Below are 72,089 nucleotides of genomic sequence, written 5' to 3' on the forward strand. Positions count from 1 at the left end.
CTTCCTACCACGATTCCCGAATCGCTCTAAACTTTTCTCAATGCATGTGGCTATCCTACCACAGAATCCATATGCTACTCCGCTACTCTCAATTCGGTTAAACCATCTCCTTAAACAACTTCTTGACCTCTGCTTTTCATACTTGACCTGCTAATAATTCAACCACCGTGAGACACCTCCCGCCGTGTCCTTCCTCGTACTTCGCTGCCCAAATGTTGCCTCAAATAAAATCCATACCTGTAGAACCTGAACTGATAAATCACTACCAACTCCAAACCTCATAGAAGATAATCGTTCTCGAGCCATCAACATTAGAAACACCAATTCAATTCTGAAACCGCTACACTTCGCTATCTCTGACAACCGCTTCTTAGGCACCACTTCACAACACCCTGCCCCGAAGGAAAATTGAAGAAGACCATAACACCGGCGAACTTTAATGCGTTCAAACAAGGACGACGACACCACTTCACTAATGAGAATTCCACCACACTCGAAAATATCAAGTCTCGCTACTTCATCAACCAAAGCCTGAACATCCATATACCGATTGGCTTTTCTCCGCTGGATTTAAATGCCGAAACCCTAAATCATGCACTGAGAAATCCTCTTTTCGAGTCATTCAGTGCCTCGACACATAGACAAACACCCTACCATTACACCAAAACTGCGCGATAACAATGCATGAATATCATAGCAATCTGTGCGTAGCCTCAAAACCATAGGCAATACTGATACATGGCATGAAACGACAACCCCCTTCCACAAGACGACGCTAATAACCCACTTGAACACATAGGGAAAATATCTTGCACCATATTTGTGGTACCATTTACAACTCCTCAATGCCCAATTGATAACAAGCACTCCACGTCGCATAAGATTGAGTAGGAAGGAAATAAAGGCATAAGCCTCAAAGGAATCAAAATCGCACGATGAGGAATCAAGAAGGGAAGTGCTCCTACAGCCCCGTAGCCTCTCAAAGTACAAACGTCTCCATACCAATTCGCAAGACTTTACTAGACTTGCTCATGACTTGTGAGACCCAAGTGAACCTAACGCTCTGATACCAAGTTGTCACGACTCAAAATCTACTATAGGTCGTGATGGCGCATAACGTCGCTGTCAGGCAAGCCAACGGTGATTGATCAATTTGATTACTCATTTTCATTACTTTCAAAATCATGAATTTTAAATAAGGAAGGAAATTTATACAGAACTGCAAGCATTAACTAGTATATCCCAAACCCCAGTATAACAAGTGCATGAACATTTACTAAGGAGTACCATAATAATACAACATCTGTCTAGAATGTAAATGAGATAGAATACAATAAATAGTATGATGGAGACTCTATGGACTGCGATGCGTAGCTTGAAATGCAACTCACATAAAAGTCTCCTCAACAGATGCGCCCACGCGCCCATATGATCACCAAATGAACTTGTCAAATCCTGCATATTTAGTACAAAAGTGCAGCATGAGTACGTAAATTAACGTGTACCCAGTAAATAACTAGCCAAACCCAGGAGAAGTAGTGACGAGAGATCGACATCGACACTTACTAGAGGTCCAACAAAGAAATATAATAAAACAATAAGCAGATGTGAAGCACACATCCATAATGGGGTAAATCTGTAAGTTACCTAATTTTCCAAATATTTCTTTTAAAGTACAAATTTCTCAATCTTGTATTCTACCTCATCAGTTCAGATATATCAAGTACTAGTAACAAACGGATAAGAAGTACCATGTAAAATATTGGGCATAAGTGGAAGGATAATCTCGTGCATGTTCGTACTACCAGCAATATGACGCATGGTTATGCCGAGGTCTTTCAGCCCGATCCAGAATAATGTGTACACTGCTGAGGGTTGAGTGGCACGAACCATAGATGTATCTATTATACTGCCGAGGCGTTGGTCCACTCACAAGAAAGGAAGGAAGTTATCGAATTACGAGACACTTACTTACAATATAGTACACGAGCACAAAGTGAATATAATCTTTACCGTTTATCAAATAACTAGCCAACAACTCAAGGTGATAAGGCTCGGACTAGTATACATATGTTTATTTCTATATCAATTTCAATTATAAGTTCAAATAATTTAGCCAACGGGATGAGTTCAAATAATTCAATTATTACATGATAAGGTCCTAAGTCTACCCGGACATAAACATGTTTTAGCTACGTACGTTCTCTCGTCACCTCGTGCGTACGTAGCACCCACAACTAGTATCACATAGCAATTACATCACCAAGGGGGTAGTTTCCCCCTCAGAGGGTTAGACAAGAGACTTACCTCGCTCCGAAGTTTCATAACCGGCTCCAACGCCTCTCTAACACCTCAACTCAAAGCCAAACATCCCGAAACTAGTCAAACAACGTGTAAATCAATCAAAATATACTCCAATGCTTATAATTTAACAATTCATAACAATCCTAAACTCCGCTCTAAAAGTCAATAAAGTCAACCCCTAGGCCCATGTGCCCGGATTTTAAAATATTTCGAAGCTAAACTTTATCCATAACACCACGAACTCAGATATATAATTTATTCCAAGTTCCATATCCAATTTCATGGTCAAAATTCAAAAATACCAAATTTCTAGGTTTCTTTCAAAATCTCACAATTTCTGCTAATTTCCATGTTTAAATCCACATATAATCCATGTATTTCACTAAACTTATTTGGAAATTACTTACCTTGCAATGGTTGATGAAAATCTCCCCTTCAAGCTCTCCAAAAATTGCCCAAGCCAAGAGAGAATGAAAGAAAATGGGCCAAATCCCGTATAAAATCAAGTCTGCCCAGCGCTTCCTCGCATCTACGGTCCCATGGTCGCTTCTGCGATGCCCCATCCGCAGGTGCGGTTCCGCTTCTACGGAAATTCGACCGCATCTGCGGTCCCAGCCTTCCCCCAGCAAATCCGCTTCTGCGCTTGCCTGGCCGCTTCTGGGGAGTCGTATATGCGGCCCTTTTTCCGCAGGTGTGATTGCATCAGTACCCAGCCCTTCAACAATACAACCAAGCTCCAAAGTGATCCGCGACTCATACGAAACATACCCGAGACCCCCCGGGACCCTATCCGAACTTACCAATAAGTTCTATGACATAACACGGACCTACTCGAGGCCTCAAATCACACCAAAAAATATCAAAATTGTGAATCGACGATCGAAATCTTTCTTTAAACTTTCAAACTGTTTAACTTCGACGAACGCGTCCGAATAATATCAAAACATTTCGGAATGACGCCAAACTTTGCGCACGAGTCATAAATCACAATACGAACCTATTCCAAGGCTCAGAATCCCAAACGGACTTCGATAACACCAAAGTCCACTTCAATTCAAACTTAAGAAATTCTTAAAATCTTCAAAATGTCAACTTCCACAATAAGCGCTGAAATATTTTCGGACCACCCTATACTCAACCCGAACATACGCCCAAGTCCGAAATCATCATACGAACCTATTGGAACCTTCAAACCCTGATTCTGAAGTAGTTACTCAAGAGTCAAACCTTAGTCGATTCTTCCAACTTAAAGCTTCCGAAAATAGAATTTTCTTTCCAAATCAACTCCAAACTTTCCGAAATTCAATTCTGACCACACGTACAAGTCATAATACCTGAGGTAAAGCTACCCAAGGTCTCAAACCGCCGAACGTCGCACTAGAGCTCAAAACGACCGTACGGGTCATTACATCATAGAAATATCATTTGATTGAACAGTGTAATGCGCATTTAACTTTACATGAGCACTTGAGTATGTGCGTTGCATGTATATTTTATGTTAGTTATTACAAAATTTGTGTCTGATAGTTTACCAATAATTAAATATTCTTTACCAATATTATTTTATGAAAATGCTAAATTTATTCGAACCTTTCACCTTTATTATTAAAAAAAGACTCCTAAACCTAAAAGGGGTACAAAGTGTTCGACACTACCCTAATGTGAATTGCAATATTTTTTAATTATCCCCTTCTTTAATCCGCCTTTTAGTTCTTTTTTGTTTCTTTTAGTTTCCTCTTTATAATTTTCGTTTTTTTTGTTTTTTTTTCATCTATTTAATGTTTTTTTTTGGTGAAAACCCACTAAACGGGAGAAATAAAGAAATTTGTCTAGACTTCAGATTTTAATTTCTTCTATTATTTAATATTTATTGAGAATACACATATCTTATATGTCTTGAAAAGTTTAGAATTATACTGATAATTTTATTAACAAAAACTATTCCTAAATCTACCAAGATGTTCAAAACCCAAAAAACTTGTACAGTAACTATGTTAAATTTGCATTTTTGTTTAAAGATTTTAACCCTACAAAGGTGGACTTCTTTCACAAGTATGGTTATATATCATCTTTTACAAATATGATTATATATCAAATAAGGAAAAATTTAATACATAAAATTATATTAAGTTTGAAGTCCTAAATAATAGAGAAATAATTAAAGTCCTAAATATTAGAAAAATTATAAATGACTGTTTTGTCTAGTGTAACATCTATTTTAAAAAAATAAGGGCGAACGACATTTCGCTAAGGGCCTTCGTGCTTTTAATATAGTAGAGATAGATATATATTCTAATTAAATATATTGTTTAAATAAAAGTGACTGGGTTCGGTCGCACCTGCACCTAGGGGTGTACAAAAAAAATCGATAAACCGCACCAAACCGATAATCCGAGTCAAACCGAAAAAAAATCCCGATATGGTTTGGTTTGATTGGTTTGGTATTGAAAATAAAACCCGACCATAATTGGTTTGGTTTGGATTTAACTAAAAAAAAATCAAACCGAAACTAAATTAATCCGATAGTACATTTATATAATTTTTAAAAATATTTTATACATATAAATATTTATTGTAATATAATTTATAAATTTTTCTTAAACCTTTTTCATAGTTTTATCTTTTAACGTATTATTTCAAGTTTAGACTTAACATTCTTGAATGATAAATAAATTTTATAGCCAATAAATGTAGTAACTCAACAAAGTTCAAAATATTAATGCTAACAAAAGAAATTCAATTCAATACTAGGAATGACGAAAGTGTTGGATAATTATTTTAGTTTGATATTGGTTTATAATGAAAATGCGTAACTTAGTTTATCTTTTTTTTTTGTGCTTAGTTATGTAATTAATATTAGTACTTATTAGCTATACTTATTTTAGCATGACCTATATAGTATTTTTAGATTATGTTAATTTTCATTATGGCTTATTAATTAGCAATATTTGTTTTATGTAATTTTATTATTTTATCTTTGTTATTGAATATTTTTGTATAATGCTATGACTTATCTCATATTATTGTGTTAGTTTTTTGAAAAACACATTATATAATTGTATTTTACTAGGATTTAAGAAATATTTGGAGCACAAATTACATATTTTATGATATGAAGACTTTACCGGAAAAAATCTGAAAAAATCCGAAAAACCCGAGAAAAACCAAGATTGAAAAATCTGATTTTGTTGGTTTGGTTTGGTTTATAAATTTAAAAACCCGACACCATTAATTTGGTTTGATAATTAAAAAATCCGAACCAACCCAACCTATGTACACCCATACCTGCACCTAATAAGCTAACTTCGTCTCTGCCTGTGACAATAATATACGTACCGATAGTTAAAAAATAGAGTGATAATTACAGAATAGATTATTGATCTATTTTTATAAGTTATGTACAAAATTTTAAGTAATCTGATAATATAAAAATTCTCAACACAATTAGAGCATAGTGGTTAATCTCTTCCTATATAAACTCAACAGTGTACTCTAGAATCTCGTCATCTTCACAAAAAATGTCGAACTACTTTCTCATTTGCGTTCTCACTATATCTCTTTTCGTGGCAGTAGTAGCTACCGCCATTGAGTCGTCGTCGGAGCTGTCTGTCCCCGCCGGCTGCCCTGTGCCGGACCCTAGACTTAATTACCGGCCAGTGATCGGGATTGTTAGCCATCCCGGTGACGGAGCCTCGGGTCGAATAGTTAATTCCACGAGCGTTTCCTACATTGCTGCTTCGTATGTGAAGTTTGTCGAGTCGGCTGGTGCTAGGGTCATTCCACTTTTGTTTGAGGATTCTCCTCAAGTTCTCAATCAAGTTTAGTCACCTATTTTACCCGCTATTTTTGAACTCCTATTTTAAGGCTTTTGCATCGCATTCTTTTAGTTCAAGTGGTTACTATTCTACTGTTTTTAAAAGAAATTGGTTACTACTCTTTATGGTCACATTTTATATGATACTATGCTATTAGACGCGAGTTTAAACTATTACCTTGACCTGTTAATGTATAAGTAGCATGTAGAAGAAGATATTGATGTAGTAGTTGGAAAATTATTAAGAAACTCAAAAAGGACATCAGGTCGACAATAGTGGTTGCTTTAGTAGTGGTAAGGTCTGCGTACACACTACCCTCTTCAGACCTTATTAGTGGAATTATACTGGGTTGCTATTGTTGTAAAAGACGTCACGTAAAACTTAATTAAGTAGTGTATTTCATGTGACATGCTAGTAAAGGGGAAGTATCTCAGCTTACGAATTTCAAACTAAATAAATTCCTCTTCCCCTTCTAAATATATTCACGGTAAATTAAATGATTATTCAACCTTCATTACTGACGCATTTTTCTCCTTTTATTAACCTTCACATGAAGCGGTGTGATAAAGAAAACTTGCTAATATAAGTGTGACGTGTTAATTATTCCCCTCCAATTGATTATCTGGTTAGCTTTAAGGTGAGCTTCAAATTAACATCAGTGTCCCGATATCTGGTTGGGAAAGAATCAACTTCCGCTCAAATTTGAAAAATGGGACGAAAGTCCTCCTTAACAATATGGTGGAGTCGCGCAAAATCGAGTTAAATGAATTGAGGATAAGAAAAGTTAATTCAATTTTTAAAATTGTTGACTTTACTATTTTCATTAATATATATGACTTTACATTATCTTTTATAAATTTTGGTTGCATTATTTATTATTTAGATTTGTGTATCAACTATCATATATGTACTTTTCTAATCTCTAGTTTTTATTAGATTCGGTTAAGAGCCACTTTGATATTCCTTAAATTATTTTGTTGTGAAATAGCAAAAATTTAAAACGTTTTCAAAATGTTTGTGAACCCAAAAACGTAAGATTTGAGTTTATTAATTTGTGAAACAAAAGGAAACCTCATACAACTTGCGTTAATTGTGTGAGGCACAACAAAAAAAAGTTATGACCCTCTTAAATTGGACATATTTGTTGGCCTGAAAAAGAAAAACTTGGAACCTAGTTTTTGAAAGGTCGTTCATTTTCCCATAAGTTGCAGTTAGTTGCTAACGTCTATGTTTATTTGCAGAAACTTAATCTAGTTAATGGCGTGATCTTCCCAGGAGGATGGGCCAAGAAGGGTAAATATTTTGAGACTATCAAAGCAATTTTCAAGGTAAATATTTACCTTATCGAAATCTATCCTGAAGTAAATTTGTTACTATTTCGTAAATAATTCTTATCTGTCATATTAGAGGAATTTTTGAAGGAAGCTGAAACCGAGTTAACAGAAACTTACCAATTTAACTATAATATGTTCTGATATTTCTACATTTTTCTTCCTGATATTTGCAGAAAGTTTTGGAGAAGAATGATGCCGATGAACATTTCCCTCTCCTCGCCATCAACCTCGGATTTGAGCTTTTGATGATGATCGTCTCTAAGGTAATTCAAGAATTAGGAGCTTAGTGCACCGGGCTGTCCTTGTTGTATCACATTATTTGTCACCTTGGCTTTCAAACTCAATAAGTAAAAAACATTTGTTACATCTTTTTATTAAGGCTGTTTTAATTATTGAGTAATTCTGACAGTTGCTGTTTCCATTTTTTGACTTCCTTTGTAACAGGACAACAATATTCTTGAGAAATTCAGTGTATCAAATCAGGCATCTAAACTTCATTTCGTGGAAACCGTGAATATTGAAGATACAGTATTTGGGAGGTATTCCTAATTTTAATTATTACTTACTAGTTATTTGCCAATCTAATTATTTACCAAGGACCGTAAACAGATATGGATCAATACCGCAGTTGTTTGTATACTAGGGTGTTAAAATAAGTGATTAGGAGGCATCTGCTGTCACGGGCCCAAATTCTTACATTGGGTAGCGGCACCTGCTCGCCCGTGCGACGCCTGCAGTTCCCCTCGCTGCAGGCCAGCCTTATTCCTGTCCCAGGATTTCTCAATCACGATCCTGTACCTGTTGGTGGGACTCGCCCGTAGGCTCGCCCCAACTTGTGCCGCCCGTAAGATGCCTAGGCCCTTGGTCCTAGACATGTCGTGGCGCTCCATCTTAGGATCCCAATCCATGCGCGCCCTGGGGGGTTGGCTTAGGACATGCTTTGTCCTTAGCTCAAGACTGAGCATCGCTCCCGCGTGCACAGCCCAATCCTCAAGCTTAACACTCGCCTAGTGCATCCGCGACTAGCTCGTGCCTCGCCCGAGTAAGGCAACTTTTAGCCCTTGGCCATTGTCATGCGCCTCTTTCGTGCCATGCCCATACATAGCCCTCTTGCAGCACGCTTCCATTTCGAAGTAGTGTAGTGTCGCCCACACCTACACCTTTAGGCCAACGGACCATTGCTTGCATGGTTGAACCAAAGCCATGCTCACAAGTCGACACATGATGCCCCTATGACAGGTGCGTCAAGTATCCAATCGGCACGGAGGTCTCGTTCTAACATTCGGCAGCCTGCGGGGCTGGCCGTTCCACACTTCGAGCCTCCAGCGCCACTTTGGTGCCCAACGCTGGCCCAAAGGCGTTGCGCCGTCCACACGAGTTCCCAAACTCGTGTGGATGCCTTCGACACTCCTTTGAGATATCTAGGCAGGCCCTTGGGGTTCGCCCTCAAGGCAGCTCGTTCTATACGGCTCGGTGGCAGCACGTATGGGGGAGGCAGGTCGGAGCTTTCATCACCTATACCCCCCTTTTATATGCTTAAAATTAAAAAGTCCAAGTTGCCCGAGTAGACTGCTCTACGTCAGACCATCAGAAGTACCTTTTCTCACCAGTTCTTGGCCGAAATCACAACTCCAAAATGCGAGTTGTGATATCCTCCCACACTCATAATGTCATCGTCCCCGATGACACATCATGGCTTAAGACATCCCGGAGTCTGCCCCCTCAGGTATGCCCATTCAAGCTCCCTTTGTCCTGTGGGTTGGACTTCCTCGAAGTCCTTTCTCAAAAGGAGTCGTGCCCCATGCATTTCTCCCCCAAGTATCTTCCAAGCGTGCCTCTGCACTTTACCTCCATTCGGTGTTCACTTGGAAAGTGCCTCCGCACTTGCACCCTCTGGTGTCTAACTTTGTGATTGACCCATACTAGTCAAATCACACCATGACCCTCACAGCCTTCATGTCCATCTGAAGCTTTCCTTCACAGGTTAGCACATCAATGTGCTCTTTTGACGCCGCTCCCGTAGCCTTTCGCTCCCGTAGCCTTAAGATGCCCTCTTTGGCACGGCTCCCGTAGCCTTTCGCTCCCGTAGCATTAAGACGCCCTCTTAGCACAGCTCACGTAGCATTCCGCTCCCGTAGCTTTTTTTGCCTTCACTACCTTGAAGATGTGTTCGCTTCTAGACTCACGACTTCGCCCTTATGCCTCTTGCATAGGCGGGATCCTCCCACACTCAATGTGGAGGATACATCTTAGCTCTGTCGTCCCACTTGGCATTCGGCCAGCACTTGGGACGACCTTTGGTGAGTACTACATTCCCAAAGTCATAGCATCGCCGCATTTCCGAACAAAGCTCTTTGTTTTCCAGTTGTCACTTCCTCAGCAAGTAGCCAATGCTCCCGGTAGTAGTTCAATACTCGCCCTATAGACAGGCGCCCTCTTGGCCCTGCTAGCACGGCTTCCCGGTTCGGTGTGCCTCGCACTTGGACGCTCTCGGTCCCTGATCATTCGACATACCCCTTTCCAGAATGATGACACCTTCTAACTTGGAAACTCGCCCCATTTCGAAGCTTCGCTATACCCTCGAATCCGTCTCCTCACCTTGGCAATGCCCTCAGGCAACCCAAAGTCTTCTCCCGAAGGAAAGACACTCAGCTTGATGCGTTGCACGCATCCTTGGCAAGATCTCCGCTATGATCATGCCTCAAATTTATAGTCCAAGGCTCCCACTCTTTTGCAATATGGTTGCACGACCTGGCAAACATGGCCTTCTCTTGGCCATCCGACTCATCGGCATATCACCTCATTCAGTAGCGACCTAGACTTCGAAAGACCATGGAATCACCCATTTCTTTCGTCGACCATCAGTATCGGGTTCTCGATCTTTGGTGGCATATGAACATCAATCTCTGCTTTGACGTGATCTCGGCACTGACATCCAAAATGCACTCGCCATATCCACCCTCTGCCTTGACGTTGTGCCATGGCATAGTATGGCCTTAATCAGCTCTGATACCAAGTGTCACGGGCCCAAATTCTTACATTGGGTAGCGGCACCTGCTCGCCCGTGCGGCGCCTGCAGTTCTCCTCGCTGCAGGCCTGCCTTCTTCCTGTCCCAGGATTTCTCAAGCACGATCCTGTGCCTGTCGGTGGGACTCGCCCGTAGGCTCGCCCCAACTTGTGCCGCCCGTAAGATGCCTAGGCCCTTGGCTCTGATACCAATTATTGCGGAAGCCAAATGTATATAGTGTGAATGAGTCACAACTACTATACCAAAAATTATGACAACCACTAAATAATAAACAAGACAATAAGACAACAATAAAAGAACACCTCTCATTTGCCTTTTTTATCTTCTTAAGGCATTTGTATCTTCTCTCTTTAGTATTATTTCACTTGTAATTTTGGAGTGGAATAAAATATTGATTGTGTCCGAGGAAGTTGGCAAAATTGGCCGAACCTCGTAAATTCTGGTGTTCTTTTATTGTTGTCTTATTGTCTTGTTTATTATTTAGTGGTTGTCATAATTTTTGGTATAGTAGTTGTGACTCATTCACACTATATACATTTGGCTTCCGCAACATCTGCAATAGCGATTAATAAAACGTGGAGTTATGTATTTGATTTTAAAAAAAAAAAATTAAAACTGTGGCAAATTGCATTTTGCATTATATAGAGGAGGGTTGTTTATTTTGGGTAATATGTTTGATGCAGATTCCCACCTACATTACTAAAGAAGTTGAGTAAGGAATGCCTTGTGCTACAAAGAAACAAGGTGAGTCCTAGAAAATGTGTTTGCACTTACTGATAATTTTATAGTGATACTGGGATATCACAATCATACCCTGACAATAGTTTGTCTATTTCTTTTCTTCTTCTTGGTTGGCATTTCTAAAATATTTCAATGTGATTTATTCTTTTTGTTTCCCTAATTCAACAGTATGGCTTATCACCGGAAAAGTTTCAAGCAAATGATGATCTGTCTAGCTTTTTCATTATGTTGACTACCAGCACAGATACACGCAACAAGGTACATAGTCTATATATTGAGCTGCCTCCTTCTGATATACATATGGGTGTTTAGCAAGTGGTATCGATCGAAAGTAAAGATTTTGGAGTAGTTTAATTTTCAACACAATGTGTGATCATGTTTCTTAACTGATGAATCAGGTCTTTGTTTCTACTCTTCAAGCAGAAAACTATCCAATAACTGCTTTACAGTGGCATCCAGAGGTACCTCTGCACCAGATTTTCTACTGAATTACGGATAATTATGATTATTTGTCATCTTATTAAATCCAAGATAGCATACTGCAAATGTAATTGAATGTGTTGCTTACATTCTGAGCCTTTGAAATTGTGCTCTATTACTTCTTCTCTAAACTTATTGAGATGTGAGATACTCTTTACTTGATAGGTATCCTAAACAGACTCCTAAAGAGGGCTGTGATATAAGAGTGAAACTGGGTCTTTCAGATGATCTACAGAAAGAATTAACTTGCTGTAGTATCATTGTTTCTCTGCTGTATCGCGGTATCCTTTCGAGAGTTTATCTAGAACATAAAAAGTTGTCAGTTGATCTCCTTAGTTAGGAGCTAAATAGGGTAGTATACTCTCCAAAGAACTTCTCATATATTTCCTTGAAGGGGAATGGCAGAACTTAATCATAATGTACAGAACGAACTAGAATTATAACGGAGTAATATTTATTTGGTTTAATTGTCCTCAATACTGCAGAAAAGTGCTTTTGAATGGGGATCATCAGCAATTCCACATTCTGAGGATGCAGTTCAAGTGACTCAACTTGTTGCCAACTATTTTGTCAGGTACACCTCTTTTGCTTATTATAGCCTTTTGTGCCCCAAGGAAAGGAGAATCTGGTTCACATTCATGTCATTATCGCAATGAGAACTCAGAAAATGAAACACATTAGACAAATATGGAACTAGAGTTTGTGTTTTCGTGAAACGACTAAGCAGAAGCTTCACAGGAATAGTTTTTTGGACCACAATGTCTTTCACAAGTAACATTTTTTCCCCATGACTTTTACAAGTAAACTAAACCAGTTAGATCTTTTATTCAAAGGTAGTACTTATGGTTGCAAGGTTTCTCTTATTTTACATATCTTGAAATGCAGTGAAGCAAGAAAGTCTTCTAATAAACCGGATGCTCAAAAAGTACTTGACAACCTCATCTACAATTACAGTCCCACTTATAGTGGAAATGCTGGGTAAGTTGTTCTGCAATTTGATATTTCTAGTTAGCAATCACCTTAATTTTCAGGAATTCAGTTTGATGTGTAAATGTCTTTTCTCCTGCAGGAAGGGTTACGATGAGGTTTACATTTTCAACGGTCCTGCATTGAGCTCTCTTTAGGTGCAGAGGAAATGCAAATGACCTAGTAACAATATTAGAATAATCCCGAGTGTAACATTTGGTAAACGAAGGGACTTCTCGAGTTGCATCTGAGACTATTGATGCTTCGAACAATCTCCAGTTTCATTCCAAATAACTAGCACTTGATTGATAATAGCTCCGCTCTAGTATCATGGCGTGCGTGTCTCTATGTGTGTGGGTGTGTGTTTTTGAGTTTCAGTTATAAATATCCTGCATCAGCCCACAAACAAGATTCTTGAATGGTTTCTATCTTGTATTAAGGATAGAAGTACCGCAGCAGATTGCAATTACCTTGTACTTAGTAGCTATCATCATAATGTCGGGATAGAAAGAAAAGAAAAGCCGTAGGACCCTCTAGATAACCGCAGTGCATTAGTGGCATTTTCAAAATTATTTTCGCAAACTCTCTATAACAACATCCTTATATAACAGTTATTCACTATAAAAGTCAAGTTTTCCTTAGAACTGATTTTTTAAGTAATACTTTACCTCTCTATAACACCTTTTTACCTACAACAACAACAACCATATTTATAGCAGAACATTCTTTATAAAATTACTCCTCTATAACAACCATATTGAATCTTTAAGATTACTAATAGTAATTCTAAAAACATGCACACAATCTTTTCTAATGAACAAAATTTATATCTTGCATATGATATAAGATTTGAAAATATGCACATGATATCTTTTCCATTGGACAAATTTCAAAAAATATTTAGATAGGAGATTTAACTGTTAAGCTTTTAGATTGTCTTCAAGGAAAACTATCGGATACCTTTTGCTGAAAATTTGGACAAGCATCAATTCAAACGTTATATCGCTAGTAAGAGAATGAAATCTATGAACCAAGCTACAATTACAAAGTTCTTCCATCAATCTTTAAAAAAATTATTTTTCTAGGTAGCTTTAAAATGTGTGCCTTAGAGTTTAAATCTTTATATTATTTGTTCCGAATTTATTAATAATGTATTAGGTTTTTTCAATATTTAACTAGTGAAATATGCATATCTTTTGATATTTTAAATTCTAATAATTTTCTTATCTTTTATATACAATGTTAGAAAAAGGAAAAATAATTAACTTTTGGAAAATTTTTATTTGTAACAGCCAAAGAATTATCTAAGCATCAAATGTTGTTATAGGTGTATAATAATCATTCACTATAAAAGCCAAAAAAATATCGAAACAGACGAGGCTGTTATAAAAAGGGTTAACTGTAATTCGGTATTACTACTATATTATGATGCTAACTGATCATAAATCAGAGAACAGCTCTGGCAACTCGGTTGACGAAAGTTGCAGCTTAGTTCGCAGTAACGGAAGTGGTCTATAAAAAATAATGGATACAGTAATACTCTGTATCCACTGACTCAAAATTCCGACACCATCTTATGTGGACATCAACATTTCACACAAAGTCATATTTCTACAAACAGCAAGCTAAGTTTATTTCATCAAATATTGATCCTACTAAAATCCAACTAAGGTTGAAAGCTAATTAGATCAACTAAACAAGAGCAAGTGTTTCAACATATCGTAAGCATGATACCATTTGTACACAATAAAACCTTCAATGCTGAGATGAAGTTCTCCTAGCTGCACTTTCAGAAGCTCCTTGATATCCATACTATTGATATCATAAGAGATCATTTTCTGGTACTGAGCGGATCTACCTTTGCCCAATCCGTCGAAAATCTTTACTAATTATTTATATAAAATTCAAATGAAAACACAAGAAAATAGTAAAATAAAATAAGTGACACCACTTGTCACACAGAGGCGTCTAGCTTATCTGGTCAAAGTTTGAAGATATCTATTCAAGGCCGTGAGTTCAAACCGGTGAGGCCTCATTCTATGTTTTAATAATTTTGTACTACTTGACTAGCACAATACATTTTTTTTAGTTCGAACCTGCGTGGCCTCTGTAATGACCCAATCGGTCATTTTAACTTTTAGAACCCCGTTCTCTAAAATAAAACTCCCTGAATGTGTTTTTATTGATTTATGACTTGCGAGGATGGTTGGTTTGGAATTTGAAAGTGTTCGGGTTGAAATCGGAACACTTGGTTCCTTAAGTTAGCCTTAAAAAGCCAAGTTTGACTTTGGTCAATATTTTGAGCAAACGGACTCGGATCAGTGTTTTGACAATTTTGGTAGGTCCGTATCGTGATTTGGGACTTGGGCGTATGCCCGGAATCAAATTCCGAGGTCCCTAACCCGAGATATGGAATTTTAATGAAAACAATTAAAATATTTAAGTTCAAATAGTAACCGGATGTCGAATAATGTGCAAACGACCTCAGAATAGAATTTTGATGATTCTAACAGCTCTGTATGGTGATTTTGGATTTAGGAGCGTGATCAGAATTTTATTTGGAATTCTGTAGTGAAATTAGGCTTGAAATGGTTAAAACAAGAATTTAAGTTTGGAAGTTTGACCGGGGAGTTGACTTTTTGATATCGGGGTCGGATTCCGATTCCGGAAGTTGGAGCAGGTCCGAAATGTCAATTATTACTTGTGTGCAAAATTTGAGGTCAATCGGACTTGATTTGATAGGTTTCGGCATAGGATGTGGGAGTTAGAAGTTCAATAGTTTATTAGGCTTGAATCGATGCGCAATTTATGGTTTCGATATTGTTTGATGCGATTTGAGGCCTCGAGCGAGTTCGTGTTGTGTTTTGGGATAGGTTGGTATAATTGGACGGGGTCCCGAGGGCCTCGAATATGTTTTGGGGTGGCTTCGGATCGAATTTGGATGAAAAGCTACTGCTGGTTTGCTGGTTCTGGTTTTGTTCTTCGCGAACGCGAAGGGAATCCCGCGTCCGCGAAGAAGGAAAATGGTGGCTGCTATCTTGTGCTTTGCGAACGCGATCAGTGGGTCCCGAACGCGAAGAGGAGTTTTGAGGCTGTTGGGTTTTGGCTTTCCCGAACGCGAGGTGTAGTTCGCGAACGCGGAGCGATTGACTGAGAAAACTACGCGAACGCGTAGAAGAAAGGAGGAGACGGGCCTAAGGCTATTTGGCCTACACGAACGCGATGGCTTGAACGTGAACGCGATGCCTTGCATGGACATGTCTTCGCGAACGCGACACTGGTCACGCGAACACGAAGATGAAATACTGAGGCAGGAACATTTGGCCTTCGCGAACACGAGGCATTAGTCGCGAACGCGAAGAAGAACGGTTCTGGGCAGTGTTCTGTTAAAGACGGGGGTTGGACTCATTTTCACTCCATTTCTTCATGGGAGTCGATTTTGGGGACGATTGTTTAGCATCATTTCCACCATCAACCATGAGGTAAGTGATTCCTACTAGTTGTGAGCTAAATACAAGGTCTATACATGGATTTAGAGATGAAAATTTGTAAAAAAAAATTGGAGTTTTGAAGAAAAACCTAGAAATTGGTGTTTTTGATTTTTCACTACGAAAATGGTTATGAAATTGGATAGAAATGATATATTTGAGTTCTTGAGATTATTGGTAACGATTCCCTCCGAAAATTTTCGAAATCCGAGCATGTGGGCCCGGGGTGAATTTTAGGAATATTACCATTTTGGGTTGGGTAATTGAATTAATAGCCATATTTTGAATTATTGAACATGTATTAATTATTTTATATAACTTTTGGATAGTTTCGGATTTTTCGGCATCGAATTGAAGTTTTTACACGACATCGTGATCGGAAGTGGGCTTTGAGACAAGGTAAGTCTCTTGTCTAATCTTGTGAGGAGAAAATTACCCCATAGGGATTAAATTAAATAATTGTTACTAATTGCGGGGGTTACGTACGTACGAGGTGACGAGAGTCCGTGCGTAGCTACTATTAATGTTAAAGTCCGGGTAGTTTAGGACTCAAAGCATGAATTACATGTGTACATTGTAGTCTTTGGAGTTTGGGTCGTGACAACATGGTATCAGAGCACTAGGTTCACTTAAGTCTCACGAGTCATGAGCAAGTCTAGTAGAGTCTTGCGGATCGGTACGGAGACGTCTGTACTTATCTTCGAAAGGCTACAGGGCTGTTAGGAATACTTCCCTTTTGATTCCTCGTCGTGCAATTCGATTCCTTTGAGGCTTATGCCTTAATTTCCTTCTTATTCAATCTTATGCGACGCGAAGCACTTGTTATAAATTGGGGATCGAGGAAATTTTTAATGGTACTACAGATGTAGTGCAGGATGCTTCTCCCTGTGTAATTAATTGGACTATTGTCGTCGCCTTGCGGAAGGACGCTCTGTCGTTTCAAGTTAAGTATCAATACTACCTAAGGTTTTAAAATTTGGCATTGATAGTTACGACGATTCGTGCGTTGTTATCGCACATTGTCTATGTGCCATAGCAGTAAACGAATTGAAAGAAGGTTTTCTCAGTACATGATTCAGAGGTTCCAAGTTTTAATTCCAGTGGAGAAAAGGCAATCGGACTATGAATGTTCAGGTTTGGGATTGATAGAGTAACGAAGCTTGATATTTTTGAGTGTGGTAGAATTCTCAATTTTGATGTGGTGTCGTCGCCTTGTAAAATGCGTTAAGGTTTGCCGGTGTTATGGTTTTCTTCAACTCGCCTTCATGACGGGGTGTTAGGAATTTGTATAGGGGAAGAAGTCGTTAGAGATCACGGTGTGCAGTGATTCAGGATCGAAGTAGCGTTCCTAGTATTGATGTCTCGAGAAGGATGATCGTTAGAAGGGTTTAAAGCTGGTAACGAGCTATTGGTTCAAGTGCTACAGAGACGGACTTTTAGTAAGGCAACAACTGGGTAGCAAAGGATGAGAAAGGACGTGTGGAAGGTGTCTTGTGGTGGTTAAGTTCCTAGGAGGCCAAGTGTAAGAAAACAGAAGTCGAGTAGTTGCTTAAAGGAGAAGGGTTTGACCAAAGTGAGAGAGTGGCAAAGTAGCATATGGGTTACGTGGTAGGATAACTATACGGCTTGAGAAAAGTTTGAAGTGATTTGGGATTCATGGTGGACAGTGACTAAGTCTACGGGCTTAATTTGGAATATTGGCTGCTATGTTGAGGAAGATTTGGTATGACAGGAGAGAGTTGCTTGATATGAAGAAGGATACAACATGACTTTGGATTGGAATGTATTGTTGCACCTCTAGTTGACGTCCATGAGGAGTGAACGGACTGGTGCAGCTGGTGAATGAGCTCGGACTCAGGATGATCTACTGATTTCGTAGTAATTGTACCCAGTGCAGCGACGTTGGAATATGTCAGCATGTAATTTTCATATGTGGGTTATCTCCTGTGAGCGGGTTAGCAGCCGCGTGGTGTTGACAAAGCTTCTGCGAAGAATTCTACTGGCTACCCGGTAAGAGATTTAATATGTAAATGTGGCTAGTGGTTAGGAGTGTTTATTAAAGGGTAATAGAAGAATTTCGAGAAATTTGGCAAGTTGCATGTGCAGGATCATGTCGACGATGAAGAAAGAATCTCAGTGGATTCCAGAATTTTGTAATTTGTAGCTTCAAGCTAAGTGGGAGAGCCCCACTATCTATGATTGGATTGTATAGTGTCAACTTGTGCGGTTTCTGGTTATCGGTGTATTGGTGGGTCATTACGACTAAGGAAAGAAAACATCGGTGGTAATTTGAGCAAAGAATTTGGGGAATGTGTGCCATATTTGGCCTTATCAATTCATATTTAGGTTTGTGGGAAGACTCAGAGTTTATGCTTCGTGTAGATGTAATGCACAGAGAAAGTGAGACAGTTGGGTGTTTCCTTGAGAAAGTGTCCATGTGCTAGTAGGGCCTTGGAGTTGATCATGTATGGGAACAAGTCAGAGCAAGTGACTCTCAATAACGGTCCTAGTGGATTCAAAAATTTAAAGTGTGGTGTGTAAGGACCTCGAGTCTATAGTATGGTTGAGTATCGAGCTTTTGCAGCAGATTATGAAACGGGGCTTGGAGTACTCTGCGTTATCTTCAGGTTGTGGTGTAGCATTAGAGAAACGGAAGAAAATAACTTCGAATTCATAAAATAAGTATCAGAATTGGTGTACCAGTTGAAGATGTAAAAAGTGCGCACAAACAGGGATATGAGATAATTAGTGGGTTTTGAAATAGCGTGGTCTCGTGAAATAAGGTCACTTGGGATGAGTGCGGATTTGAGTTCGTGATGTAATGAATGGAGCTATTATTATTTCTAAGGCAAGTTGAGAGTAAATTGAGAAAAGACGGATCGGCTAACAATGGTTGAATCGGCACGATGGTGGCAATGATCAGTTCCTTCAACGCATTGAATTATGCATGTGATTTATGGCGGTACGTACGAGGCTTGACGGCCTCCGTAATTGATTTTATTTGGAGGAATTCAAGTATTATAACATGTTATGTGTAGAGGGATCCCATAAGAGTTATGGTGGTGTAGACCACTACTTGAGGCTGGTATTTTCTGCGGATATGGAAAGTCAGTCAGGTATTGCAATGGTTCTCTTGAAATAAGTTAAGTAGAAGGTTTCTATATGATGATGTATTTACCTTATTAGTGGTTCGGGAGTTATGATGGAATTCTTGTACTCATGCGCACTTGCGTGATTAAGTGCACTAAGTAGGATGGAATTAGCTCGGATGAGCAGGAAAAATATTTAGATGTTTAAAGTAATATGGTATTATTTTTGGCATCGTCTAAGGTCGATGTCAGGTGTAAGAGACCTTGTGTATTGATTTGTGGATTCTTGATATGCTTTACAGCATTAGTGTAACCGGTAGCATGGGTGTGCAGACTTGTTACCTGGTGCGGAAGGTCGTGGGAGCGTGTCTCACGGAAAGATTGTGTAAGAGTGACATGTAGTCACTTGATTGAGTGAAGATTGAAACCAAGTATAAAGATTGTGGTAATATCGCTGATTCGAGAATTTATGCCTGGAGGGCGCTCGGTTCATTTGGTTGTCGACTGTGGAAGTATTGTTCCGGTTATGATGGCTATTCTTGTATGTTATGGGAAAAAGGGTTATTATGGATACTTGAAAGGTTATTAGCCTAGTACGATGCGATCAGAATCGGCTTAAGGTCTGTGGATGGATTTGAATATGAATATGGGTTCTATATCAGGCCAGATGTGTTCATTTTAGCATAACCGCTCCCTATGGAGGAGTATTCAGACGTTGGATGTCGTTTCATCGTCGGTTATTTCATGTAATACTATATTGTGCCATGTGAGTTATGAAACGGTTTGATAAATTTCTTATGTGATGAAATTCCGCGTAGCGATGGTGTTATGTGAGCAGGATGGCTCTCGAGATTCAGATCATATACCGCACCTTAGTTATGCTTGAGTTTTGTAGCGTATGGCACTGTCGGTCCTTCCAGGGATGATATTATGCTCTGAGCGTGCTTGTGTCCGATATTTGGATATTTTGTAGTAATGAGCATTCTAGGTTGGTAAGTATTTTTTTTTTTATAGATTCTTTTTGTGCAGATCGGATTGCACGCCGCAACAGTGTGATGTTGAGTACAATTCCCTATATCCTATTTTTGTGTGTTTTGTGTCATATTTTCTGAGAAAGGTTCATGACACCTTTTCAGTTGTTTAATTAGTCACTTGGGTTGAATAATCTTTTCCATAGTCTGTTTTTCTTATGTATCGCAATCGAGTCCGTAGCTTATTAGCTCATTGTGGCATCATATGAGACTTTGTTTTGTCATGTATGAGGTGGCTTATTGCCTTAGCAGCTTATACTAAGTGAGACGAGGTTATTGGATCCGGGATCAGTACGATCGGATTATATGAAGTATAATAAAGAGCAAATACCATTATTTGGTCCATAATGAGGCAATGGTTCTTGTCAGAAGGAGAAACTCAATAATTTGTTGACTCAGCAATTGGTTATGAATTTCTACACATTTCTTCCATCGTGGAAGCAGTTTAAGAGTTGGAACAGGAATTATAGGTATCATGAGGTGTGTTGTGAATATCAGATTCGTGGAATTTTGGCTATTGTTATCGGAGGATGTTATTATAGTCATGTAAATGATGCGGTGCATGGTCTAAATTCAACAAAGGTATGCAATCCTGTATTGGTGCATCATGTAGTGATTGATACGACATTCATAGGTTAGAAACAGGCATGGTGGAGAATTCTGGATGTTAGAATTGGGCTCTAAGGCTTATTTGCCTAAATAAAGGGGAGGATTTTTAGATTGGCTCAAGTTAATGTGCTCAACTGGGTGTGGTAGCACGGGTAGGTGCATGAGGTGCATGATTTTGTACAATTCAGGAACAGTCCTTAGCACATTCGAGGACGAACGTATATTTAAGTGGGAGAGAATGTAATGACCCAACCGGTCATTTTAACTTTTAGAACCACGTTCCCTAAAATAAATCTCTTCGAATGTGCTTTTATTGATTTATGATTTGCGGAGATGGTTGGTTCAGAATTTGGAAGTGTTCGGGTTGAAATCAGAACACTTGGTTCCTTAAGTTAGCCTTAAAAGGCCAAGTTTGACTTTGGTCAACATTTTGAGCAAACAGAATAGGATAAGTGTTTTGATAGTTTTGATAGGTCCGTATCGTGATTTGGGACTTGGGCGTATGCCCGGAATCAAATTTCGAGGTCCCTAGCCCGAGATATGGAATTTTGATGAAAACAATTAAAATATTTAAGTTTAAATAGTGACCGGATGTCGAATTATGTGCAAACGACCTCGGAATAGAATTTTGATGATTCCAACAGCTCCGTATGGTGATTTTGGACTTAGGAGCGTAATCAGAATTTTATTTGAAAGTCCGTAGTGAAATTACGCTTGAAATGGCTAAAACAAGAATTTAAGTTTGGAAGTTTGACCGGGGAGTTGACTTTTTGATATAGGGGTCGGATTCCGATTTCGAAAGTTGGAGCAGGTCTGAAATATCAATTATGACTTGTATGCAAAATTGGAGGTCAATCGGACTTGATTTGATAGGTTTCGGCATTGGATGTGGGAGTTAGAAGTTCAATAGTTTATTAGGCTTGAATCGATGTGCAATTCATGGTTTCGATATTGTTTGATACGATTTGAGGCCTCGAGCGAGTTCGTGTTATTTTTTGGGATAGGCTGGTATGATTGGACTGGGTCCCGGGGGCCTCGAATGTGTTTTGGGGTGGTTTCGGATCGAATTTGGATGAAAAGCTGCTGCAGGTTTGCTGGTTCTGGTTTTATTCTTCGCGAACGCGAAGGGAGTCCCGCGAAGAAGGAAAATGGTGGCTGCTATCTTGTACTTCGCGAACGCGATCAGTGGGTCGCGAACTCGAAGAGGAGTTTTGAAGCCGCTAGGTTTTGGCCTTCGCGAACGCGAGGTGTAGTTCGAGAACGCAGAGGGATTGACTGATAAAACTACGTGAACGCGAAGGGTCAATCGCGAATGCGTAGAAGAGAGGAGGAGACGGGCCTAAGGCTATTTGGCCTACGCAAACGCGATGGCTTGAACGCGAACGCGATGCCTTTCATGGACAGGCCTTCGCGAACGCGACACTGGTCACGCGAACTCGAATGGGAAATACTGGGGCAGGAACATTTGGCCTTTGTGAACGAGAGGCATTTGTCGCGAACGCGAAGAAAAACGGTTTTGGGCAGTGTTCTGTTAAAGACGGAGGTTGGACTCATTTCCACTCCATTTCTTCATGGGAGCCGATTTTGGGGACGATTTTTGAGCACCCTTTCCACCATCAACCATGAGATAAGTGATTCCTGCTAGTTGTGAGTTAAATACAAGGTCTATACATGGATTTAGACATGAAAATTTGTAAAAAATTTGGAGTTTTAAAGAAAAACCTAGAAATTGGTATTTTTGATTTTTCACTACGAAAATGGTTATGGAATTGGATAGAAATAATATATTTGAGTTCTTGAGATTATGAGTAACGATTCTCTTCGAAAATTTCCGAAATTCGGGCACGTGGGCCCGGGGTGAATTTTAAGAATATTACCATTTTGGGTTGGGTAATTGAATTAATAGCCCTATTTTGAATTATTGAACATGTATTAATTATTTTATATAGTTTTGGATTTTTCGGCATCGAATTAAAATTTTTACACGACATCGTGATCGGAAATGAGCTTTGAGACAAGGTAAGTCTCTTGTCTAATCTTGTGAGGGGAAAATTACCCCTATAGGGATTAAATTGAATAATTGTTGCTAATTGAGGGGGCTATGTACGCACGAGGTGACGAGTGTCCGTGCGTAGCTACTATTAATGTTAAAGTCCGGGTAGTTTAGGACTCAAAGCATGAATTACATGTGTACATTGTATTCTTTATTTAATTAATATTAATTTATATATATATATATATATATAAATATGTTGTGAATTGTCATATAAAGATATTAAATGATGAAAATCTCATATGCTTGATTTTCTATTTAAATTAATTAATTGTTAAAAAAAATTATTCTTCCTCCCGAATTTATCCTATAATAAATATACTCTCTTTTCGGAGGTACATAAGAAAATGACCTCCTTTCTTGTGGAGCGGGCCGAACGTCTCGGCGGGATAGATGCATCTATGGATTGTGCCGCACGTCCCTCGGCAGTGTACACGACACTCTGGATCGGGTCGTACGTCTTCGGCAGAAACCGTGCCTAATAATAATAATTACACGATACTTTGATAATTTATTGTAGCTTGTGAAGCTAATTGATAAATTAGAAATTATTGGGATTTAAAGAATTTATGTATCCCTGCTTGTTAAGGAATTAATTGTTATTCATGTAAATGAGATTAATTGATAAATTAGAAATTATTTGAATTGAAGAAATTTAATTAATATATTGAGAATTGTTGCATTTGAAGGAATTTAATTATTTCTGTTGGTTCAATAAAAATTATTGTTAACTCTGTGAATCATGTTGATAAAAATATTTCTATTTTTATGTTACTTATTATTATTGACCCTTAGTGAGTGTCAAGGTCGACCATCTCGTCTCTACCACTTCGAGATTAGGCTTGATACTTACCGGGTACACATTTTTGTACTCATACTGCACTTGCTGCACATTTTATTATGCAGGTACATATATGTATAGCGGTCTTGTGGGCACAGAGGTGTGTTTAATAATTGTGGGGACATAGGTGAGCTGCATTCTATATTACGATCAACAGCTAACAGAGTCTCCTTCAGAGTTATTATATTTTCCTGTCTAATTTATATTCTGGACAGATGTTGTATTTTATTTTAAATTTCCTAGTAAATGCTCATGCACTTGTGACACCGGATTTTGGGAATGGTTGTGAATTGTTTAGAAATTTAGTTGCTAAAAATATTTATCATTTACTCTATGAGTTTTATTTTTATTTTTTCATTGAAGAAATTTTGATTTCAAAAATACTAAATGGGTAATTAAGTTAATTGATTATGGTTGGCTTGCCTGACAGTGGTGTCCGGCGCCATCACGGCCTTTTTGGATTTTGGGTCTTGACAGCCTCATTCTATGTTTTAACTAGTGAATTTGTCCGCGCGAAGTAAAAAGAATTAAAGAAATAGTTAAATGTGAATTTCATAAATTTTTCTAATAGAAAATCAACTTTTTTACAAAATCAAAAAATTAAACGAAAAACTACAAACTTGAGCATTCAAGACCATCTTATGAGTAATTGTCTGATGTATTTGAGCAATGTGAGGATTGCGTTTTGCGACACTGATGCTTGTTTGGATGATTTACCCTTCGTAAGAAATATTGTTAACGGGATAATATTTCAATCATACCTTACTATAGATGAGAACACCTTCAAATAACAAAAAGAAAATGATCAATACTTTCATCTAAAACATTAAGTTCTAGTTGTCATTGGTATTCTATTTTAGAGTGCCAACTTGAGAGAAAGATGATGTAAAAATGCATGATTGTGACTTCTTTAGTCAATGGCGATTCAATTAAATTGTTTAAGAGTAGATTAAGGCCTCATTTGCAGATGAAAACTTTATCTCTGTATCAGGCTCTTAGTTGAGGTCATAACATAAAGTGAAGAACATACCTCATGTCAGCTACAATAAAAAATAATGATAAATAAGCAAAAATTTTAAATATCTACCGAATATATATAAGACTTCAAACACAGAATGATGATGATAATGACGATGATGATAATAATAATTTTAAAATATTATACAATGATTTTTTTTTTTTTAAAATGTTATAGAAGTTACTACTAACAACATAAGGGTGGATATTTTTCTGTAGCCATTATTTTTTTATATGCTTAACTCATGTAAAAAGTATTTATTTTATTATATTGTCTGACTTGGTTGTGACGATATCACATGTCAAGTATTTACTAAGCATGATACATCTTCTTTTATATTAATGTGTGATTGGAATGATCGATAATGTTTGAAAACCGCTGCATTAAAAATATGTAATGTATTTAATAATAGAAAGAGAAATGACCAAACAATAAGGTAGAGAATTTATAAAGCTAATTTAAAATAATAATGAGTATAAAATTATGAAAATTAGAAGGTAGAGAAAGTTTTCTATTTGCTTTCCACTAATTCTAATATACATTAAAATTTTCTACGTGAAAACTCATGCATAGAGTTCATCAATTAATTCAGTCGTAAGTTTCTTAGGTGCCATTATTCTCTTGCAATTAATTGATCATCTCAACATTTGGTATGAAAACACCATTATTGTCACCATAGAAATTGATCAAAAAGGGATATATAAGGGCAGAATCTATAACAGTAGACTAACTTTGAGAAGCAGCAGTATTTGCTTAGAGCTATGATTTGTTTGCCTACTAACAATTAACAAATGACACCAAAAGTTATAATTATCAAAATACTTCTAGAAAAATCAAACTTTATAAGGAAAGAATACTTCTTCAAAATGCTTGCTCCAGATCATTTGTATCATATCTGCAAAACAAAAAAATAAAAAATAATAAGACCAACTCAACTAAGTAGATGAAACACAATACTCATAACTGATGTGTTTCTATTTCTTCTTATAATTCAAAATAGGTAATAACATTATCATAATATATATTTCTACAAGAATAAAAAGTTATAAGGAAAACATGTTTGAGAATAATTTATTCTATCGTCGAAAGAGAAAAGAATACCGTTATTCAAAATAGGTAATAACATTATCATAATATATATTTCTACAAGAATAAAAAGTTATAAGGAAAATATGTTTGAGAATAATTTATTCTATCTTCGAAAGAGAAAAGAATACCGTTCCGTCCTACAAATAATGAATCAATTATAAGAAGAAAATAAATCACAAATTCAGTACTTACATAAGAAGAATGACATAAAACAATAATGCAGAATTTCTCATGTAGATTGCTCAAATAAATTTTATTTGTCGAATATCATATATTCTTTGCAGTAAGCTTTATGCAGAGGAAATGAGTGTAAGATCAGTTATGAAGAGGAAGAGTGGTGTGTTGATTTACTACTTTAATTATCACAATTATATATATATATATATATATATATATATATATATATATATATATATAAAATATTGTTATGACCTTTTATAAACTGGCGTCTGTTGAAATTGCATTCGTTATGAGCACATTGATTGTTGCAACCGTTGCATAATTTTTTTGAAGAACATGACTTCAGAAAACAAATAACATGATATTTCGTTAATGTAGTAATGATAGAGTAATGTAATAAAATGAGAGAGAAACCCAATAAACTAAGCTGTTAATTTTTTCTTTTGTAACTGAAATAAATATATTGAGATGTAATAAATAGGATAGAGAATGGTCAATTTCCAATTACTAAACAATTTAAATGAAAAGAATGAAAGGCAAAAGGCAAAAGAAAGGAGAAAAAAGATAAATAGGATTTTTGACCAAAGAGAGGTGCCAAATCACATTTTCTATTTCCTCTTTTATATATATATATATATAGATACTTTTGTACTACTTGACTAGCACAATACATTTTTTAAATTGGAGGGATGTTGTACTGTAAGTTGTGTTATTTCATTTTTCCTGATTGTTTTTTAAATATGATATTATTACAGTAATTTTTTTATTTGTTCACATCTAAAATTGTGACATCGCTTACAAAAATCCCTGTGTACGCCACTGGTCAACAGGAGCATCGTCTTCCCATCTTTCTCACCAGCAGCAAAACACAGCACATCAAATTGGTAACCGATAATCAAGATACTCTGGCTCATTAATCACCATTAGAGGAAACAAACGAGTCAGATCATCAACATCCACGACATATTTCACGAACCACTTTGAACAATCATTCTCCGATCCAAACACATTGAGCAAAGTAGGTCGAAGTGCATTTTCCTCGATAAGATGCAATTTTCCAGCAGATTGCCCGAAATGCTTGTTTTTTCTTCCGTTAAGCCCCTCTAGGGGTGGCAAATAGGCGGGTTGGGTTGAATTTGGGCGGGTCAAGATGAGTTAGGTCAATAAATAGGTTATTGTCCACCCCAATTCAAAGTGTACTTGAGCTAAGATGGGTTGGGTCAAGATGTGCTAAACAATGGATCATAGCTCAACCCGTCCAACTTGACCCATGTTTTAGAATCATGCTCATCTTGCATAAACAAAGCCTTTTATCTTTTATACACTTATGTATAAAAGGTAAATAAATACTATTAGTATTTTGAGAATAATAATATTATTTTCTTAAATAACAAATTAGTATTTAAAATGTGTAAGTTGAAATTTTTTTTGCGGGTGGGGTGGGGTGGGGTGCGTGGTGCAGAAAAACTAAAAAAAAAAAAAATTAAAAATACAAAAAGAAAATTGCGGGGGTGCGCGGTGCAGAAAAACGAAAAAACAGAAAATTAAAAATATAAAAAAAAATAAGTAAAAAAAAAAAGAAGTTGCGGGTGGGGGGGTGGGTAGTGCAGGAAAAAAAATTGTGGTGGGTGGTAACTAAGTAAATTTCTAGATAAGTTGGGTTGAGATCCCTTTGTTTTGGAGTGAGCTTCATGGGTTGTATTTGGGCTACTTCATGGGTAGAATGGGCTATAAAAAATAATAGATTAACTTGGGCTTAGCCTAAATAGACTCATGAGCTAAAATATTGTAGCCTAACCCATTAATCTTCAGACGGATTGGATGAGTTTGGGCTCAAATTGCCACCCTTACGCCCCTCGGGAATAGAAGTACTAGGCATTATTTTCACACTATCATTATCCACGTCAAAGCACACAAAAGCTGAATGATTAGTGATCCAGTAAACATTCCTTAATGGTGTCCTTAATGAAGCTTAATGGTGTCCTTAACTTCATGAGTACTTCCCCTTAAGAGTAAATACAGCTCTAATTAGTGGCTAACTGTGCACTTCCCCCTTCGTTCGAGGCTCGCCCTCGGGCGAGGCACTATTAAAATGCTCTGAGACTGACACATGGGCTTAGTTTTGTAAGAAACATCTGATTGTACGCTAAACACATAACGCCCAATTCTCGGGGCTCGCCCAACAATTCTTACTCAAATCATGTGTCAATTTTCCTAATTAGCAGCATTGACCTTCAAAATTCTTTAACAAATAAAGGATTAAAGGTTTATTCATCTATAGGAATATGAAGATTGAGAGTAACTTAAATAACGAGTCATAATATTGCATATGTACGAATTCAGAACACCATGAGGGTGAATATAATTTGAACATTCTTCTAAATAGATACCCAAAATTTATGTTTCCACTTGCTATTGGCCTTAATGTCTTAGTTCTATGTCTCTCAAAATTATTAAACTTTTATTATTTTGCTATTTGAAAGCAATTTTGTATTTACTCATGAAGGAGTAATATTTTAATTTATAGTACTGGTGAAGTTTTTAAGAAGGTAAAATTTTAGTTTAATAATATTTATTAAGAAAATATGATTTTCTTATTATTTGGAAGTTAATACGTTATAGTTGTGTATTTCGTAGTAACATTAACATTATTGATAGTTTATGCTATTAAAAATTCTATGAGTAATTATTTATAATTTTCTTAAATTTTTAATGTGTTTTTATATTTTTATATTATTATGTTATTTTATTAATTTATAAATTAAAATTTTTAAAGATTTATGGTGCTTACGCCCCTCCTCGCTTCATAATTGGTAAAGTGCCCACCTCACGCCCCTGCCTTTTAAAATATTGTTCATTACAGTACCAACTAGCGTGAATGAGCCACGAAATGAAATTTTGTAGTCTAACAATTTCGAAAAAATTACAACAATTTTGCACATTTTTTTTCAATGAATAACCAGCACCTTCCCACTTTTCCACAAAATTAATTTTATCACATTTTAGTGTTGAACTATGTGCGAATTGCTTGGAAATACAGATGACAGGAAGGTGAAATTATTGGCATTGAGTTTTTTTGGTAACAAGGGAACCTCAACCACTATCCTTTGAGAGCGCACAAGGTAAACCCAGCTCTTATGTAATAACCCGCAAACCACACAGGAGGATAGATAGGCAAGTTTCGTGCGACGGGCTCGATAGAGAAGGTATGCAAGTGGTTTCGAACTTTAGATCTCCCATTTGAAAAGTCCATTGTTCAACCAACTCGGTCACCCCAAAGGGTTTATTGGCATTGAGTTATGACAGATCACTTGTCATGTTAGGATTTTGCCACTCTGTCAATTTCATGTCAAAATAAGAAAATTAATTTACCGTGTAAGAAGCATAGCATTCAAGTCCTCAAACCATATCTTCCTTTGCATAACATGTACCAAAGCACTACATAACCTAAAGTTTGAAAATGTTACCTTGTACACTTATTTCAATATGGGAATTGGCATCCAATTACTCACAATTATTCACTGTTCCAGTAAATGTGAACCAAATACTACCAGTACGTGAATCCCAACTCCTAATATTCCTAGCAAATTTTCCGACTATGAACGAAAAAAGGAATTGGTGCTTTCAGTTTCGCCACTTTAAACTTAAAAAGGGGTTATGTGGTAGCGACAAATGTGGAATTACGTTATAGTTGATGGTAGAAGAAAATGACAGAACCAAACTCAAGACTGAAAAAACGGACATTACAACATATGCACCAGCTTCAACTACTATTCATCTTCTCAATCATATCTTATCATGTTCGTTGGCTCGCTCAAAACGTACTTCGGTAGTTCATATTTGGTACCTGCAACAAAGTTTCCTGTTAGCACTTTTGATGAAACTCCTTTGCGTGATCAAATAACCAGGAAAATAACAAAAATATTTCGTTATGTTTGCGATTAGTCTAAAAATAGTCCTTATAAGCCGGGGCCTACGCCTAACACCATCACTCCGCCATCTCCATGCTCGTACAACCAAACTGTTGGCTCTGATACCAATTATTGGGCTAAAATGGCCCAAAGATACTCTTAACAAGGTGTGATATTGTCCGCTTTGGTCCAAAGCTCCACGGTTTTTCCCAAAAGACCTCACACCATTAAGAGCATCCTAACTCCTTATAAATAGTTTCCTTTTCTTTTCTACTTTATACGTGGAACTTTGTTCATACACACTAACATATTTGCTGCTAGTATGGTTTTTCTTAAGAGGCAAATAGGGAGAAATGATCGAGAGACATCCATCCTGATTGTTTCTTCAATTTAAACGGTTCATCATGCTTCTGTAATTTGATAAATATAAAGAACTAAAACTGCTCTAAATATATTTTAAAGAACTATTTTAACCCAAATGCCAAAACAGAAGGTTCTTTATCATTCTCTAGATCTCCATTCAAAATCTGCTGATTGGGCTAAATTATGAATGTAAGAAGCTGCATCGCAACACATGTAATAAGTATACCTGTTTCATCGTAGCAGACGGTCATGTCAGTGTTGTGGACAATGATCCCACCACTGTCCACAATTGCTTGAGCTAGGTCCAGATCAGTTTCTGCCGCAGCACGAAGCGCATCCCAGATTTCTGTTGCAGAGTGACATAACCATTAAGTATGTCTGAATGGCTGAACCTAAGGGCTATTTGATTTTGATCTGGTTTCAATATTTATGAACAAGAGAGATCCCTACATATCCATTTGAGAAAATAGATGAATAGATAGGGCGAAGCAAGCTGAAGGAAGATAGCGTTAGCGCCCTTATTTCACTAAAGCAAGAAGGGAGAAAGTTGACTTTGAGAAAGAAACTTATATTTACATAGAGTGAATTAACAAGAACCGTAACATGTTCCTCTGTCACATCTAGGCGAATGACTAACCAAACCGCTTCAATTGAATCCGAATGACTCAGTTGTGCATATCATGTTCCTTAGTGTTATATTGGACAATTAAAAAAAAGAGAGGGAAAATTGAGAAATGACTAACCAAACAGCTTCAATTGAAGCCGAATGACTCAGTACACTTAAAGATGCAGTCATATAAACTAACTCCGGAAAGCATAGAATAAAATGATATAAGAGTATATGCAGTGATTTTTTTGGTTGTTGAATGTTGGAATGCAAATTATCTCAACCCCCTCCCTCAAAATAAAGAGTTTCTAGTATGGACTATAATTAAGTAATAAATAAAAGTGCTCTCTCTAGCAGCTTAAGCTTTTAAATGAGATGGTCATGCAATTCAACACGGCAAAGATCTTATTTCAATTCGCACTGCCACCTAATATCAAAAAGAATTTCCATATGCTTATTTAGTGAATTAGAATCAGATTCGCACATGAGAGATATGTTAAAGGATAAAAATTAATTAAGTAAATAAGAATGCGATCTTTCTAAGTTTAAACTTTTAAATAAGATGATCATACAATTTAACACATACTAACAACTGAATACAACACAGGCTCGAGCAGCCATTCGAACCTACTCAATTGGGGAGGAGCATGAGTCATTCCATCGTTCTTGATTATTTCAAATGGTTATTGTAGATGAAAGTGGAGCATTTAGTAGATTGTTTAAAATTCAAAATGCAATCTGCAAATAAGTAGGCTGAATTTGAACAGTTGTGAGATCAGAGTATACCTTTCTTACCACCATAGTGAGGAGCAGTGTCCCAAAACTCTTCCCTTAGCTGCATCAACTGACTTCTTGTTATTGGCTGTGGATGCTTCCATGGTTTTGGCTTTCTTATTATCTTTTTCACAATTCCTGTTATATGCATTTCTACGTTAGTACTTTTAAATAATCATTCAATTTAACTGTAGTTGTATGCATCAATAATTAAACACAATTAATCATCCATCTATTCTAATCCAAAACTAATTAAGGAGAATTAACAGAGGATACTAAATCTAGAAAGGACTGACTGTTTGGCTTGGCGTGAGACGATCCGCTACAACCCATGTTTCTTTTAGCATACAAATTCCGTAGAGTTAGACACATAAACCATAGTGGTTTACAAGTTCTCGAAAATTGTTAAGAGTTACAATTTTCCAAAAACTGCAATGAGATGTAAGAAAATAGCAATAAGGAGTAATGTAGGGGAATGTCACGAGGTTGAAATACCATACTACGACTATGGATAATATTAAAGAGGAAAGTTCAGTTGGTAGTTGGGCTCTGAGTTGCTTTCTCGTGAGTACGCCCATTTATGCCATTAGACTAATTGAACAATGGCCAAATTTACATGCACCTTGGAAAAAAAAATAACAACTTACACGCATATATATTTACACAAAACTAATGAATGCAAGACATGTATCTTTCATACACACATTTAATCACGATAAAGTGATATGCATTTTCACTATAGTTTTTAAATATTAAGGTTAAATTATTTGATTTAATGTAAAATACCAGATTTAGTTTCACCATTAGAAATTTATCTAAGAAATAGTTATCCACATGGTTGCCAGAAGATTTACTTTTAGATGTGTAGCAGGAGGAACTTAATGTACGATTGCATAGAAATCTTTTTTTTTGTTTCTGGATAGAAATTATGTGTTACATCCATTTTCTGCATTCTTTTTAGAATAAAAATAAAAATAGGTACAGGATAGATATACTAGTAAATGTACACACCACCTCCCCTTATTCGCTAATTTCCTAAGTAGCACAATTTGTTTTAGTGATTCACAAATAGACCTGTCATCCATCATTGTAGAAGTGAAAAAAATAAGGTAGAGGAACTTTTCTTTATTTACTAGTGATTATCACGTTAAAACTGTCATTGGTTTTAATTTTTAGTTCGGTCAAACTTTCAACAAGCTCTCACTTTTTGCATTGCCGACATCAATAACAAGGTCTAATTCGGCAATAGAACAATAGAAGAGTTCTGTTCCAATGCCAATTTTACTTCTGACTGCACTGATATTAGAGTTTTAACTTTTATTTATACATACATAGCGTAAAAGAATCACGCCACTTAAGATAAAATCATAACAGACATGACGTTTTGGGTTAGTAACTTGAAAAATAAGTTATACCTGAAAATGTAACTGGTGTGTGCGTATGTCTGCATGTATTAGTGACAAATAACACCCTACCTAATAAACAATACAAAACTTTCTTGCGAAATTCATAAAATGATAGCCAAGTATTAATAAATGAATTCATACAGTATACGCAGTCAATATTCATCTAATACACTTTCTTGTGAGTCGTTCTCTCACCTGCTGGCTTAATTAAGGGATGGGGATGAGGGTTCTCCACAAGTTAGCACCAAGCTGTGAAGTTATTTCGTTGAGCATTTGATCATCAAAAATATCACGGCTGTCAGTTTTCAACATCAAAATTCACATGAACGTCTCATCCTTTTCCTATTACTTTCACTCACCGGCAATACGTACACCACTAATTTAAGATTTTTCCTTTCTCTTCTCTTTCTCCATAAGAGTAAGAGAAAATCTGTGACTGGGACCTATGCATCCTTAACATTTTACACATGAAAAGTGAAGGCCCGCTTTGTACTACAAAACAGATAACTCGACTTGCTTCCTTTAGTATTAGAGTTACAACTTGCATGACAAAAAAGGTACATCTTTAAAAGCACGTCCCTCGCTTATAAAACTAAATCCTTAGTGGCCTATTCATGAATAACGCGGGAAAGAGTCTCCGTACTTGCTCCTCATGTTGTAATGAGCATATTTTGGATCCTCATAGTTTACTGGTTTCATTTCAGCAGGTTTTGCCTCGACTCCTGCCTCTAAACCTTTGTCTTGTCGTCGATGTTTGGTTCTTTCTTTCTGGCTTTTAGACCTCACGTGCCCATATGGAGGAACTTCACCTGAGTTCCCGTAGTATTCTGCATACTCATGTCGTCTAGAAGACCTGTGCTTGGTTGACAAGGTAGGGTCTTTAAAACTACTTGACCTAAGCTTGGTGGGCTTTCCCTCGGGAAATTTATCACCGACAGTTGGGACCTGTCTGCTCTCAGAAGCAGGCGCTGGTGCCCTCTGCTTTTGGACTAACGGGGGCTCAACTTCATCTTCAGCCATGATGAGTGAATCTTTCAATGGAGTTAGTCCAGGTCTACTAAAGCTCTTGTGTCTAACGTGCAGTGGAACGACATAGCCAAAAAGGGAACCCAGAGCCTCTACTGCAAGCTTGGACAAATCCCAGACAAGCTGCCCAAATGATGGCCATCCTGCTTCCTGTTCTTCTTTAACAATTTCAACAACAGGAGTGGGCTTCTCCTTGATTAAAGAAGGTTCCTGTTGATCCACTTCCGCCTGTACTTGCTGCAATATACACAATTAGGAAACAGCTTGATTAAACAAGCATATCGTTTCATATAAAGTACGAAAAATATTAACAATATGTTTTTGAGGCCATGTCAATCTTGTATGCAATTGTTGAAGGATAAACAACTAAGTGCATGTCCTATCAGAGTCTTGGAAGTATGTGGGCCGGAGTAACTTTTAATCTTTATGCCAAGACGTAGTTATAAACTGAAATGACGTAATATTTCTAGGCAATCACAGATTTTCCGAGAAAATACAGCCTCTATTTAATTTAAAACTCCACGGACATTTTACTTGATCTTGAAAGGCATTCCAATGTTTCATTGGTCAGCCAAGAATATGAAAATCAACCTGTGTTGTTCGGATACTCTAAAATACCGCCACACCCGTGTCAGATCCTCAAAAGATGCATTACGTTTGGAGGATCCGACACACACATGGCAGCATTCTTGGGGGATCTGAGCAATACAGAAATCAACAACTGACCAAGAAATCGATGCTTGAAAAATATTCACACAACTGTAATGCAAGAAAGAAGACCATGGATCAGAATCACCCACCATCTTGGAGCCAAATCCCTGCTGGAGAATACACGCAGCATATCCTATTAAAATAGCACCAATAACCATGACAATATCTGCCACAAGTATAAGATGAAGTTAGAGAGAACTTAACGGAACCATCTTAATGCAATTCAACGTATTACCAGGCTGACCAACCAGTGGTAAAAACCTAAAATTACACAAACAGGAAAACTTAATATAGTTAATATTCTGTAAATCCATCCATTAATTGGTCGGTACTGATATGAATAGTGTAAGTCTAGTTGGCATTTTTCTCTTCTCTTAATGCCATCTTCACATCATCTTAACCTGGAAGCCTTCGCCTGTAACCAAAGCGTATCGTTCCCGCAACCACTTTGGTACTTTGTTTAAAGCTTTTTTAAGTTATGCAATTGATTTTTTGAGGGGGGGGGGGGGTTGTTTGCCTTGAGCTTACATTGAAGTAGCGCCTTTGGAATATGAGTAGGGCTCCTAAGTAGCGCGTTCGTGGAGGCACCCCGAAGGAAGAGCAAAAGGAAGGTTGGGTGCTTGTGGGGCGAGGAAAAACCTCGAATAGGAGGGGGCAATGCTCTGGATCTTCCCTACTTGCAGAAATGAATGGATCAGAAAGGGGCTTGGTTCTCCATTTCCGGGCGGGGGTGAAGGCCATAAGAGAAGATTGCCCTACCGGTAAGGAAGAGGGGAAAAAGGTGTTGTCATCTATCTCGACCAGTTTCCCGAGGCGTTGGAAATCCAGACCGGCTCAGAGAATCACTCTCGCTATTTAGCCCTTCGTTCCGCCAACAAAGAAGTCATCCTTGACGATTTCCCATTTCTTCCCTGTCGAGCCGCCTCTCTTCGTCATTCGATGCTTCCGCCTTCCCTTTCTATAACATACCCAGGCGCCCTCCTTTCCAATCACTAAGAGAAAAAAAAAATCTCAATCAAAGCCTCTAAGTAAAGCTTTGTCTATATTTTTCCGGCCCCAAGGGAGTTTATTCGACCCATTCCCCAGTCTGCCACACTGCTCAAGTAAGTGTGCGACTCCGGATGAGGACCTCCTTCTCTTCTGCCCACTCTCCGTTCACACGGTTCTCAAAGCAGAGCAGGAAGGGTGGGCAGCAGGTACCACGAGCCCTCGGTCCCACACATCTATCCAGAAACAAGTGTAGTTCACCGGTTCCACCGAATGCTCTTATCTCTCGGCAAAGATTGTGTGAGTGTGCAGTTATGCTTCGGATGCTTCACCATAGAATAGATCGATCCAGTTCCCGTGCTTTTCCGGTGCACTCGCTTTATATCTCCGACACACAATAAAAGGACGCGGTGGGAAGGAAGCAGCCCTAGCCTCTGTCCGTCCGATCATTCCGCTGGCATCTCGCATTCACGCCCCCGTTTGACTGCCGCTCTGGGATGTAGTTGTAGATAGGTTAGTCTTAGTGGGTCGTTGGCTCCACCTGTTATCTCCTTCTACGACATGCTGTTGTCGTCGCCATATTCCATATGTCACTTAGTCATCTCTGCCTCGTTGCGGGTCAGCACCTCCGAAAGAAACGGAGGACTTCATTTAGTACCCCGCGATCGCCCTCTGAGTGATTAGAATAAGGTAAAGCTTGAAGATAAGTTTTGTACTCAATTAATTTCTAAGTCCCTCTAATCGGGTGGGCGCCGGCCGGTTTTTCGACCAGATCCCTCTAAAAAACGTACGTGTGGGTCTCTCCGCATGCGACTCACACCATTCGAGGTGGCCCAGCCCAGCATTCATTCGCAAATCCTGTAATGAAATTGAGACTGCTCAACCTCGAAAGCTAATTCGCGTGTAGGCAGCGCTGTCTGTCGTACCGTTGACTCTATCTATTCATGGAATTTGCTTTATTTCATTTTCTATTTTATATAGGCTCGCTCCCTCTTTTTCCAAGAATTCATCCACTTCCCTTTACTCCATAGGGCCTTCTCTAATAGGGAAAAGCCTTCCATTTCCGTCAAATGACCCGGCCTCCCCTGGCTCTTCCACCGTCCGGGCTCCCTTTCCTCCCTATGGTATGCTCCCCCGGCGCAGGCCTACCACGCTTCGCGCCTGCGGCGTTTTCGCCAGACGGTCTTTGCCAGTAGTGCCATCCTCCCCGCTGGTTGTATGGGTTGTCCCTCGCTGCTGCGTTCTTTTAAGCTATATATTAAAGGAACAAATGTAGTTGAATGGAACAGCATGCGGGTTACACGTTCCATTGTGCCGAGATGTGAGGTGCAGGTGGTGATGATCACCCCGGGGTATGCGCTAGCTCCCTTGACAAGCACTTCAGAACCCGCCAACACTCGTGAAAACCCGGGTCGGTCGATCCTCCATTCATCCTACTACTATCCCAGCCAACAACCTGCTAACCCTAAGCTTGCAAGCACCTTGGTCACATCTAAGTCCCTATTCTATTGTTCTATTTGGGACGGAAAGAAAAAGATCTGCCTTTTGCGGGAAGAATCGCTCGAAAGCACGGGATGGGCCTTCCCTTCCTTTACGTCATCCACCACCCTGTCCTATCCACTCTCCCCAAATCTCTACTCGTAATTTGAAGAAGAAAGATAAGGAAATCCAATTAGAGATAAGCTGCCCATGAGCATCATGGCATAGGTAAAAGGGAACGAGGAGGCAAGCCCCCCCATCTTGTTCTCTTTTTCTCCTTGAGTCGGATGAATCGAGGGTTCCAAACCTTCCAAAAGTGATAGGTATGTGTTGTTTCTTGGCACTCTCTTAGACTGTCTATCCCTTTATACCTGGGTATAAAAGCCAGAAAGAAAGTAGCTTCTTTGATATGGTTCAGTAAATAGGAATCCCAGTAATACAGTAAACATTGGAAGAACATAGGAATATGGGTCCATATAGGAATGAAGAAAGGGCATGATAGGCTAGTTTGATTCCAAGCCAAGCAGCAGGGCATGATCAGTCTTATCGGGCGGGGAATTGCATTCGCTAATAGAGCTTCCTACGATCGCACCCTAGGAGAGTGCAAATGGCAAGTTGAATGGTCTGGTTCCACTTAGTAGCCCAAATCCGCCCCTTTAACACGCAAGTACGCTTTAGCTACTAAGCTTCGAAACAACCCATAGGCTTACTTCGAAGTAGGAGCTTGAACTCAAGTATTAGAATGAGTCTTATTAGGTTTTCCCTGGGGGAAGGCTCCCCCCAACCCCCGTGAGTCCCGTCCTGCCCTGCCTTGAACTAGAACTCGGAAACCAGGACACATAACTATAAGAGAGTAGCTGCCAAAACAAGCTCCCTAAGGTCGCACCTAAGATCCGAAGGAATCGCTTGAGAACTAACTGCATACCTGAAGTTAGCTTGTGTGCGCATAGCGTTATCTTATCTTTGAATACTTCCTTTAGGCGGCTAGAAAGATGTTATTTGTGTGGTCCGTTCTAGTGACAGCATTTCAATTCTATTGTATTTATGTAGGAGCCGTTGTTTTTGCTTTGTTTGCCGGATTGGTACGCTTTCTTTTCTAAAAACCCTTCTCTCATAGGTCGTTACATTTCAGGCCATTTACGATCGTTTAAAGGGCCTTATATTATAAAGTATAAAGAAAGTCAAGATTGTTCTTGCGGAGAAAAGCCTACTTACTTGCTCTTGCTGCTTTTAATTTAAGAGCAAGTCGGTCTAGCTTCTTACTCTTTCACCTTTCAAAGAAGTCGAAATAGAAAGGGGTAGGAAAGATCCCGTGTACCTTGTTCAAGTTGTGGATGTCCTTCATTAGCTTTGAGTTCATTGTTGTTCTTCTGGTTCTCCTTTAAAATGGGTCGTGGTGGAAAAGCCCCAGCCCCCCTACATGCATTAAGCGACGACGGCTCAAACGAAGCAAACCATTTCTCATAAGAGAATAGAAAATCACAAGAAAGATTTGATCAAAAGTGACTAGAAAAGAGGCGGTCGAGAAGAAATTAGTGGAAACTATATTGATTGAGTGCAATTTATAAATTAGGAAAGATTAGACAGAATCCTACCAATCTAAATCAAAGTTTCCAACAGTGAAAGGTTGCCCCTGTCGGCGGGTTGCTTAGGTCCATGTAGTCCAAATATCCGCTAAGGAAAGAAATCCAAGCTTACTTTTTGCGAAAGGGAAAACGGCTTTCTGTTAGAGAGTGATCGAGAGATATTTTCAGTTGGGAGCCATTCTTTTGCAACTAGGAGACATTGTTGTTATGTTTTCCAGTTATGAGCCATTGTTGTGTGGTCCCTTTCGAGCGGTTCCTTCTTTTCTTTATTCGATGATTTAAAGGCGACAACTCTTTTCACCAAGGAATTGGGGCTTAGAGCTATGAGCTATAACACATACGCAAGAAGGAAGAATGCCTTAATGGACGTGTATGCTAAGGAAGGGGAGTCGCTTGCTTGTTTGGTGTGTTTGGAACCGGGTTGTTTAAAGCTACCCTTTCTTGAAGAAAGAGAACCTGGGCCCAGGTCTTGGGACCTAGCTTTCATCTGTCTGTTAAAATGTAATGCTATACCTTTGTACTTGAGAATCGGTTGGGTATAGCGAGAAAGAGTTTGACGATCTAGTTACATATCACATAAGATGGGTACTCCCGATATTGTCTTGGGAATTTTAAGTATATATAGCAGCGTACTGGACTCCATCTACATAAGTAAAAGCATTCAAGAATCACTTGACAGTTTTTATTCCAATTTTCCGACTCTCATCTTGTTAACTGACTTAACTGCAATACTTATCCAAAGACAGGACAAGTTGAAAGAGCTTCGGTAGTTACACTTTCTTCGCGTAAGAAAGAGAGTTTAGAGTGACATACAAAGAACCTTAGATAAGGGGATTCCTCCCATTGACTGAAGTTCAGAGTCAACCTTCCACACAAGGCAATCTTCTGATAGAGGGGAAGAGGCAGAGCACAACCGATTCTGTGGCACAAGACGCGCTGGTATTGCAAAGGCAGGAATGAGTTCACAATGTTCGAATAAGCTACTCGACCGACTAAAGCTAAAAGGAGAAAGGGAGATGACTCTAGTTGTTGAGTACCCTGAGAAAGGTACCAAATCGACTTCTAGTTGTAGCGGATCTTACTTACATTGGTTCTAGCACTTTCTCTTGGTTCTATTTTTGAAAGATCTTTCCTTGCTCTGAGAAATGTCCGGTTTAACCAAAATCATCTCGTTAGCTTTTAGAGTCATCCCGGAATCTTTGGCTTATGCCATGTGCTCCAAACTTGAACTCAACTTCCTTTTTTCACCAACATCCGCTTCTCACTCAAGAAACTGGTGAAAGTCCTTTCCCTTTGCTGCAGCTTTCACAGTCCCACTCCTCCTCAGACCAGACTGGGTTGCATTGTCGTACCTTCATACCTTCGCTCCGATGTCCTGTCTTAAGGTTCCCCCGAGCTACTTTATTAAAGCAAACTTTTGCTCATCGTCTGCGTCTTTAGTCGAAAGCTATTTCTTTTATGATTCCTTCTCTCACTTCTTGAAGACTTTCTTTTTCATTCAATAGTGCCTCTCCTATAAGAGAAGGAGCTTTCTTCACCCCCTACGTACGGCAGGCCCTTCTTCAAGAGTGCCCTTTCTCCAGCCTCCAATCGTCTCAGAAGAGAAGACTAAGCTCAAACGAATTGCAGTCTACCCCGGCCCCTCCTTAGTGACTTTGGTCAGGAAAGGGAATAAGGTAATAAATAGAGCTTCGGCTCAGAATTAGACCTTCTGTAGACGGAACTTCAGACTTCTGGATAGGCCTGAGAAAGCCTAGACCAAAGGTGCCTAATAGCCTAGCCAGACTCATCGGGTAGGGAATCCCATCCTCAGCGAAGCCAATAAGCAAGTCCAAGTCCATGCAAGAAGGCCCACTGGATCTAGCCAAATTCAAAGCCCATCAAAGACTCTCCTACATGAAAGGATCTGAGTCCATCCAAATGATATTAAACAAAATCCTATTCTGGAAAGAATGGCAAAGTAAGAGATTTAAGTCTGCTCAGAGATTTCATATCTCTCCCACGAGTGATTCATCCTAACAATTATCGATTAGGTTAAAAAAGTGCCCCTACACATGCAAAAAAACTAATTAAAAGGGCAAAAGAGACGAATGCCAAAGCATTAACTGAAGAGGGGGGGCAAAGAGATATTCGCATTTGACTTTTTCTCCGCCTACTGACTGCTATTCGGCTAGATGCTCCTATTTCTTATTCGTAGATCGTAGATTAAGATGTTATTAGGTAATAAAAGTCAGTCCTTTCATTCCTTCCTGAGAATAGATCGCAGATGAGGAATTCTTCCGCTACGACCCTTAGGCGAGCTAATCAATCCTGCTTTGCCAAAAAATCCCTCCCCACTCTTTTATTTATTGACTTTTGGGGTAAGAAGCATCCAATTCCATGTCTTAAGCATGATTAGGGTTAAGGGAAGGATTGCAGCTAGATAGTAGGCGGCGGGGGAAAGCTAGCTGAAGATGCATAGAATACCTTGTTAGGGAGAAGCCGATTCGCCACTTTAAGAAAGTATTTTCGAACTAATGCCACATCTTCTACTTCGATAAAGTAGGTGCAAAAGGAAATAGAAAGTGTTAAATACTTTTTTTGCTTGGATCTAGCGAGACATTCTTATAGAGCAGGGGAAACCAAGGTGACAGGCCTTTTTTCCTTTTCCTCTCTCCCTCTCGCTCTTCAACTTTTTCTGATTGAGCCCAAAAGTCAGTCTTTCAGTAGAGAGTTTTTATATTTTTGAAGGATACATTTGGGTAGGTTTTGTTTAACATTCCAATACTACCTTGACCTATCACATGTTTAAAAACTAAAGAGCTTGTGAGTAAAATAAGTATCTTATATGGACTAACATACTAATTGATATACTTCTAATGCTGGTATGCTCACAGGGACATCCATGAAGGACAACAAGCGCAAAATTGGAGACAACTAAGTTCTAAACTAATATTAGTTAACGGATGAAGGCCAGCAGCCGAGATGCATTCTCAATTCATCTATAAGAACCCATTTTAATGTCAGGCACATTCATATTTAAGATGCAGAATTAGTTATCACCAGAAAGTGCTCAATGTCCCCCTGAAATGAAAACGTGTCAAAATGCTGCTAGAGACTTATAACTCATCCCACCACGTGCTTTTTGGCACCATAAAATTCTCCAACTCCAATGATTTTAGTCTAAAATTCTCGGATTGAAGTAATATTTCAAGCCAAGCAGGAACTTAAACCGAATGAAAGTGGCCAAATCTTGACACTTTCTTCAAGAAGAAAAACAATGCATTCACATTCATTTTCTCATACCAAGTGGACATATCAGATAGATATCAAGGATATTGAACAATTATATATACATATCATATACTATTCATAGTATCTCAAGATCAAAGAAGTCAACTATTCTAAAAGGATTCAAACCTATGGTTGACACTGAGCTGTCCTGGTAGTCACAATCCTCCTGGCTGAGAGAAATTTGCCTAAGAGCAGCATTTCCTCGATCAACAACAACTAATGAACAAGTTGGCCGAACATATATAACATCAAAGTCGCTTGAGAATTGTGCATCCTCACTAGGCCCATCCCTGTATCCTGGAACATTAGACTTTCCTCCAGCAATTGTTGTCACACCTGAAAATAAGAAGGAAGCTCAAGAGACCTTTACTGATACACAAGATATTTCAAACATTTTCCTTTTTTGCTTTCCGTACATAAGTAAAGCACAGCCAATCGCCTATGCAGTAGCTTCATCCTAGTTTATTTCTTGACACATAAAAGTAACCCAACGAAAATTAATGAAGAATGTTATAAATATATGCCAAAGAAAATCAAAATGAAGGCGAGATGTCATGAATAAATAAGCACCTGCTTCTCCAATCTTCCTAATAGCCAAATTAGCCGTATCAGCAACATAAATATTTCCTTTGTCATCCATGGTAACTCCTTTTGGATCTTTAAAACGAGCATCACTTGGCTTCCCGTCCACATGGCCAGTGTGACCTTGAAATGAACCAGCAACCAATCTTGCTCTACTATCTGCACAGTCATTGGATTTAATAAGCAAAAAGAATATATATATATATATATATATATATATATATATCAAAAGGAACTGTAGTAATTTAACCAAAGGGCAAGAAGCTTACACTGAGATAGCGGGGGAGTTATTCGAACAATTTTGCTATTAAGAGCATCAACAGCAAAGAGTTCACCATCATGTGAGACACGGATCTTATATGGAACAACACCAAGTTCATTTCCTTCTACAACAGTTTCAACTAAGTAGCCATCTTCGAATTCAAGAACATTCCCATCTGTAACAACACAAAAGACAAAGAAAAATTAAACATCTCCTCCTACTATTACACAATAACATGAACCCACAAATAAACTAATTAAGCGAATGTGCAATATAAATGCTAGTATTTAATAATGGAGTTTACCTGATTGGGGAGTTTTAGAGGTAGACCTAGACCATTTGAGTAGAGAATTCAAGTGCTTTATCAACGGCACTAAGTTGCAAAAAATCACAAAAACAATAGAACCATACCCATAACATAAACAAATTAGCCCAATTCCAGCATCAAACGAAAATAAAAAGGAAATTAAATAAATTATAATAATCAGAACATGGGTCTTACCAGCAGGGGCAGCAGCATGTACCTGAAATTGAAAATAAGCAATAAAAAGAGCTATTAAAGTGAAAAATAAAAGGGAATTTCTCATGCTCTTAAAATTCCCAAAGAGGACAAAGATCAGAACAAACGATGAAAGCTTCTTTTTTGCTTTGGTAAATTTATATATGGATCTATAAAAGTGCACAAAAAAGGTACAGCTACATGTTGTATGTTACAGCAGAATCACATTGATTTTGCTAAGCATAAAAGCTTAAGCTGAGCTCTCAGTACTGTTTGTTCAGTTGTATTGGTAAGTGCAGTACTTTGAAGCTTTGAACAGTTTTGGGAAAATATAGCGAGTGAGGCAGACAGCTTTTTTTATTTACTTTTTGTTTTACTTTAATTAGGTTTAGTGGCTTTAAAATTCCATTTTTTAAAAAGAGAAAATGCATTTATCGAGAGGAGTGACGGAAAAGAATTGGTGAGTGTAAAGTTTATTTTTCACTTAAAAAAAGTACTTTTACTTATGAAATGGAATAATATTTGAATTCTTTATGCTAATTGCATTGCTAAAAATCGTCGTTTCACGCGCCTGACTTTATTGTTGATGAGGCCCAATATTAATGTGGACCTCTAAATTAAGGGCCTTATAGGGAGATTTACACATATATGATCATTTCAGGATGCTATGTTTGTGACTGTTTAAGTTTTTACAAGAATAGGTTGTCGAGACATAACTTGCTCAAAGTTATGTCGGAGTGAAGCAGAGTTTAGTCCTGGCATAAATTTAAAAAATTAGTTCAATGTTTTGCCTATAAAACATTTAAAATCGGAGACAAAAATTTAAAGAGATTGTTACACATTTCCAAATTTGTTTACTTTTTTAGCCGGTGTGTTAAGAGATTAGATGGACAGCTATTTAGGTTAATTCTTCAAATTTTAAACTGTCGGAAGATTTGCAGTCGTACCTTATATTTGTGTCACCTTTTATCCAGTATCGTATTTTTTAAAATTATTGATTTGGTAGTCATCTCACAAAAAATCCGTAATAATATGACTATTACACCCCTGACAAAAGATATAAAACGATCTCCTCTTCTCCTCTCAACAACTTTATAAAAAAATCAAAAACTTGTCCAGATTCATCTTCAGAATCACACTTGCATGAAGTTGTTTCACCTTGAAGCTAAAACTTCATGCTAATGTAGCATGGAGTTGTTTCATGTTGAAGCTAAAACTTCATGCTAATATTGTTGGGATTTTAAGCTCGTGTAGCTTAAAGAGAGTGAATGAGAAATGGAGGAAAAATGAAATATTTGAGTTTTCCTTGGGAAAGGGACATTGTCCCATATCAGAGGAAGAATAGGTTTTTGATGGGTATATATATAATTGCTCTTCTTCTAGCTCTTAAAGAGTTAAGAAGAAGGCAAGCCTCGCGCCGTCGTCGTCGTCGCTCGCTCGGCTCGGCTTCGGCTTCGGATTCGCCCGTTTTCTTTCCCGGATTATTTTAAATACATTTTTCCCGCAATATTTCAAATACCCATTTTCCAACAGCCATGGTTGTTTCTGAAAGGTTGCAAACCTTTTCAGAAACAATGCCAGCAACTCTATATATATAGAGTTTGAATCCCAGAATCTTTCCTTACGAAATTTTCTGAGCTTCTTCTTCTTCTTCTTCTTCTGCACAATATTTTTCAGTGTGTTTTACGACCATTGAGTGGTTCGCAGTTCATCAGAGTTTTTGGTACCAATACACTGGTGAGTTAAATCGTTCTATCCTGGGAGGATATATTCCAGTGCCTCTGGTACTTGAGGGGAATAATTTCCTTAAGGACACACTGTGTATTCAATGGGCTTGATTTATTCCTATTTTATTTTTTCAGAATTTATTTCGTTAAACAAGTATTACTAACTTTCTGTTTTATTTTTTCAGAAAGTTTAATTGTTTATTACAGCAATACAGAATTATAACATTCTTAAGGAAATTATTTTATTATATTCTGTATTTTGTTTGTGGAGATTAAAACCTGTGTGGTTTTCTACTCCTTCTGAATTTTACTATTCTGATTTGAAGATATAAAAACTTCATCAGAGTATTGAAATTCGTAAAACGATTTGAAGAACATAAAAACTTCATCATTTTTCTGTGAAACAGTATATAAAAACTTCGGTTTTATTTATTATACATACTGTTTTTGTTAATAACAATATTGTTTACTGTTCTGATTTTGCCATTAATTGAACTCTTCTGTTGTTTACAGTGAGAAATGGCAATTGATAACGAAAATTCTTCTACGACTATTGCGGCAACGACAATAGCCTCGTCAAGTCGGACTGTTGTTCCACCTGCAGAGAAACCGTGGAAATTTTTCGGAACCAACTTCAAAGGATGGTAGCAAAGGGTGTTCTTCTGGTTACCACACTTGGTATGCAAAAATTCACTAGTGAAGAACCTCCAGTGCCTGATGCGGACATGCCGGATAACGAAAAATTCATGATTGCTGAGGCGTGGAAGCAGGCAGATTTTCTTTGCAAAGGCTATATCTTAAGCGCTTTAGAGGATGACTTGTACAATGTGTACAGTGCGATGAATATTTCAAAAGAATTATGGGACGCACTTGAGAAGAAGTACAGGACTGAAGATGCATGCTTGAAGAAGTTCGTGGTTGCCAAGTTTCTAGACTATAAAATAATAGACAGTAAAACTGTTGGAACCCAAATTCAGGAGCTTCAACTTATTTTTCATGACCTTATTGCTGAAGGTATGGTCGTGAATGAAGCATTTCAAATGGCTGCAATGATTGAAAAATTGCCTCCTTCGTGGAGAGATTTCAAGAACTATCTTAAGCACAAGCGCAAAGAATTGAAGTTGGAAGATCTTGTGATTCGTCTCAAGATTGAGGAAGACAACAAAACAGTCGAGAAGAAGCCTCGTGGAAATTCAACGATCATGGGAGCTAATATCGTTGAGGAGACTGCTCCAAAAAGTAAGAAGAGAAAGAGGTCTTCTGGACAGACTAAGGAGCAGAACAAAAATAAATTCAAGGGCAACTGCTACAATTGTGGAAAAACCGGTCACAAAGCCCCTGATTGTCGTCTCCCGAAAAAGTATAAGAAGAAGGGACAGGCCAACATAGTGGAGAAGAATGATTACATTGATGATCTGTGTGCAATACTTTCGGAATGCAACCTAGTTGGAAATTCAAAGGAGTGGTGGATTGACTCTGGAGCCACTCGACATGTTTGTGTTGTCAAGGAAGCATTTGCGACTTACTCTACTGCTGGTCCCGAAGAAGAGCTTTCCATGGAAAATACTGCAACAACCAAGATTGAAGGTTATGGGAAGATATTCCTGAAGATGACTTCCGACAAGGTGTTAACGCTCAACAACGTTCTTCATGTTCCTACTATTATGAAGAATTTAGTTTCTACTTCTTTGCTTGTTAAGAATGGATTCAAATGTGTATTTGTTTCTGATAAAGTTGTTGTAAGCAAGAATGAAATAAATATTGGAAAGGGCTACCTCACAGAGGGCCTCTTTAAACTAAATGTAATGGTTGTTAACAGTATGAATAAAATTGCAGCTTCTTCTTATTTATTGGAGTCAAATGATTTATGGCATATTCGTTTAGGACATCTCAGTTACAAAACCTTGCAAAAGTTAATTAATTTAGAAGTGTTGCCTAAATTCGAGTGTAATAAATCAAAATGTCAAATATGTGTTGAGTCTAGGTTTGTAAAACATCCTTATAAGTCTATTGAAAGGAATTCAAATCCTTTAGACTTAATTCATACTGACATTTGTGATATGAAGTCGACACCATCTCGAGGTGAAAAAAAGTATTTTATTACTTTTATTGACGACTGCACTCGATATTGTTATGTTTATTTGCTTAATAGTAAGGATGAAGCAATTGAAGCATTTAAGCAATACAAGAATAAAGTGGAGAATCAATTGAATAAAAAGATCAAAATGATTAGAAGTGATAGGGGTGGAGAATATGAATTTCTATTTGCAGAAATATGTTCGGAATATGGAATTATCCATCAAACTACTGCACCTTACACACCTCAATCCAATGGAATTGCGGAAAGGAAAAATTGGACATTAAAGAAAATGATGAATTCTTTATTAATAAGTTCTGGATTACCGCAGAGTTTGTGGGGCGAAGCTATCCTTACAGCTAACCAAATACTCAACAGAGTACCCCACAGCAAAACGCAATCTATTCCATATGAAAAATGGAAAGGAAAAAAACCCAACTTGAAATATTTTAAAGTGTGGGGGTGTCTAGCAAAGGTACAAGTTCCTTTACCTAAAAGGGTTAAAATCGGACCAAAACCGTTGATTGCGTTTTCATTGGATATACTACAAACAGTAAAGCATGTCGGTTTTTGGTTCATAAATCCGATAATCCCGAAATTCACGTTAATACGGTAATGGAATCAGATAATGCTGAATTCTTTGAAAGCATCTATCCGTATAAAACTGAATGTGAGTCGTTAAGTGAAAGACCTAAACGACCTCGGGAAGAACCAAAGGAAAATAGTCCAAGTATAGAAGATCCAAGGCGTAGCAAATGTCAAAGAACATCTACTTCCTTTGGACCAGATTTTGTGACATTCTTGCTTGAAAATGAGCCTCAAACTTTTAAAGCAGCTATGTCATCTTCTGATTCAGCGTTTTGGAAAGAGGCAGTCAATAGTGAGATTCAATCAATTTTGGATAACCATACATGGGAATTGGTAGATCTTCCTCCGGGAAATAAGCCTTTAGGTTCGAAATGGATCTTTAAACGGAAAGTGAAAGCTGATGGCACTATTGACAAATATAAGGCAAGACTTGTTGTCAAAGGTTATAGACAAAAGGAAGGTCTTGATTACTTTAACACTTACTCGCCAGTAATGAGGATAACATCTATTAGGGTGTTAGTGGCACTAGCGTCCGTGTATGGTCTTGAAATCCATCAAATGGATATTAAAATAGCTTTCTTAAATGGAGAATTAGAGGAAGAGATTTACATGGAACAACCTGAGGGTTTTGTGGTAACTGGTAAAGAAAAAAAAGTGTGCAAACTTGTTAAGTCGCTTTATGGACTTAAACAAGCACCCAAACAATGGCATGCCAAATTTGACCAAACAGTGTTGGCAAATGGGTTTAAAATCAACGAGTGCGACAAATGTGTTTACATTAAAAACACTCCAGGTCATGAAGTCATTGTTTGTTTATATGTTGATGACATGTTGATAATGAGCAAAAACATGGCAGATATAAATGCTACTAAGCGCATGTTGGCTAGCAAATTCGATATAAAAGACTTAGGAGTTGCTGATATGATCTTAGGAATCAGAATTCACAAGACTCCACAAGGTCTAGCATTATCACAGTCTCACTACATTGAAAAGGTACTTGACAAGTTCAAGTATTTGGATTTCAAAATTGCCAAAACTCCAATTGACTTGAGTTATGCACTTCAAAAGAATGAAGGTGAAAGTGACTCACAACTGGATTATGCAAGAGTATTGGGAAGTTTGATGTATATCATGAATTGTACACGACCAGATATAGCATGTGCTATTAGTAAACTGAGTCGGTTTACAAGTAATCCCAATCACATACATTGGATGGCAATGAAACGAGTTTTGGGGTATCTCAAACATACCCAAAATTACGCTTTGCATTATAACAAATATCCCTCCGTGATCGAGGGATATAGTGATGCAAATTGGATCACTGGATCATCTGAAGTTAAATCCACGAGTGGATATGTTTTCACAATTGGGGGTGGAGCAGTGTCTTGGAAATCATCCAAACAAACGTGCATCGCCCGTTCTACAATGGAATCTGAATTCATAGCTTTAGATAAGGCCGGTGAAGAAGCTGAATGGCTCCGGAATTTCTTGGAAGATATTCCATTTTTGGCCCAAACCTTTGGCACCTATTTGTATACATTGTGATAGTCAAGCGGCAATAGGCAGGGCATGGAGCATTATGTATAACGAAAAATCTCGTCATATACGACGGAGACACAATACCGTTAGACAACTACTCTCTAGTGGTGTTATCACAATTGACTACATAAAGTCAAGAGATAACGTGTCGGATCCACTTACAAAAGGCCTATCTAGAGAGGCAGTTGAAAGATCATCAAAGGGAATGGGGTTAAGGTCTAGGACAAGTCATCATGACAGTAACTCTACCTAGCAGACTGGAGATCCCACGAGCTAGGTTCAAAGAGATCAAACAAAGTTATGAATGACGGTTCAACATTGTCAAATAACTCAACCCATTCTCGTGATGAAGACAATGTTCAGAAATCGAGGTAAAGCATTAAGGCTTTTTGATGAGTCAACAAAGCTTAAAGGTTTTTTAATGATTTGCTAAGTCTGGCAGGATATGACCAGATAGTGTGTCTATAGGATTACACGTTTAGAAATCACCTATGTGAGTGTGAAATGTAAGCCGCTTCAAGGGGAATGAAAGTAAAGGCCCATTCTCTAAGCACTCATGAAACCAGGCGGTGTTCATGGCTGAAACGAACACAACCGTGAGAACCATAGATGGTTAAGGATTGATTGTGTGACTTATGTTGTCTAGGTATACAACAAAGCTCGACGGTTCAAAGATATCAAATCTACCGATTGACCGAGTATATCCGATATAAGTTCACTACGGAAAGTTCAAAGGGAAACCTACTTATCCAGATGCAATTAATTCTTGCATGTAAAACACACACGCGTCCGTGCATTCCTTTATTTTATAGCCATTCCCCATTCATATGGGGGATTGTTGGAATTTTAAGCTTGTGTAGCTTAAAGAGGGTGAATGAGAAATGGAAGAAAAATAAAATATTTGAGTTTTCCTTGGGAAAGGGACATTGTCCCATATCGGAGGAAGAAAAGGCTTTTGATGGGTATATATATAATTGCTCTTCTTCTAGCTCTTAAAGAGTTAAGAAGAAGGCAAGCCTCGCGTCGTCATCGTCGTCGCTCGCTCGGCATCGGCTTCGGCTTCGGATTCGGATTCGGTCAAAGATCGATTGATTGATTAATTTTTTTGGACAAAATTTTTTTCAATTATTTAATTAATTAATTAAATAATTAACGAAAAATTCAATCCAGAATAACCCATGACCCGCGACCCGGTTCGGTCAGGCCCGTTTTCTTTTTCGAATTATTTTAAATACATTTTTTCCGCAATATTTCAAATACCCCTTTTCCAACAGCCATGGTTGTTTCTGAAAGGTTGCAAACCTTTTCAGAAACAATGTCAGCAACTCTATAAATAGAGTTTGAATCCCAGAATCTTTCCTTACAAAATTTTCTGAGCTTCTTCTTCTTCTTCTTCTGCACAATATTTTTCAGTGTGTTTTACGACCATTGAGTGGTTCGCAGTTCATCAGAGTTTTTGGTACCAATACACTGGTGAGTTAAATCGTTCTATCCTGGGAGGATATATTCCAGCACCTCGGGTACTTGAGGGGAATAATTTCCTTAAGGACACACTGTGTATTCAGTGGGCTCGATTTATTCCTATTTTGTTTTTCCAGAATTTATTTCGTTAAACAAGTATTACTAACTTTCTGTTTTGTTTTTCCAGAAAGTTTAATTGTTTATTACAGCAATACAGAATTATAACAAATATAGCATGAACTTATTTCACATTGAAGCTAAAACTTCATGTTAATGCATGCTGGAGTTATTTATCCTGCAGTATACAGTTTTGCCATGAATTTTATCTGAAACTTCAGTCTAAACATGCTGAAGTTATTTAGTTCATTTGTTAAAATTCAGTCTAAACATGCTGAAGTTATTTAGTTCATTTGCTAAAATTTCAAACTAAACATGCTTAAGTTATTTAGTTCATTTGCTAAAATTTCAGACTAAACATACTTAAGTTATTTAGTCCATTTACTAAAACTTCAGACTAAACATGCTTAAATTTTTTAGTTTATTTGCTAAAATTTCATACTAAACATGCTTAAGTTTTTGTTTTGTAGTATGTAATTTTTTAATGAGTTTTTGCCAATGCATGTTGAAGTTATTTAGTTCATTTGCTAAAATTTCAAACAAAACATGCTTAAGTTTTTTAGTTCATTTGCTAAAATTTCAGACTAACCATGCTAAATTTTTTTTTAGTTCATTTGCTAAACTTTAGACTAAACATGCTTAAGTTTTTGTCTTGCAGTATGTGATTTTCTAAAGATTTTTTGCTAATGCATGCTGAAGTTATTTAGTTCATTTGCTAAAATTTCATACCAAAACATGCTGAAGTTTTGTAACGCAGTTTACAGTTTTGTCCTGAGTTTTATCCGAAACTTTAGTCTAAACAAGCTGAAGTTTTTTAGTTTAATTGCTAAAATTTCAACCTAAACATGCTTAAGTTTTTGTCCTGCAGTTTGTCAATAGTCTTTTATTAAAGAAGGGCAAAATCGTCTTTTTAAAATGCTTTTAACAAAAAAATAGATACGGATGTAAATTAAAAAATAAAATGGGTATAAGTTAAAAAGAGGCGACCAAATAGGCGCCCCATGCAATTTTTACTATACCCGTTTTTACTATGCAATTTTTACTATACCCGGAATTCAGGGCCACTCCGCTCAAAATGAAGTTAGGACCAATTTGAGTGTCCTTGGGCTGAATTTTCTCATCTTTCTATCTTGATGATGATTGAAATAACAATCCAAACGTGTACAAAGGTTGAACCACAAATGGATGCCTGGACATTGAAAATCAAATGTGTACAAAGGTTGAACCACTATAACGGCGGAGCTATAGTTAGCGAAAGGTAGTCAATTGAATAACCTTCCCCAAAAGATTATTTTGAACAGCCTTAAACGAAATTCTTGATTACGGCGTTACCCCACTAACGATAAGCACATTTATATATTAGCTAAACTACTTACTAAATTTTGAATGGTACCCTAACAACTGGAGTAGTTGTTAAAAGATGTTAGTTTATGGAGTGAATAAAAAAGAATCGAAGGAACAATTTATACTTCTTTTAAAGGTCTGCTTGGAAAGCTACCTTGTAATTATATTTGGGTGTAATTACTAGAGGTGGGTGTTCGGGCAGTTCGGATTGGATATGAGAATTTCAGTTTGGATTTTCGATTTTCGGATTGAAGAAATAACAATCCAAATAAGTTCGGACTGGATCGGATTTTTTAAGTTCGGTTTCGGATTAATCAGTTTGGATATTATGGATTTTCGATTTTGAGCGTATAACTTGAGATATTTCTACTTTTTACAAAAATAAATATCCAAATTAAGTACTCATGTTAAATTGCGTGAAAAGTTCCTCATTATTGCCACAATCATCCAAATAAAGAATTTAAGTAATTGAATTATTATATAAAAAATATAGCAGAGACATTAATACGGCCGATAAGAAATAGCAATAGTAAAATCATATCCAAATAGAAAGTATTCTGACAGTAACTTAGTAATTAATATTGAATATATGAGATAATATCTAATGGGCAGAGTATTGAACTTATTACTATTGGCATATGGATAATGGACTAGATATAAAGTATAAAACTTTTGAATTTTCGGATATCCAAAAATTCGAAGTACCAAATCCAATATCCAATTTGAAATTTAAAATTTTAAAAATTAAATCCAAAATCCAATCCGTAATCCGAAAATCCAAACCAAAAATCTAAAATATTCGGAGTTCGGTTTGGATATCGGATTTGCCCAAACTATGCCCACCCCTAGTAATTACACAGTTTTGGCATATTTGTCTAACATGTAATTTGATGTAATTGACGGGGTATAATTACACTCTACAAGTCTCAAGGAAGGGTTGAGAATTGCTGGTAATTACATAGTGTAATTACAAGGTTATTTTTTAAATATTTTTTCCTTTTAATTTACTTTTTATTTTTATTCTTTTTCCTTTTTAATTTCTTTCGTATTTTAACTATTTAATTTTTTTTTAATTTTTTATTATTTATCTTTTATTTCCTTATTTCTCATTTTTTCAACCTTTATTTCACGTGTTTCTACAAAATTTCTCATATTTTGTTTTTTCTTAATTATTTTTTTATTTTTTTATTACTCTTAGGTATGTATTATTCTATTTTTTCTAAAAAATTATATACCTCCAATCTTAGAATAAGTCATACACAAACTTGACTTATAATGAGTGATATCATTAAAATTAAACGTGGTTATTGAATAAGGTTATATGCTATGTTAAAATGATAGATTACTTTTTAATATTTAAATGATATTATCATTTTAAATTTTTATTTTTATAATTCCATGTAGTTGCTCATATTTTTTATTTTCTTTATTTAGATTGTGCTATCCCGTTTGATACCGGATAAAGCAAATCTTGGTTTTCGTTTTCCTTATGATGGACCTGGAAGAGGGGACAACATATGATGAAATAGCACAAAAAAGGGATAAATAGAATGACTAAAAATTCAATGAAAGGTTTTGCTTTTGGTCAAAATATAAATAGGGGTTGAAAGAAAATAATCTTTCGATTTAGAAATTAGAATTCTTTGTTTGAAAACTTTTTAGAGCCCGGACACGAGGGTGCCATCCTGGCAAAGGTTCAACTCCTTCTGTGTCATCAAGTACCTCAAGCTCTTATGATCCGTAAAGATCTGGCACTTCCCCATTGTTACGATCCAAAACTCTAACCTGTCGTGATGACGCCTATCGATGGTACTAGGCAAGCCGATTCTTTTTTCAAAATACTTCAAATGCTTCACAAAATAAACCAAAAGCTTGATATAACAGAGTTTTTATAAAGACAGGAGTTAAACTCAAAATACAACGCGGAAAAATAGTCCCAAACATCGGGGTGTCACAAAATCATGAGCATCTAAACAATAAGTCTAAGAAACAGTGTCTACAAGAGTCTGTGTTTAAATGCCAATACAGAGAAGAAAGATAACAAGAAAGGAGAGGCAAGGACTGCGAACGCCGGCAGCTACCTTGTGAATCTCCGATACTCAGCCACGCACGAGATCAACGTCTTCCGTGACCGGATACACCTGGATTTGCACATGAAGTGCAGAGTATAACGTGAGTACAACCAACTCAGTAAGTAATAAAAATAAATAAGGAATTGAGAAGTAGTGACGAGCTATACAATTACCGTTCACTTCAGTAATTTCAGCAATGAAAGTAGACATGATTCAATTCCGGCAATATAAGTTAAGTCAGTTGTACAGTTACTAAGTTCAGATAGACCGGATACAATATTTTCCAGAAGTTCAGAACAATGACATAATTCAGCTAAGTGCAGCAACAAAGGAAACAAATGCAACCTCTCAGGATAACAATCACTCAAGCTCTTAATAACTCAAACACTCGGCTCTCAGTCCTCAATAATCACACTCAATAGGTACGTGCGCTCACTGGGGATGTACAGACTCGGGTGGGGCTCCTTCAGCCCAAGCGCTATATCATTGCGGCATGCAACCCGATCCAATCATATAAGTAGCCATAAGGCTCGTTGCGGCATGCAACCCGATCCACAATCCATAAATAGCCATAAGGCTCGTTGCGACGTGCAACCCGATCCATATACATTCAGCCCTCAGGCCCGTTGCAACATACAACCCGATCCATATACACTTATATAGCTTACAGCTCGGCATCGGGCCCTATCTCAGTCATAACCTCTCCAGCCTCTCGGGCTCTCAGAAATCATACAAATCAGCCCAAAAGAGATGATGACATGTATCAACAAGAAAACAAAAGGAAACAGAGATATGACACGCAAGTAAAACTATGACTGAGTACAAGACATCAAATAGCAGCTAATTCAATAAGAACCCGACGGCTGCGGGTCCCAACAGTGATATCATATGGCCTAAGCATGGTATCTAACATGAATGGCAGTCAAATTTCTAGAAGACAAAGAGAACATGTAATTAACAGTAAGCTATTCGACTTTACAATCTTACGGGGCGGACCAAGTCACAATCTCCCACAGTGCACGCCCACATGCCTGACACCTAGTATGTGCGTCACCTCCAAAATAATTACATCATACCAAAAATCTGGGGTTTCATACCCTCAGGACCAGATTTAAGATTGTTGCTTACCTCAAATCGCGCAAAACATCCTACTCCAAAATGCCTTTGCTCCTCGAATTAGTCTCCAAATTCCATGAATCTAGCCACAAGCAGTACGATATAATTAATATAGGCTAAAGGAATTAATTCCACAAGAAAAACACGAAATTATAAGCCGAAATCCTAAATACGCTCACCCTCGGGCCCACGTCTCGAAATCCGATGAAAGTCACAAAACCCGAAAGCCCATTCACTCACGAGTTCACTCGTACCAAAATTATCCAAATCCGATATCAAAATCTCAATCAAAACCCAAAATCTTAGTTGAAGAACTTTTTCCCATTTTCCCCAAATTTTCCACCCAAATGCGAAATTAAAAGATGAAATTAGTGATATATTAGTGGGATATAACCAAAATCAAGTGAAGAATCGTTACCCAATTGATGTATATGAAAACCCTCAAAAAGCTCGCCCAAATCCGAGCTCTCAAACTCAAGTTTTGATAAAAAAACGCCAAACCCTTATTTTTGAAATCTTATATTCTGCCTAGGCAAATCCTTCTTCGCGAACGCGATAGCCTTGTCGCGAATACGAAGACCACTCAGCTCAACCTTACGCGAACGCGGAACTAACATCACAAACGCATTGGCAAAAAGGTCTGGGGTCCCAACCGCTCAACTTTCTCTACGCGAACGCGATGCCCTTCTCGCGTTTGCGATGCACTGCCTAACAACCCCTTGGTGAACGCGACCCCCACTTCGCGAACGCGAAGAACAATCTTCCTCATGCATCCAGTTCCTCTTCGGGAACGCGGAACACCGCTCGCGAAAGCGAAGAAGGAAACCAACAACTGGGAAAATCAGAAAATATGCTATCTTTCACAAGTCCAAAATGACCCGTTAAGCATCCGAAGCTCACCCGAGGCCCCCGGGACCTCAACCAAACATACCAACTAGTCCTAAAACACCATACGAACTTAGTCGAGCCCTCAAATCATATCAAACAACAACAAAAACACGAATCACCCTCCAATCCAAACTTAATGAACTTGAAACTTCAAATTTCTACAACCGATGCCGAAACCTATCAAACCACGTCCGATTGACCTCAAATTTTGCACACAAATCATATTCAACATTACAGACTTACTCCAACTTTCGGAATCGGAATCCGACCCTGATATCAAAAAGTCCACTTCTGGTCAAAATCTCCAAAAATTCGACTTTCGCCATTTCAAGCCTAATTCTATTATGGACCTCCAAATCCCATTTCGGACGCGCTCCTGAGTCCAAAATCACCCAACGGGGCTAACGGAACTGACAGAACTCCATTCTGGAGTCTTCTTCACATAGTTCCGACTACGGTCAAAATTCTAAGACTTAAGCTTCCATTTTAGGGACTAAGTGTCCCAAATCACTCCGAAACCATAACAAAACCTCCCGGCAAGTCTCATAAGCAGAAAAAGATACAGGGGAAGCAGTAAATAGGGGATCGGGGCTAATAAACTCAAAACTACCGGCCGAGTCGTTACATCCTCCCCCTCTTAAAATAATTGTTCGTCCTCGAACGAGCATAGAGACATACATGAAGTGGTGAAAAGATGAGGATAGCGGCTGCGTATATCATGCTCGGTCTCCCAAGTCATCTCCTCGATCGGCTGACCCCTCCACCGAACCTTCACGGAATAAATGTTCTTTGACCTCAGCTTTCGAACCTGCCTGTCCAAAATAGCCACTGGCTCCTCAACATCAGATAGATCCTTGTCTAGCTGGACTGAGCTGAAATCCAACACGTGAGACGAATCATCGTGATAATTTTGGAGCATAGAATCATGAAATACTGGGTGAACTCCCACTAGACTGGGAGGTAAAGCAAGTTCATAAGCAACCTCCCCAACTCGCCGCAACACCTCAAAGGGACCAATGAACCTTGGGATCAGCTTTCCCTTCTTCCCGAACCTCATAACGCCCTTCATAGGTGAAACCCAGAGGAAGACACGCTCTCCAACCATGAATGCAATATCGCGAACCTTCCGATCCACATAACTCTTCTGACTGGACTGGGCTGTGCGTAGTCTATCCTGAATCACCTTAACCTTCTCCAGAGCATCTTGAACCAAGTCTGTACCCAATAATCTAGCCTCGCCTAGCTCTAACTAACCCACTAGAGACCTACACTGCCTACTATACAAAGCCTCATACGGTTCCATCTGGATGCTCGACTGATAACTGTTGTTGTAAGCAAACTTCGCTAGAGGCAAGAACTGATCCCACGAACCACCAAACTCCATCACACATGCATGGAGCATATCCTCTAATATCTGAATAGTGCGCTCGGACTGTCCATCCTTCTGAGGGTGAAATGCTGTGCTCAACTCCACTCGAGTACCCAACTCATGTTGTACGGCCCTCCAGAACCGTGATATAAACTGCGTACCCCGGTCAGAGATGATAGATACCGGTATGCCATGAAGCCTGAAGATCTCACAGATATACACTCGAGCCAACTGCTCGAAAAAATAAGTAGTCATCACAGGAATAAAATAAGCTGGCTTGGTCAGCCTATCCACAATCACCCAAACTGCATCAAACCTCCGTTGAGTCCGTGGGAGTCCAACAATGAAATCCATAGTGATCCTCTCCTACTTCCACTCCGGAATCTCTAAATTCTGAAGCAACCCACCTGGTCACCGATGCTCATACTTCACATGTTGGCAATTTAGGCACTGAGCTACATACTCCACTATGTCTTTCTTCATTCTACTCCAACAGTAATGCTGTCTCAAGTCCTGATACATCTTTGCAGCACCCGGATGAATAGAATACCGCAAACTGTGAGCCTCCTGGAGAATCAACTCACACAAACCATCTACATTGGGCACACATAGCCTGCCATGCATCCTCAATACACCACCATCCCCAATAGTGACCTCCTTAGCGTCACCGTGCTGGACCGTGTCCTTAAGGATGAGCAGATAGGGGTCATCATACTGACGCTCCCTGATACGATCATAAAGAGAAGTGCGGGAGACCACATAAGCCAATACTCGGCTCGGCTCAGAAATATCCAATCTAACAAACTGGCTAGCTAAGGCCTGAATATCCAACGCCAATGGCCTCTCCGCTGCTGGAAGATATGCTAAGCTCCCCAAACTCTCTACCCAGCGACTCAAGGCATCGGCCACCACATTGGCCTTCCTGAGATGGTACAAAATGGTGATATCATAGTCCTTAAGAAGTTCCAACCACCTCCGCTGACGCAAGTTAAGATCCTTCTGTTTGAACAGATGGTGCAAACTCCAATGATCAGTGTAAATCTCATAATGGACCCCGTACAAATAGTGCTGCCAAATCTTCAAGGCGTGAACAAAAACTGCTAACTAAAGGTCGTGGGCATGATAGTTCTTCTCATGGGGCTTCAACTAGCGTGAAGCATAAGCAATCACTCTACCCTCCTGCATCAGAACACACCCAATACTGATCTGCGAGGCATCACAATACACTGTGTAAGAACCATAAGCTGATGGTAGAACTAGAGCCGTGGTCAAAGCAGTCTTAAGCTTCTGAAAGCTCTCCTCGCACTCATCCGACCACCTGAAAGGAGCACCCCTTTGGGTTAATTTAGTCAAGGGCGATGCAATATATGAGAAACCCTCCACAAAACGACGGTAATAACCAGCCAAACCGAGAAAACTCTGAATCTCTGTGGCTGAGGACGGTCTGGCCAACTCTGAACTACCTCGGGTCCTAAAAGTTGTCTTAAGAATATCTGAGTACCGAATCTTCAGCTAGTGATACCCTGACCTCAAATCAATCTTGGATAACACCTACGCTCCCTGAAGCTGGTCAAACAGATCATCAATACGTGAAAAATGATACTTGTTCTTGATTGTGACCTTGTTTAACTGCCTGTAATCAATGCATATTCTCATAATACTATCCTTCTTCTTTACAAATAGAACTGGTGCACCCTAAGGTGACATGCTAGGCCGGATTAACCCCTTATCAAGGAGTTCATAAAGTTGTTCCTTCAATTCCTTCAACTCTGCCGGTGCCATACGATACGGTGGAATAGAAATGGGCTGAGTGCCCGGCACCAAATCAATACTGAAGTCAATATCCCTGTCATGCGGCATGCCCAGCAGGTCTGCAGGAAACACATCCAGAAAATCTCGTACCATCGGAACAGAATCAATAGCAGAGGTCTCTGCACTAACATCCCTCACAAAGGGCAAATAAGATAGACAACCCTTCCCAACCATCCGCTGAGCCTTCAAGTATGAAATCACTCTACGGGGAACATAGTCTATAGAGCCGCTCCACTCAACCCTCGACAACCCCGACATCGCCAATGTCACGGTCTTAGCGTGACAATCTAGAACAACATGACATGGAGACAACCAATCCGTACCCAAAATCACGTCATAATCGACCATACTAAGCAACAAAAGATCTACTTTGGTTTCCAGACTCCTAATAGTCACCACACATAACCGATATACACGTTCCACAATAATAGTATCGCCCACTCGAGTGGATACATAAACAGATGAAACTAGAGACTCACGGGGCATATCCAGACAATGAGAGAAATACGAGGACACATATGAATAAGTGGAACCAGGGTCAAATAATACAGAGTCATCTCTATGGCAAACTGAGATAATACCTGTAATTACAGCATCCGAAGCAATGACATCTGGTCTAGCAAGGAGAGCATAGAAACGGGCTTAGCTGCCCTCTAATCGGCATCCCCCTCTCGGGCGACCCCTAGCTGACTGAGCTCCACCCTGAGCTGGCTGAGCAGGTGGTGAAGAAACTGGTGTTGATGTCATAGACTGGCTCCTCTGCTGAGCTGGACCTCCCACTAGGCAGGGACACTGCCTCTTCCTGTGACCAAACTCTCCACACTCATAGCAACTCCCCGGTGATGGTGCTGGGGACTGAAGGGAGCCCCGAGCATCGGGATAATTGGTAGAAGGATGTGGCATAGATGAGCCCTGAACCGATGGAGCACAAGATGAACTCTGAGTGGGGAGAGCACTGAGAGATGAATGGCCCTACTGATAAACTGTGTGAACCATGGCCAGATGATGCACCACGGTGAATTGGGCGAGCCGTCTAAGCATGTCTGAAAGGACGACCCCCTACCGTAGTGGAACTAACCCCCAGAAGTAACACCCCTAAATCCACCCTGTCCACAAGGCCTCTTGGCCTCCCTCTCAACCCGCTCCTGGCTGTGAACCATCTCAATCTGATGAGCAATGTCAGCAATCTCATCAAAAGTAGCACCAGACACTCTCTCTCTCTAGTCATAAGCAATCGCAGCTGAAAAGCGAGACCATCTATGAACCTCCCGATCCTCTCCCTGCCTATGGGAACCAGCCAGATAGCATGATGGGCCAACTCATAAAATCTTATCGCATACTGCGTCACGGACATATCGCCCTAACGAAGCTGCTCGAACTGTCTGCGTAGTTCCTCTTTGCGGGACTGAGGCACGAACTTCTCCAGGAATAGAGCGGAGAACTACTGCCAGGTAAGGGGTGCTGCGCCGACCGGCCTACGCCTCTCGTAAGCCTCCCAACCAACTGAAGGCATCCCTAGAGAACTGAAAAGTAGTGAACGAGACCCCACGGTATATAGAATACATACTGTATGGAGTATACTCTGACAACTGTCCAAGAAGCCCTGTGCATCCTCTTCTTCGGTACCACTGAAATATGGAGGTTGGAGTCTCCCAAACCTCTCCAATCGACGATGCTCATCATCGGGCATGACAGGAACCACATAATACTGAGCAGCTGCAACCGACTGGGCTGGTGGTGTCCCCGGTGTCTGGAATCCCTGTACCACCTGCTCTGGTGTGCGGGCGGTAGGAGTCTGAGCACCTTCTCCGGCCTAAGAAGTGGTTGTTGCGGCCGGAACAGAGACCGCCTGAGCAAGAGTGGTGCACATGGTCAGAATCTGAGCTAAGGCCTCCTGAAGGCCTGGAATCACAATGGGCACATGTGGTGCCTGAGCTGGTCCCACAGGCTCATCCACAACTGGAGCCTGCTCCTAAACCGGGGCAACTGGTGGATCTGCAGGTGCTGCCCTAGCTGCGGTGCGAGCTGCAACTCTACCCCTACCGCGACCTCGGCCTCTCGCGACCCTGACTGGTGGTACTGGTGGCTGTCTATCCTGCCCTATAGCACGCGTCCTCACCATCTCTGAGAGTATAGAACAACAGAAATTCAATTACCAGAATCAAACGATTCGCACGACAAGAAATCAAGAATGTGAAATTTCGTAAGGCTTCGGCGGCCTCTAGAAGATAAGTACACATATCTCCGTACCGATCCGCAAGACTCTACTAACCTGCTCATGACTCGTGAGACCTATGTAACCTAGGCATTGATACCAACTTGTCACGACCCAAAACTCTAACATGTCGTGATGGCGCCTATCGATGGTACTAGGCAAGCCGATTCTTTTTTCAAAATACTTCAAATGTTTCACAAAATAAACCAAAATTTTGATATGGTAGAGATTTCATAAAGACAAGAGTTAAACTCAAAATACAACGCAGAAAATAGTTCCAAACATCGGGGTGTCACCAAGTCATGAGCATCTAAACAACCAGTCTAAGAAACAGTGTCTACAAGAGTCTGTGTCTAAATGCCAATATAGGAAAGAAAGATAACAAGAAAGGAGAGGCTAGGACTGCGAACGCCGGCATCTACCTCGTAAATCTCTGATACTCAACCGTGCACAAGATCAACGTCCTCCGTGGCCGGATATACCTGGATCTGCACATGAAATGGAGGGTGTAGCGTGAGTACAACCAACTCAGTAAGTAACAAAAATAAATAAAGAACTGAGAAGTAGTGACGAGCTATACAATTACCGTTCACTTCAGTAATTTCAGCAATGAGAGTAGACATGATTCAATTTCGGCAATATAAGTTAAGTCAGTTGTACATTTACTAAGTTCAGATAAACCAGATACAATATTTTCCAGAAGTTCAGAACAATGACATAATTCAGCTAAGTGCAGCAACAAAGGAAACAAATGCAACCTCTGAGGATAACAATCACTCAAGCTCTCAATAGCTCAAACACTCGGCTCTCAACCCTCAATAATCACACTCAATAGGTATCTGCGCTCACTGGGGGTGTACAGACTCCAGAGGGGATCCTTCAGCCCAAGCGCTATATCGCTGCGACGTGCAGCCAGATTCAATCATATAAGTATCCATGAGGCTCATTGCAGCGTGCAACCCAATCCACAATCCATAAATAGCCATAAGGCTTGTTGCGACATGCAACCCGATCCATATACATTCAACCCTCGGGCTCGTTGCAGCATGCCAACCCGATCCATATACACTCACATAGCTCACAGCTCGACACTCAGGACCTATCTCAGTCACTAACCTCTCCAGCCTCTCGGGCTCTTAGAAACCATACAAATCATCCCAAAAGAGATGATAACAAGTATCAACAAGAAAACAAAAAGAAACGGATATATGACACGCAAGTAAAACTGTGACTGAGTACAAGACATCAAATAACATCTAATTCAACAAGTACCCAACCGTTGCGGGTCCCAACAATGATATCATATGGCCTAACCATAATATTTAACATGAATGACAGTCAAGTTTCTAGAACACAAAGAAAACATGTAATTAACAATAAGTTATTCAACTTTACAGTCTCATGGGACGAACCAAAACACAATCCTCCACGGTGCACACCCACACGCCCGTCACCTAGCATGTGTGTCACCTCCAAAATAATCACATCATACCAAAAATCCGGGGTTTCATACCCTCATGACTAGATTTAAGACTATTACTTACCTCAAACCGCGCAAAACATCCTACTCCGAAATGCCTTTGCCCCTCGAATCAGTCTCCAAATGCCCCGAATCTTGCCACAAGCAGTACGATATAATTAATATAGGCTAAAGGAATCAATTCCACAAGAAAAACATAAAATTATAAAGCCGAAATCAGAAATAGGCTCACCCCCCCGGGCCCACATCTCGAAATCCAATGAAAGTCACAAAATCAGAAAGCCCATTCACTCACGAGTTCACTCGTACCAAAATTATCTAAATCCGATATCAAAATCTCAATCAAAACCCAAAATCTAAGTTGAAGAACTTCTTTCCATTTTTTCCAAAATTTCCACCCAAATGCGAAATTAAAAGATGAAATTAGTGATAGATTAGTGGGATATAACCAAAATCAAGTGAAGAATCATTATCCAATTGATGTCTCTGAAAATCCCTCAAAATCTCGCCCAAATCCGAGCTTTCAAACTCAAGTTTTGATAATAATGGCCAAACCCTCATTTTTAAAATCTTATATTCTGCCTAGGCAAATCCTTCTTCGCGAATGCGATAGCCTTCCTGCGAACGCGAAGACCACTCAGCTCAACCCTATGCGAATGCGGGACCAACATCGCGAACTCGTAAGCAAAAAGGCCTGGGGTCCCAGCCGCTCAACTCTCTCTACGCCAACGCGGTGCCCTTTTCGCGTTCGCGATGCACTGCCTAACAACCCCTTCGCGAACGCGACCCCCACTTCGCGAATACGAAGAACAATCTTTCTCCTACCTCCAGCTCCTCTTCGTGAATGCGGAACACCCCTCGCAAATGCGAAGAAGGAAACCGACAACTGGAAAAACCAGAAAATCTGCTATCTTTCACAAGTCCAAAATGATCCGTTAAGCATTCGAAACTCACCCGAGACCCCCGGGACCTCAATCAAACATACCAACCAGTCCTAAAATACCATACGAACTTAGTCGAGCCCTCAAATCATATCAAACAACAACAAAAATACGAATCACCCTCCAATCCAAACTTAATGAACTTGAAACTTTAAATTTTTACAACCGATGTCGAAACATATCAAACCACGTCCAATTGACCTCAAATTTTGCACACAAGTCATATTCAATATTACGGACCTACTCCAACTTCCGAATCGGAATCCGACCCCGATATCAAAAAGTCCACTTCCGGTCAAAATTTTCAAAAATTCAACTTTCGCCATTTCAAGCATAATTCTACTACGGACCTCCAAATCACATTCCGGATGCGCTCCTAAGTCCAAAATCACCCAACGGAGCTAACAGAATCGACGAAACTTTATTCCAGAGTTGTCTTCATACAATTCCGACTACGATCAAAATCCTAAGACTTAAGCTTTCGTTTTAGGGACTAAGTGTCCCAAATCACTCCAAAACCATAACAAAACCTCCCAGAAAGTCTCATATGCAAAAAAAGATATGGGGGAAGCAATAAATAGGAGATCAGGGCTAATACACTCAAAACGACCGGCCGGGTCGTTACACCCATACAAGTAATGTCACCATATCTGAAAAGCTAAGATAATGGCTGCAAACTCTTATTCTAGTTTTAAAACTGCACCTCCTAATATTAGAAACAATGAGTCATTAACAAACTTGGCATATAATGAATGATGTCGTTAAAATAGAATCTCATTGTTGAATGAGGTTATAGACTTATGTTTTTCTTTTATTTTGAATTATATTTACTTAAATTATGTTGAAACTTATTTTATGTTATGTTGTAATTTTACAAAGAGAATTATGTTACTTTTTTTTTTGGATTTTGGATTTATGTTATATCCGGTTCTATTTTATTTGATTTAGTAGTATTGACTTATTAAGTGAGATTGCACGCCATTTATTTTTCAGTTAGAATTGGTAGATTATATATTTTTAAAATATTTGAGTAATATTATGGCATATATATATATATATATATATATATATATATATATAAATATATATATATATTAGTATTTTATCAAGCATGTAATCCATGACGTTCTTACAAAATATGTACTTTTAATTGTTTTAATTAATTAAAGTAAAATATTATTAATTTAAAAAATATATGTCAATTACTTTTACAACATCAGTTACAAATATTTCGCTGAAACCTCTATTGAGTTCGATATTTATAAAATAAAAAACATCTTTTACTTAACTTCTGTGCAAAAGACATCTTTTAATTTTCAATTGATAAAGTTCAAGAAGTTTAACATCCGATAATTTTACTAACGGGATTCATACTCCCGGTTTTTACCCTTTTATTATGAGGGTTTCATAAGAGATGTCCCTTGTGTTTACGGTGCTCTTGAAAATGACGTCTCCTGTTCATTTTGGCACTAGCAATTAAAGTTTAATTAATATTCAAATGAAAAATTAATAAACCATATCATTGATTAGTAATTAATATATTTTCAATAAACAATATATATCTTAAATCCAAATTTAATATCATTTATAAAGGTTTTAATTTTTAATTTTTGATAATTAACTTTGTATTAAAATTTAATCTAACTGTGTAATTATATTTGTGCAACCAAACAATGCACTTATAATTATACTATAATTATATTATGACAAATAAATAAATCGCTATAATTAAAATACTGTATAATTATTAGACTATGTGCTTACTACCCTAATGATTATATAAATATATCAATTCCAATTATTTGGTGGCTTTCTGAATAGCCCCTAAAGGCGCCTCTCTTGTTGCTCAAGTAATTGAGGTTTTACTCAAGTACTTGCTCTAAACATCAACGCATTGGCAGCTGGCTTGTCTGTCTATTTTTGCCCCGCAACCATCACACCTTTAATCCTTTATTCCTTGTAGAAATAATCACCAAATGACACATATGACTAGAGAGAATCATTCACGACCCAAAATTCCACGACAGGCGTCGTGATGACACCTAATCTCTAAGACTAGGTAAGCCGATTTTTATTACATTTCGAAGCCATTTTTTTTTTAAATATGAATTAAATAGGTAATCAAAACCAACAGTGGAACAAATATGAATATAACAACCTCCCAAGACTGGTAGTACTGAGTCACGAACTCTAACTGAAGACATGAAATTATCTCGAGGAGCGAATATACAGTACTGATCGAATAAGAAATTAACAATACAATAAAATGGAAAGACTCTAAGGGACTGCGATGACCAAGCAGTCCTACCTTGAATCCTTGCGATCATACTCTAATCTCTGTCTGAATCCGATATCTTCAATACCTGGCTCTGCACAAAAATATACAGAAGTGTAGTATGAGTACACCACGGTCCGTACCTAGTAAGTATCAAGACTAACCTCAGTGGAGTAGTGACGAGGTACAGTCAAGCCACTCACTAGTCAAATAATCTGTGCAATATAGCATACAAAAATAATAGAAAATAAATAGCAGTGATAGAAACACCAATCAACTAATGATTTAAACAACAAAGCAACATGAACACCATAAATATTACTCAAACGAATAATAAACACAGGCACAACCAATTAATCAAGCCCTTTCAATATACATCTTTTACCTATAAGTTTTTCAATAAAAGTCTCTAGAATATAATCCTTTTCAATAAATACATTTCGAATATACTTTCTTCAAATAAATATCCTTCAATTAAAATTCTTTCACATAAATATCTTTCGAATATAATTCTTTCAAATAAATATCTTTCGAATATAATTCTTACAAGTAAATATCTTTCGAATATAATTCTTACAAGTAAATATCTTTCAAATATACTTCTTTCAAGTAAATATCTTTCTAATATAATTCTTTCAAATAGATATCTTTCTAATATAATTCTTTCAAATAAAAATCACCATGTGACACCTCATTTAACTTTCCTGGCGTGAGAAATATATTCAACATATCATATCAAATAGCACGGCAATACCTTCGTGTACTTGTCTCATTCTCACCCAATGTATAAATATATATGTAGATTAAATCAATTGACACGGTAATACCCTTCGTGCATTTATATCTTTCTCACCGTGCATATATATAACAGTACCAACTAGGTGGGAGAAATGCCAATAACAATAAAAGAAATAAAGTGGAGGCACACAGGAAGCAACAATGACTACAAGTCACATAGAAAATATAGGTGCACAATAACATCTCAAGTTAAAGGTATGAATGTATACACAACAAAACCATATCACAATATAATATATGTCTCTCGTCCTCGCCTATACGGAAACACCCTTCGTGCCATGAATATATGATAATATCAAAATAATTGTACGGCATCACCCTTCGTGCTTTTACTCTCATCCTCATTTGATAATATAAATGAAATGGCACAGCATCACCATTCGTGCTTTTACTCTCATCCTCACCTGATAATATAAATGAAATGGCACGGCATCATCCTTCGTGCTTTACACTCTCAATGGCACGGCATCACCCTTCGTGCTTTACACTCTCAAATGGAACGACATCACTCTTCGTGCTTTATACTCTCAAATGGCACGGCATCACCCTTCGCGCTTTACACTCTTCCTTACCAAGCACATGTATATCATTAACAAACAAGGTAGGAAGCGTAAATAACATCAAGGAGAGTGTTTAAACCACAACACAATACAATAATTCATATCACAATTTACCACTAACCACAATCAAATTCCAAATATGTAGCAGAATTAATAAATTTCTCAACAAATAGCCCAAGGCTCCACACAACGTACATAAAACCTCAAAACAATCAACAGAGGTGAAAAATACTTAGTATAGAGCAACGCCTTCATTAATTCAAATTCTTGATAATTATATTAACTCCTCAATTTAAACTTATTTAATAAATATTTGCAGATAATGATTCCATCATGAATTTAATTCCAAGAAAAATATCAAATCAACAAACACACGAAAATTACATAAAATCCAAGTAACAACAACACCAAATTATTATAAAAAATACAAACTTGACAAATAAGGAATGAGGCGTGATAATTCAAGGATTTACTAATGCCAACAATTATCCAATTTAATACATAAGAATATCTAAAATTTTAAACCAATAAAATTTGCACATATAAGCCCGAGTACGTACTCGTCACCTCTCGTACACGGCTTCCAATCACATAATTTTCACATAAAACTCAATGCCTAAGGGGTAATTCCCCCACTCGAGGTTAGGCAAGATACTTACCTTTTTGAAGTTATGCCGATATTTCAAAATCGCCTTCTTGCTTGAATTGATCCCCGGACAACTCAAATCTATCCAAATTAATTGTACCACTTCATTAAAATTCATCGGAAACAATTCCGGATAATAAAATACCAACTTAAAATTTTATTCTAAAAAGTCAGCGTGGGGCCCGCCCCTCGGAACCCGACAAAATTTTTATGAAATCCGAACACCCATTCCGATACGAGTTCAACCATACCAAAATTATCAAATTCTGATAACGGATCGCCCTTCAAATCTTAAATTAAAGTCTAGAGGATTTCTACCATTTTCGACCCAATTCACTAATTTAGTGATAAAAACAACAATAGATTCATGTAATTTAACCAAAATCAAGTTAGGAATTCTTACCCCAATAGTTTCCTTGAAACACTCTCGAAAAATTGCCTCACCCGAGCTTCCTTGGTCCAAAAATGGAAGAATGAGACGAGTTTGGACTTTATTCTTCTGCACGGGGATTTGTTCTTCGCGTTTGCGACCCTTCCATCGCGTTCGCGATGAACAAATTCTCCAACAACCATTTTCAAACTCTTCTCCGATAGCCTCTACTATAATGGTCATAACGTTTTTTATAGAACTCCAAATGACAAATGGTTTATCTTTCTGGAAAATAGACTCAACGGGCTATAACTTTTATATGTTGCTCATCTTCTTATTCCTTATAGATTGCGAGATATAAGCTTCCAAAGTCAGCTTTATGCAACAGAGATTTCCAAACTCTTCCCAGATAGCCTGTAGTTTATCCATCATAACCTTTGGTACACAACTCCAAATGACAAATAGCTTATCTTTCTGAAAACTAGACACAAAGTGCTACAACTTTCGTTTTTGGATCATCTCCAAATTCCTTATAGATTGAAAGTATGAGCCTCCAAAGTCAGACCATTGCAACAGAGATTTCCTTCTTCGCGAACGCGAAGAACAAAATCCCAGAAGCCAAATCCTTCTTCACGAACGCGAGAGGCTCCTCGCGAACGCGAAGAACAACACCAGATATCAGAAAATCAACATCCAAAGTAGCCCAAAATGATCCGAAACACACCCAAAATACACCCGAGGCCCTCGGGACCTCAACCAAACGTACCAACGCGTCCCATAACATCATACGAACTTAGTCGAACCTTCAAATCACCTTCAACAACACCAAAAACACGAATTATATACGGGTTCAAGCCTAATGAACTTAGAAATTTTTGAATTCCACAAACGACGCCGAAACCTACCAAACCACGTCCGAATGACCTCAAATTTTGTACACAAGTCAGAAATGACATAATGAAGCTATTCTAATTTTCAGAATCGGATTCCGACCCCGATATCAAAAAGTCAACCCCCCGGTCAAACTTCCCAAAAAATCATCTTTCGCCATTTCAAGCCTAATTCCACTACAGACCTCCAAATAATTTTTCGGACACGCTCCTAAGTCTATAATCACCATACGGAGCTATTGATATCATCAAAATTCCATTCCGGAGTCGTTTGCTCAAAAGTCAACTTTCCGGTCAACTCTTTACATTTAAGCTTCTAAATAAGGATTGTTCTTTTAATTTAATTTCGAATCTTCAGTAATTCAAATTCGACCACACCCGCGGGTCATAATACATATTTCAAAACTGCTCGAGACCTTAAGTCACTGAACGAGGTGTTAATTCTTAAAACGACAAGACGGGTGGTTACATTCTCCACCTCTTAAACAAACGTTCGTCCTCGAACGTGCTAAGAATTATTCTGAGGTTACCAAATTGATGGTTTTACTTTTACACATATACTCCCGGTTGATACCACATTACCACATTTGAGATAAGCCCGACAACACCATCTCAATTGAGATTATTTCGTTTATCCATATTTGTAAATTTTAAGACCAATTTCTTACACTCCAGACATTTCCAAAAAGCCTGATTTTCACAACAACGCACGGTATTAGTCTCAACTGGCTATAGCAACTCGTGCCTACGCATACATCAATTTTCTTGATAGTGTTGAAGTACTTCAAAATTTTTCTGGGGTGTTACATTCTCCCTCGCTTAGGATCATTCTCCCTCAAACACATAACATAACTTATCTCTTCTTTTGCACGTCTCAATCCCCCAAATTTTACTAACTCCCAAATTTTTCAAAAATTTTGGCAGAGTCTCCCCTGTAATTGGGCCTATCCACCTGCCAGAGTAACACCAAAACAACTCCTAGTAACACATCCGTAACCCAACAAAATACCACAAGGTATATATCAATAACACCAATCTCAGCATTACAAGCCTGAATTATCATAATGATATCAGAACATGAAGCACATCCTATGTATGCCCATCACCACATCTCTGGTCTTAAAAGCTGTTCATAATTAATTCCAGCATCATCAATTAATCTCATATTAACCAACACCTCATTTCGAATTTTCATAACACTGACAACAGAATGTGAGGCATGAAGACCTCATAACTATTTACTCGACTTAATGATTCACATTTAACGCCACTTGGACACTCACCTCATAGGCTAAAACTCAATGTTTACAGCACAAAAATGGCTAAATATGCACAGAGAAATACACAAGAATTATCAAATGAGCCTAACAGGCATGACTCCCTATTAATACTATAGTACAAATTAAATTTCACAAAATTTAAACTCATAAAATTTTTATCACAAGGACCTCGTCCTCACATAACTTCCACCGCAGCTCATAGCCCAGTTTAAATATTTCATCTTATATAAAAATGCGAGGATCTCGTCCTCAACTCCGAATCACAAGTATTTTGCACATTGTGCCAACTGAAAATTTTAATTTCCTTTCTTTCTTCTTTTCAATAAATTTCGTAAACACATAATGAACCCTCATACCGGTAGGGTACAAAATTCATAAAACAAATTGGAATCAATTATTTCGAAACACATAAAACCCATTGTAGTGAATAATTAAAATTACTTTTGGACTTATAGCCCTCAATGGTGCACAAAAATAAAAATGACAGACACGAGCTCACATCTTCAAATCTCCCAACAGGGATATACATATAAGTGGATCACACAATTATGAAGCTCACCCATAAACGGAGCATAATAGGAGGACTCACCTCAATATTCAGAACCAAATTAAATTAAGGGAAAATATCCTTTTATAACAGAATCAGGATCGTACCTGTAACGACACCATCTGGTGTATCGGCCTCAGCGAAAATCATAGCGATTATATCAACGGGTCGGGCCTCCACCTCTTAGGCGCCCTCTACCCGCCTGTCCTCCACCTCTAACTGACCATGCACGTGGAGTATTAACTTGAATAACCACTGTAAGAGCCCCGTGCCGATGGTGCATTAAAAGAACTTACTATAGTACCCCGAATATTTTGAAATTGTTGTTGTGACCCCGCTGGTACTGATGTAGAATTATTAAGGACGCAGGAATACCGCAAGCCCCAACATCATCCCATACAAATCTCACCCCTTAATCATATAAAAGTTTCGAAGAACCTTTCAT

General features: G+C 38.3%; 3 protein-coding genes and 1 pseudogene across 3 annotated transcripts; 2 read left to right on the top strand and 2 right to left on the bottom strand.

Moving 5' to 3' along the window:
- Positions 1-5,800: 5,800 nt before the first annotated feature.
- LOC104100144 (gamma-glutamyl hydrolase 1-like) lies at positions 5,801-12,999 on the top strand. Its single transcript, XM_009607313.4, has 10 exons — positions 5,801-6,122; positions 7,361-7,447; positions 7,627-7,716; positions 7,898-7,992; positions 11,165-11,225; positions 11,391-11,480; positions 11,621-11,683; positions 12,188-12,276; positions 12,588-12,680; positions 12,772-12,999. Exons 1-10 carry the CDS (start codon positions 5,823-5,825, stop codon positions 12,824-12,826), a joined length of 1,023 nt encoding a protein of 340 aa, XP_009605608.1. The 5' UTR covers positions 5,801-5,822; the 3' UTR covers positions 12,827-12,999.
- Positions 13,000-29,462: 16,463 nt separating this feature from the next.
- LOC104100143 (uncharacterized) lies at positions 29,463-32,214 on the bottom strand. The gene is made up of 4 exons (XM_009607312.4): positions 32,018-32,214; positions 31,734-31,859; positions 30,567-30,686; positions 29,463-29,913 (listed from the first exon to the last, which is right to left on the bottom strand). Exons 1-4 carry the CDS (start codon positions 32,091-32,093, stop codon positions 29,849-29,851), a joined length of 387 nt encoding a protein of 128 aa, XP_009605607.1. The 5' UTR covers positions 32,094-32,214; the 3' UTR covers positions 29,463-29,848.
- Positions 32,215-33,227: 1,013 nt separating this feature from the next.
- On the bottom strand, positions 33,228-43,832 carry LOC104100142 (uncharacterized). The gene is made up of 7 exons (XM_009607311.4): positions 43,536-43,832; positions 43,338-43,406; positions 43,041-43,208; positions 42,760-42,930; positions 42,316-42,525; positions 34,954-35,030; positions 33,228-34,390 (listed from the first exon to the last, which is right to left on the bottom strand). The coding sequence occupies exons 1-7, from the start codon at positions 43,618-43,620 to the stop codon at positions 33,740-33,742; spliced, it is 1,431 nt and encodes a 476-aa protein (XP_009605606.1). The 5' UTR covers positions 43,621-43,832; the 3' UTR covers positions 33,228-33,739.
- On the top strand, positions 35,550-36,531 carry LOC117277712 (uncharacterized; annotated as a pseudogene).
- Positions 43,833-72,089: the final 28,257 nt, after the last annotated feature.

The sequence above is a fragment of the Nicotiana tomentosiformis genome, chromosome 7 (assembly GCF_000390325.3).
Source record: "Nicotiana tomentosiformis chromosome 7, ASM39032v3, whole genome shotgun sequence".
Classification (NCBI taxonomy): Eukaryota; Viridiplantae; Streptophyta; class Magnoliopsida; order Solanales; family Solanaceae; genus Nicotiana; species Nicotiana tomentosiformis.

Excerpts from the sequence above, each read along its gene's own strand:
- LOC104100143 (XM_009607312.4), bottom strand. The coding sequence starts at position 32,093 with ATGTGTCTAACTCTACGGAATTTGTATGCTAAAAGAAACATGGGTTGT. Across the intron at positions 31,860-32,017 it reads GTCTCACGCCAAGCCAAACA|GAATTGTGAAAAAGATAATA; the intron begins GTCAGTCCTTTC and ends TGCATATAACAG. Across the intron at positions 30,687-31,733 it reads TCACTATGGTGGTAAGAAAG|AAATCTGGGATGCGCTTCGT; the intron begins GTATACTCTGAT and ends ACTCTGCAACAG.
- LOC104100142 (XM_009607311.4), bottom strand. The coding sequence starts at position 43,620 with ATGAGAAATTCCCTTTTATTTTTCACTTTAATAGCTCTTTTTATTGCT. Across the intron at positions 42,931-43,040 it reads AACTCCCCCGCTATCTCAGT|ATAGTAGAGCAAGATTGGTT; the intron begins GTAAGCTTCTTG and ends ATGACTGTGCAG. Across the intron at positions 35,031-42,315 it reads CAGCTCAGTGTCAACCATAG|ATATTGTCATGGTTATTGGT; the intron begins GTTTGAATCCTT and ends TACTTGTGGCAG.
- LOC104100144 (XM_009607313.4), top strand. The coding sequence starts at position 5,823 with ATGTCGAACTACTTTCTCATTTGCGTTCTCACTATATCTCTTTTCGTG. Across the intron at positions 6,123-7,360 it reads CTCCTCAAGTTCTCAATCAA|AAACTTAATCTAGTTAATGG; the intron begins GTTTAGTCACCT and ends GTTTATTTGCAG. Across the intron at positions 12,681-12,771 it reads ACTTATAGTGGAAATGCTGG|GAAGGGTTACGATGAGGTTT; the intron begins GTAAGTTGTTCT and ends TTTCTCCTGCAG.